This window comes from Teleopsis dalmanni, chromosome 1, assembly GCF_002237135.1.
Source record: "Teleopsis dalmanni isolate 2A chromosome 1, ASM223713v2, whole genome shotgun sequence".
Classification (NCBI taxonomy): Eukaryota; Metazoa; Arthropoda; class Insecta; order Diptera; family Diopsidae; genus Teleopsis; species Teleopsis dalmanni.
Genome location: NC_051846.1, coordinates 113,221,259 through 113,282,206, shown reverse-complemented (window position 1 = coordinate 113,282,206; position 60,948 = coordinate 113,221,259). Strand labels below are relative to the sequence as shown.

At 30.4% G+C, this 60,948-nt stretch overlaps 2 protein-coding genes and 2 non-coding genes across 7 annotated transcripts; 1 reads left to right on the top strand and 3 right to left on the bottom strand.

Moving 5' to 3' along the window:
* Positions 1-433: 433 nt before the first annotated feature.
* Positions 434-1,939, bottom strand: LOC119673229. Of its 2 annotated transcripts, XM_038084473.1 has the most exons (4): positions 1,868-1,939; positions 1,574-1,763; positions 849-979; positions 434-790 (listed from the first exon to the last, which is right to left on the bottom strand). In XM_038084473.1, exons 1-4 carry the CDS (start codon positions 1,878-1,880, stop codon positions 774-776), a joined length of 351 nt encoding a protein of 116 aa, XP_037940401.1. In that variant the 5' UTR covers positions 1,881-1,939; the 3' UTR covers positions 434-773. The 2 variants fall into 2 exon arrangements, with proteins under 2 accessions (XP_037940401.1, XP_037940400.1); XM_038084472.1 differs by having other exon boundaries at positions 434-979.
* Positions 1,940-21,835: 19,896 nt separating this feature from the next.
* On the top strand, positions 21,836-26,798 carry LOC119680377 (gamma-tubulin complex component 2 homolog). 3 transcript variants are annotated; one of them, XM_038093166.1, is made up of 12 exons: positions 21,836-21,982; positions 22,054-22,144; positions 22,258-22,603; positions 22,954-23,469; positions 23,539-23,667; positions 23,729-23,982; positions 24,048-24,538; positions 24,611-24,773; positions 24,844-25,018; positions 25,085-25,231; positions 25,507-25,611; positions 26,491-26,798. In XM_038093166.1, exons 3-12 carry the CDS (start codon positions 22,514-22,516, stop codon positions 26,695-26,697), a joined length of 2,277 nt encoding a protein of 758 aa, XP_037949094.1. In that variant the 5' UTR covers positions 21,836-21,982; positions 22,054-22,144; positions 22,258-22,513; the 3' UTR covers positions 26,698-26,798. The 3 variants fall into 3 exon arrangements, with proteins under 3 accessions (XP_037949094.1, XP_037949109.1, XP_037949101.1); XM_038093181.1 differs by lacking the exon at positions 25,507-25,611; XM_038093173.1 differs by lacking the exon at positions 22,054-22,144 and having other exon boundaries at positions 21,836-22,014.
* A 789-nt stretch (positions 26,799-27,587) lies between these two features.
* Positions 27,588-27,660, bottom strand: Trnar-ucg. Its single transcript has one exon. It is a non-coding gene; the product is annotated as a tRNA-Arg (tRNA).
* A 5,720-nt stretch (positions 27,661-33,380) lies between these two features.
* Trnar-ucg lies at positions 33,381-33,453 on the bottom strand. Its single transcript has one exon. It is a non-coding gene; the product is annotated as a tRNA-Arg (tRNA).
* Positions 33,454-60,948: the final 27,495 nt, after the last annotated feature.

Here is a 60,948-nt window from a genome sequence, read left to right as displayed (position 1 = left end):
GTCGAAGAGTGGTTGAAAATGCTTTTGGGCAATTTAAGGCAAGGTTTCGCAGAATAGGGAAGGGCATTGACAACAAAATCGAAAACGTGAACAGCATTATACGATCCTGCTTCTTCACAACTTTTTAAATGAAAAAAATTATGTGGAAAAAATTTGGGTACGTGCTCTGAAAAAACAACAGCTGTTTTCTGAACGACAACAACCAGAAGAAGTTACCCTATTAAATGACGGCGATCTTAATGCAGAAGTAATAAGACGATGTTTAGCTACATTTTTTAGTAAGTTTAATTAGAAATTCACCTAATCCTAATATTTAACTTTGTAGCACTAAATAACTAAATCTAATTATCCTACATATTTACAACAAAAAAAATGAATGCAATCTTTCTATAATCTATAATCTAAATTATAATAATATAATGATAATAATAATTATAAATTATGTTATATTATTAATAAATAATTATCGCTAGTCATCGCTAGAGTCATCGTAACTAGTGAGCCGAGTATATGGAAAGCCTCTTTCCATTGATGACGCGATGCGCGATAAAGCAACATTGCTTTCTTCCATTAAATTCAAGAACCTTGCATCTGTGCGTTCCTGCAGCTCGATGTGACGGTTCTCTACATATATCAGATTCTAAAATTTTTCCAAAAGGGTGTCATTCAAATTGCCTTTATTTTTTTTTTTTTGCAGGTGTTTCAGAATCTTCCGACGTAGATATTGCATCTATCGGTGGAGAAGAGCATGGCGACAGCAACGATGCATCATTTTATGATGGCCCCTGGTCTGATTAATAAACACATTCATTATTTTGAAAAACTTTAACAAATTTGTGAAAACTCACCTGCAATACTTTCAATCATTAAATTTGTAGTGTTATGTATGGGCAAATTGCCTAGAAATCTTTTCAATATATGGAAGTACTTCCAGTCGGATGGCGCCCCTCCCGAAACTCCAGCACACTGCTGTTCTTTCCTAAATTAAAATAAACAAACAAGCAAATTAATAAAAATAAATAAAAAAATTAGCAAAATTATATTTAAATCTCTTGTTATGAAGTTAAACAAGCTGTTGATGTTTTGTTAGCTTAACTCGAACTGAATTTAAAGAATCAAGCAAAAGCTAACCAAACCAAATCAATTATGCTGAGATTTGCATTGTTAACATAAGTGTGGTGGTGTTTGTCGTATCTAAGTTGATTTCTATAGGAGGAACCATAAGCCCACTATTGTTCATGAAGAAAATGAAGAATACTGTGTGCAGCTTCACTACAGTGATCATGGCTGAATCAGCATACACAGTAAGTAAGCTTTAATGCACTTGAAATAGTGTAAACAGGAAGCGTTACTTTGTGTGTAGGATAAATTCCTAAATAAAACTGTGGTATTGCGCTTTGTCTTTTATTTGTCTTGATACAAAGTAAGACAAAACTTAATTTGACAAATATGTGGAATAAATCCACATAACATTCTTTTTATTATATGAAAGTACATAACATAATAAACAACAAAACAGTTTCAATGCACAAATTATTATTATAATTTTCAATTTCACTTATGAAATACTTACCTTAATCTTTGTGTAAAATTGTGGACCTTCGTTTGCACTTCTAACGAAGTGTCCAGAAAACACCTATTCTGAAGTTCTGTGGCTATCTTATTGAAAATATGTGCGTTCCGTCGGGCACCCCGTAATGGTGGTAGTCCTTCCTTTCGGCATTTTCCGACCAAGCATTTCTCCTTCTCTTCATTGTATGTGTCTGAAAATAATATTTGATTTAATTAATCTAAAATCAATTATTTAAATATGTATTGCATATTTAATTTATGAAAACAAAAAATTTTATTAAATACTAGTACGTACTTCTTTTTGCCATTGACTTGAATCCATCTGAAATAAACAAACTTCACTTACTAATATATCTTACTAAAAAATTAAATATTTAATTTATATATTAAATCTTTTATATACATGTTATATTTTAATTACATATTCAATTAATAAAAACAGATTGTATGTAATACTACTTTCTCAGTGTACTTGTTTACAGCAAAGTTGTTGTTTGTTTACATTTTATATTTAAAAATATATGATACATACTTCAAATTTTGGTCATTTCCCTTGTGGGAAATTTATTTTTTAGTGTTGCATTCGACAATTTTGGTCTAAAATGAGCTGATTTATTGAAAATCAGCTCATTTATATGAAAGCTCTTTGTATGGTAAATCATGCTCGTTAGTGATTATAATGAGCAAAACCGCCTAAATGAGATAGTGTGAATGTACTATTATATCAATATATTGAAAACTGTTGAAGTTATCATATTAAATTATGAGTTTGATTCACAGTTCTCTAGTAAAAAAATGTATTAAAATTACTGCTTAGAAAAATAAGTAATTTACCAATGTAGTAAGAAGCGTAGTTTTTGTTTTCTATACCAACATTATATTTTTATATTTATAGTACATTAAGCGCTTTTAACAAATTTTAAGTGTAACAAAAAACAGCAAGCTGCTTGCTTAAAGTTGCTGAAATGTACGCAAAACAACAACACTACTTTCTCTATCTAAGCACCTAGTTGTTATATAAGCAATTACAGAAAAGAATGTTGCTAAAAAATATGCGGTCTATTGTGAACCTTCATTGGAAATTTCAACGGATTTTCCAGTCATCTGTGAAAAGATTGTAAACAAAAATTCAAACTAAATTGAAAAGTTTCACAATTATGAAAATTTTGGAAATGAAATATTTTAAAATTGCTAAATTGTGGAAAATAAATATTTCAAATGTATACATACAAAACATATACAAAAATTTATAGGAGTACATGAAAAAAGTAAGACTGAAAAGCAGTTTCAAATTTTTACTTATTAGTTGCTAACAAGTTTATAATTATCAAGGCATAAATATTTTAAACTATTATAAATTTTGTTGTAAAAGGAAAATTCAAAATTTCCGGCATCCTGAACATTGCTTTTAGTTTATTATTCATTTTAATTTTTAATTTTAACTTTATTTTAATTTATTTTTATACAATATGTAATTTGCTTGGAGTATGTGCACATTGCTGTTTTTTGCCACACTTAAAAGCTTCTTATATTTATGCAGTTTCATTTCTCTATTTGGTGATAAGCACTACGATAATAAAAGCGCTTGGTTAGCCAACAAAGCCAAGCGAAGAAGTGGACTGCACCAGATCAGATTATGTTTGGTTAATTGGAGTTAGTGTGTGCTGTCTCCTGTTATGTTAACAGGTTCAATCTGTGGTCCTTATTTTAATACCCTTTATGTTGTCCTTTAAGTATTAAACTTTTTAAGCCAGCGTATCTGCCTTCTTTTCGAAGATATCTTCGGTCTTTTAGTACATTTAAAGTTGGATTTCTGTGAATGTCCATCTTTTGAAATATTTTCAATGCCTTATTCTTTATGTATTTTTATTTATGTTTCTATTTTTAAATCCTTATGTTAATCCGTATTTCTGATATATCTAGGGATGTTTAGACGCCGGCTAAAAAAGGCGTGTGGTGAACTATAATGATACTATAATGATGAAACAATCAATATAAATGTTTGTCGTTAGGTAATGAAATCAAATGAGAGTAATATCTCTTATAAATATCATACTCTTCTAACTAACTTAAAGTAGTGTTTTTTACTATGCATAATAGTAATAAGTCTATTTTGAAATTTGATTGCTGGTTGAGTTAGTCTGAATTTGATTGTTTTATATAGGGCTTATATTTGTTCATGCTTAAAGTTCTGCCGTCATTATTTTACTGTAAATAAAATTATAATGTCGTGCCTAAGACATCTAAGAAATCAGGAACTATTGCATATTATTGACAATTGGAGCGAAGATTACTCATTAATGCCAAGTGATACTACGCTACCTATTGAATAATAATATTTGCTACCTGATAATGTTGCTGGTGAATCGGACAATGAAATGATTGACGATGGTGAAATATCAACAAATTTACATGCGACTTTAGAATTTTGTTCTCCTTTTTTGAATTCCGTTTGTCAAACTGTGAGAGAATATTTTGGTACTATGAAGTTGTATACGAATCAAATCCACAAGATTATGGTGGTATTGTAAAAATGCCTGAGTCGCAACTATTCACATTGCAACTTGTAAAACCAATACATTTCGGATATAAGCTGTGAACCCAGTTTCTTCCAGTATATCTTCCAGTTTCTGTCATACTCCAGTGCAACTGATAAATACAACAAACAATTGAGAATCGGTGCATTTGTTCTAAAGGAATTATTTAACCATTGTGAGTATTGCAAAATACTGTATGATTCCGTTGAACCCATAGTAAATGTCCAACACTATAGCAGAGAGAAAAAAAGGTTGCTGTCCCACAGTCCCAAGTTATCAATAGCTACAACCGACACATGGGCGGCGCTGATTTATAAGACAATGGAGTTGTTGACTATAGTATCGGGAATAGAAGCAAAAAGTGGTGGTGGCCATTATGGGTACAGTGTTTAGATAGCGCTGTAGTGAACGCTTGGAAACTAATTTGCTTTGTCGCTGTTTATACCAACACAAAACCGATGCCTCAGTTAGACCTCAAGAATTTCATTGCCAGAAACCTTCTTGCATCAGAGAACTCAATGTTCATTACAGAAGCTACCGCTTACGATGATTTGAAAAAGAATCGTAAGCCGATCCTAAAATATATAAAAATGTTTGTACTATCGAAGAGACAAAAATGTGCTATGTGTCCCAGCGTGTGGTTGACCACACGGTACTTTTCCGGAAAACTACTTTTCAAAAAAAAAATTTGATTTTGCATGAATATTTTTAATTTAAAATAAGACCTTTCTGAAAATTTCACCATAAAATTCCAAGAAAAGAGCAAAACGAACGAGAAGAAACATTAAAGAAATTACCTAAACTAAACAATTTTCTAAAAATAAATGAAAACAAAAGTGAAGGAGTGAACGATTTAAGTGATGTCTTTGCTAATTGTGATACACAGAATAAATTGACACATTGTTCAAATACTGAAACAGACTTCAAATTCATTGATGAAACAATAAGCAATTCAACTGATATTGGGCACTATATTAATGTCAAAATTACTAATATTATTAAACGTTTATTAATTAATAATTCTTCCGACCACGAGAGATTGCAATGGCCATTTCCGAAGGATCCTATTCAAGAAAATAGAAGTTTCAATGCTTCATTCTATTAATTTAAATACAAAATATCGAGCAGTGCCACGACTTTGGTTATACTATTTAAAGTTATTGGATACAATATATTGTAAGCCGTGATGATCAAACAAATAAATGGTGTTCTGGATTTCGGGATTGGAAAAATTTGTCAGGAAAAATAAAAATACATACAAAATGAAAATTTTGTATTATTTTGTCTTTTGTGTCCTTTTTTTTCAACTCGCCTATTCATCTAATAAATTTCTTTTCCTGTAGTGAAAAAATCTTATAATCTATTGAAAATATTTTAGTACAACATAAAATAATATATGTTAATACAATGACAATACTTTAGTACAATATAAATTATGCGTACAATTAAGCTTTTTTCCAAGAAACCTCACAAAAAATTACAAAAAATTTAAAATAATATTAATATTAAGTTAAAAACTTCTAATCCTTTAAAACAACCTAAACCTAAAAAATATTAGCAAAATTCAGACCAAAATTCAGCGGCATGATTTGACATTATGAAGCAATTATCATGAATTCTGTAGATATCTTATCAACAGGAGCAGAACCGGACGAACTTTTAATCTCAACAATTTAGTCACAAGGACCTGCTTTTTTAATAACAACGCATTTACAAAATACTGTCTTCGTAGCAGAATTACTTAAACGACGTTGGAGAGTTTTCGCATATAATTATCGATTCAAGTCAGTCAAACATGAACGGGCTATCAGGAAATCTAGCCAACTTAGTCCTCAAAATATTGAAATGGGTGCAAATTTAATGGTTTTAAACATACAACAAACTTATTTCTCTGCTAAATACAAAACACTAAAGAAAAGAGAAAATGTTCTTAGTTCAAGTAAACTTTACTCCCTCAATCCTCAATCCTTCAATCATTTGAAGTAATTCGTGTAGGTGATCGACTAAAAAACTTAATAATAAGTATCAAAGCTCGCCATTTCATAATACATCCAAAAACTCATGTTATCACAAATGCAATGTTAACCTATTTTCATCAGAAGAATTTTGACATTGGGCCACAGAGTCTTCTCACCATTATTCGTCTGCAATTTTCCTATTGGTGTTCGAAAAACTATAACACGTGTTATCAACAAACGTTTCGTTGTTTCGTCTTAAACAAAAACTGGTTATTACTTTCAGTTAAACGGACCGAGACCTATATTTCTTTTAGACCCATCACCATTTCAGCAACTTTCCAATAACTTGTGATATGATTTAATTTTCCCGCATTAATAATTGTGCATTCTTTTTCAATACTTCACTAGTTATGAGGTCGTATCCTGATGATTTTTTAACTTTCGCTTTTTGCATTTCTCCAGTTATTTGTTTGCTCCTTATCGGCAGAATAGCTTCGTCATTTAGGTTATTTGGCTCTATGTACTGGATCTCTTTTTGACTGAACGTCTTGCTTAAATATACAGCCAGTACGTGTGCCTTTGAATGTTGCATTTTGCCCATTAATTATTATCTTTTCTTAAAGGAGGATTATGGGAAATCGGTCTGCCATATTTTTATAGAGTTTTCCAGAGAGAATAATTAGTTTTACTGTCATATGTCTCTCTCGTGAGATATTTCTTAACATTCACATTTTTATGGTTTGTGATTTCTTTTCTTAATTTTTGAGTGGCATCATTAACGTTTTTTATCTTGTATTAAACGTGATTGCTGTCATTTTTTGCGAAGTTTTCTTTTATTATAGACTAGGTTTAAAATTTCGGCCGGATACATCTTATTAAATTGCTTACTATTCTGCAGAGGTGAACTACGACTTGCCGATTTTTCAATCAAACGCGTAACGCTACGGGCCTTTCGTGCGGATATACTCTTTTCATCTTCAAAATTGATTAGTCTATCTACTCTCTAGCATCTTTTCATCAACCGTGTTTCTTTTCTTCTAGGTGTTTCTTCCATTATGTGCCCAATATTTCACCGCCCTCAGTCCACATATTCCAAATTCTTTTGATTTTTTTTAAATATTAATAATATTTTATTTTATTGAATTACAAACATTATAAATGCATCATGCAAACTTGTAAGCTCTTATCCATTATCTGTCTTGATATCGAACTAAAATGAATATTCTTTGTTAAAAAATATATGACATTGTATAATGATATTAAATATATATTTGATACATAAATTTATTTTTATACAATTATATATTTTATTTATAAAAGTGAAATATTATAAAAAATTCTTACCTCTTGATGGTTTATGTCGAAGAAAATAAAGAAAAAAAACTGAGAGTAATTTTGAATAATGATGCCTCTTTGTGTAATATCGCAAAAAAATCTCTCTTACTTATTTACCATACCAGAATTGTCAAGTATTATAAAAACGGTGTGGCTTATAACCAAAATATTTACTACATTTGTGGTTGCATATTAGCATGTAGCCATTTCTTCTAATTAGAAGAAATAGTATAAATTATTGTTCTTGGAAAATCCATTGTATATATTACTACGGTTATAATGAGTAAATATAGGCATCAGTTTTACTATATATCAGTTTTTATATCAGTTTTACTTCAATTTATATAAAAATTTTAAATGCGCTAAATAACTCCAATATAAATGAAGAATTGGTAAACTAAAATCAATAGTAAGTATAAAATAGTTCTTATTGATATATGTAAATATGTATATATAATTAGTCATGAAAGTGTTTTAATAAAGTTAAAAAAATTGTATCGTATTTATCGTATTTATATTTATATATATGCTGATAGAAAAATACATTAATAGGAAAAGTTGGCATCTAATAGAAAAGTTAGTATGTGTTCATATATTTCGAGTATTAGGTTGCATTGTTTTAATATTTTGTTTTAAAAAGATAGATATTAATATAATATTTTAAAATTCAAAAAAAGTTTGGTATATTGTAATTTTTTTTTTTTAAGTAATAGGCTATTAAAGCACCCCGACCTAAAAGATCTATTGTGCGCTTAAAGGCGCAACTAGGACAATTTTAGAGTATTTATAAATCTTGTAATTGCTGTGGGCTTAATTTTACCTATTTGACTTGGGACTAATATCCCGCTTCCGAGGTAATCGAGTCTACGTCTTGCCACCGCTGGGCAGTTGCATAGAACATGCTCTGATATTTCCTTCTCCTCATGACAGAGTCGACAGGAGTCACTTTCTACCACACCTATAATCTTCATGTGGTAATTAAGTCTACCGTGTCCTGTAAGAAGTTCAGTGTAGATTTTAATATCGTTTCTGCTAAGGCCAAGGCTAGCATCAACTTTAATGTGATCAGGATCAATGATTTTTTTTGACTGTCGCATGCCTGTTTGGACTCTCCAGTGTTCAAGTAGATGTTGTTTCTCCCGTTCACATAATAAGCTATTTGTGAAGCTATTTGTTACCCCGCAGAAGGGCTCTGGACCAATGAAAGGAGTACATGCAAGGAATACATATTGTAATACAATTTTTGCTTGTACATCAAATTTTTTCAATATAGAAAATCGTAAAAATGTATATGCATATTTTTTGTAGTTTTAAGCAATCCTTTCAGTAAGGTGAAATGTTTTTTGTAACATATATGAAATTCAAGAAATTCTTAACCAGTTGATAACAACATTGTAAAGAATAAGGATCAATTTCATTGCATGAAGTCCGAAGTTTTAGAAGAAATATAAAATATGTAAGCATTTTCCGCATTACTTAAGGGGTAAGCTTGCTGGCGCGTTACCGAGCTTTAGGTGTTCGGTCCCCCAATAGGCCTATCCGCCAAAATATTTTATTTAACAAATATATTATTTTATGTAAATACAATTTAGAATAAAACAATATTACTTTTCTAAAAATATTTAATATCATACCAAAAATAATAAGGAACTATTATTAAATTAAATTATTAAATTAAAGATAAATTATAAATAAATTTAATAAATTATAAAATTAAAACTAAAATGTTTTATGTTTAAACAAAAAATCACTTAAAGAGTATGAACACTTTTGTGCTGTTTATAAGTGTAGAAAGCATAATTGTTTATGTTTAAAATTCGACACTTTATTATCTCGATTGAAATATTTTAAAATGAAGTAAATTCTTACTTTAATGAAAAAAGATAGAAGAGTTTTTCAATTCTGCAATTAGAGCAACATATATAGGGATGAACGTTTTTTAATTTATTAAATAAATGTTCCGCTAAACCTAATTTATAGCAATTGCTATCGAACTGATCCGAAAATTGTGATTCTAATTTTTCAATATATGTAGTAAAAGCAGGAGGTAGTTGAATTAAATGGCAATTTTGGAATTGCTTTTCTATGATGAAAATATTGGTTACTGAAAGGTCACTAATATGTGGAAAAGTCGACAGACAATTATGTATAATTTTGTTATTAATTTTTTGAGTTGTTACGTCGAAATTTTTATTAAAATCTGTTTTGTTTTTTAAGAATGTTAACTTTTATTTCGTGCGTTATTTTTTAGTATAATTCTATACGTATTTCGGCAAATTCGCTTTTGCCTTCATCAGGAGGATTCCTAATATTAAAAACATCTATGCAACTTACAAGCTATTTATACTTATTACAGGTCTTATAATTTAAATCTAATTGGTAGGGTTATTGTTGTTTTTGTCCTTGAGGGTGTTTAAGACAATTATGATTCATTTGCATTTTTAAAAAAAGCCATCCACATATATAAGAGAAAGCATTACGATTTAAAAATATTTTAAGGTCTACATCTATATTAAAATGGCAATTATTGAGAAATGCGTTCTGAGCTTTATTTTGGTCTACATCTTGCCAGGAAGTATCTAAAACAAGTTTATCTGTGCATGAAGTTGACAGGAAAGGGTCTTCTAAGTTTGTTGGTGACGAAGTGGATGGCAAGTTAATATTAGGGCAGTCAAAGTCAGGGAAATATTCGCAATTACCGTTAACAATGTTAACATATTGCAATCCCCATTTTTTTTGAAAGAGGCACGAAAACATATAAGGTGTTATTCTTGTGCAATTACCACCTCCTCTTCTAATTTCACCAAAAAAATGTTCTAACCGATTTTGGCAAAATTTTCTGGTCAATAAAACTTGAAAACCTTTTGTGGAAAGAAATTGCCACACTACCAAGAGACTATTTATATTAAGAAGCCAGCCATTAATAAAAGAAAATGTAGGCTTAATATTTTTGTCACCACTATAATGTTGATAGAATTAAATATATCAGAAAGGTTATTGAAAAATTGAATGAAATCTATAGTATTGTTAAATGTTATAGTATTATCTATTAAATGGCCTGAACTATATATAGTTTTCATACCTGAAGCAACAGAGTTGCTGAAAATTTGTGTCGCAAAACTAATGTTCATTTTTTGAAACGAATTGGATCTAATATGTGCGTTTGTCAGTTTAGGCGCACATTTGAAATTATTTTTTGAATCGATACAGTAGAATAATACAATATCTTCCCAAAAGACTTTTAAGCTTTTAAAATCTAAACAATTTTTGCTATTTTCTAAGCAGTTTCGTGTGCTTTTCAGCAAGTGAGGAGAATCATGAAAGAAATAAATTTTACCACCGTTCACCTCAAAAAATGGATTGTCTTCGCTAATTCCTAAACTTTTGGCTAAACTAATAAAATTTTTTGCTTGGTCCCAAACAAAATGGCATGGATTTAATCCTATACTTTGAAGTTGCTTAATTACTTCAATAAGATATCTCTTTATAACTTCCGCTTTACAACTACCACTAGTAAAGAAGTAAGCAAAAGGCTGTGACCATTTATCTCCACCAATTCCTTGAACTAAAAAGGTAAAAACACTACTTGCAATTTTTGAACTACGATTCTCGTCACCGAAATCTTCAAGGCCAACAATTTTATCGTTGTGCCTATCATATTGCAGGTGACTTTTTAGAGACATTTCGTCACAGGAAATTGAAACATACTTCTGACCGTATGTGAAGTTCCGACTACGAAATTCAAGGGACTTAAGGCTACTATTTATGCAGCCTGGAGATTTGGGCCACTTTGAAACAAACTCCAAAAGAGTACGCCCTGTTGGCCAATTAAAAGAAGTTCTTAAATGTCTATAGGCTATTGGAGACAGAAAAAACACCCCTAATGCTAGAGTTTTTAAAATCTTATCATACCTATAACTGTTTACCGGCCTATCGCTATTCTTTAAACAATTTCTAATAGAAATTTGAAGATTATGGGGGAGCCTACCACAAAACTCCTCTAAATTATTCCCCTCTGACACTTCAATGATACTGGTAAATGTCTTACCAACTGAAAGTTGTCGAATCAATTCATTATTTGAGGCCCTAAGCTTTTCAATCTCTAAATTTTGTTTTGAAATAATTTTATCCCTAACACCTAAATCTAAACAAATCTTTTTTAGTTTTAGTTCTTGATTTTCTTCCATTGATTTTCTTTTCCTAGCAGACAAGTCAGAAGGCGAACTATTTCTTTGGGGCTCTATGTTACCTATTGGAATTGCCACTTCTACCTTTCCTACCCTTTCTACTATTATGTTATTGGTGGTGGGTGGAGATAAGATTTTTGAAATTATGTTGTTTGCTAAATTGAAGACAATCTATTTTTTCCAATGAAATATCTATGTTATTCTTATCATCATCCACTACTTTAAGTGATTTTTTGCTAACACTAATTGCCTAATTTTGGTCAGGCATTGCTTCCCGGATTAAATTTTTCGTGCAACGCATTTTTGCAAAAAGTGCCTATCACAGGCATAAAATATCCGGTTTATAGAGTCAGTAACTCCTGACAGGGCCTTCCACTCATTTCTATAATAAGAATCATAAAACGACCATTACTTGAAATTTGTATGAAAACATGCAACACAGTTTGGAAAACTATTAAGGAACATTTAATACAAAGATAATAGTTACGAAAAACACAGATCACATTGACTAAGTCGCAGACTTTGTTCTAGCAACAACAAAATCTGCAGCAATTTAATAAAGTGGAATGCAACTGGACGTCCAAGGTTTTTTGTCTGTATGATTTGAAGAAAAAACAAACAAAAAAGAATCGCAAATTGTAAAATATATTTATAAAACATATAATTTTTGACACTTGTGTTTTGTTAAAATATAATTAACATAAATTTAAGTATCTATATATAATAACAACACTCAACCAAAGTATAATTAAAAATATTAATTTCACTTCAGGATTTTTCCGTTTTTATAATTATTAGTATATCATGGAAAAAATAATTTTCTAATCACTACTAAATTACTGAAGTACTAAATTATAAATAAAAGCACAACTTAAATCGTAGTTTATTAAATACACTAATTACGCACACATCTAAGTTTCCAATGTGTTAATACATTTATATGGTATATTTATAATGAAGAAAAAAACAATTTTTAATTAATATGTATAATATAATATAGGTGGCTATTATGAAATGTCTACCGATAGACAATAGACATTTGTCTACCGAGTCGATTGATAGGCAAATTTGGTATTATGAAACTTGATAGACAAATATTGCACTATTGTGAATGATGTAAGGGTTTTAGAGCGCCCAGCTTTAATTGAACTTATTTTTTAATTTTGTTCGCTTTTGTTCATTTCAATTGAATTGAAATTCTTTATATAATAAATATAAAATTAAAAAAAAATGTCCACAGTAGATATTTGGTATTCGTCTTTATCGAAAGACGATGAAAATACAAATCTTCGTCTATACAGACGCAGAATTCGAGATGCAGCAAATCCACTGGAATATGATACACAAACGTAAATTCAAATGTGATAAATGTATAATTGTGATTAATATATTTATTTTCATTTAAAAGATTTATTGCTAACTATCGCTTGAGCAAGGAAGCGTTTCTGGAAGTGTTGCACGAAATTGATGGCCACTTGCAAAGTGGTACAACAAGACAAGCGATTTCAAAAGTAAATAAGTTGGCTGCTTTATTAAGATTTATTGCGCAAGGTTCTTATCAGTTAGGAATAGGTAACGAGGGCATTATTGGAATGGCGCAGTCAACACTGTCCGTAATAATTAATGAAGTATTGAATGCATTGGAGAGCACAATTTGACCTAAGTATGTTTCATTTATAAATACAGAAGCAGAAACTTGTGCCACAAAGCTTTATTTTTATGAAAAATGTGGTATTCCGGGCATCATTGGCGCTATTGATGGTACACATATAAAAATTGTATCACTAAAAAAAACACACAACATCTATATTTCTGCAGAAAAGGATATCACAGCATAAATGCTATGATTGTAAGTATATATGAGTTAATGTTCGAACACATGCCAAATTAATTTAAACCGTACTGCAAGGTATGTGACCACAAAAGAAAGATAAGATATATAAGTGCAAAATATCCAGGATCTTCTCACGATTCTTTTGTTTTATCCCTTAAAACCATATCTTTTGACACCATACCGGAACCCTGCAGATAGCTCTGCAGAACAACAATTTAATAAGAAGCATGTCCTAGGAAGAGAGATCATAGAACGATGTATTGGCACTTTTAAAAATCGTTTCAGATGCTTAATTGGAGCTAGAGGTCTTCATTATACACCAGAAAAAGCAACAAAAATAATACATGTGTGTGCAGCATTACACAACATTTGCATTTAATACGATTTGTCCGAGCCTACACCACCAGATGTATATCAAAATAACAATGATAATGAGCCGGAAGATGATCCATTGGAAATATCGAATGACGACTCGCCATTGGGTGCAAATCCGCATTTGTTAAGGGACGAAATTGCACGTTCAATTATGCATTAAAAAATTGAAATTTAATTACATCTCCTCTAAAAGTATAAAATCCAATTCAAATATTCTTTAAATATATTTTATTAATATATATATTAATATATTAAACTTAAACTTAAATAATCTAGAAATAATTGTTTATATTTATATATACTTTAATATTTTTATAATATGTGGTAATATTTACATGTGTACATTAAATTAAATTAAATTAAATTAAATTAAATTATTAACATTAATATTTTCTTTAAGCAGTTGAAGCTTAAGAGAGCGATATTTGTCTCTTTTGTCGGCATTTTCTTTAAATAATCTTAATTTTTCTTCTTTTAGAGCAAGTTTTCGATCACAATACTCTTGCTTTTTAATGCTTTCTCTTACTAAAAGATTTTCAATATTTTCTAGTCGCCTAGAGACATCTTTATAAAATAGTTCCTGGGCATTTGTTTGTAGAGGCTACCTTTTTCCGTTTTTTACTAGTTGGTGGCAGATAAACTTCATCTTTACTTTCTGCACTACCATTTCCCGCATTTTGCTCTTCCACAATTTCGAAATTATTAACTTCATTTGGCAGCCCCAACTCAAAGCCCTTGGGATCCGTGGACTGATTTAGATCCACCAAATTATCAATGGCTTCCCCCATTGGACTAATAAGCAAATAAAGCAAATAGGATAAAAAAACAAAAATGTAGCAACCGTTACTCTCAATATATAATACACTACACTTGAAAACAGATATATAAAATGATATATTATATAATATTAAATCTAAATGAATTATTACTAACTATTAAATTAGTAATATTTAAGTTATATTAAATTTATATGTTAAATTGACTGTATAAAGCGTTTTAACAGCATTTATTTTATACGATAGACAAACTTCTACTACTCAAATGCAGTAGAGAAATTTGTCTACCGCTGATAGAAAAACTTCTATCGGTTTGCAATTCTTAATACCAAAATTTGATTTTGTCTATCAGCAGTAGAACTTTTTCTACTGCCTATCAGCGATAGACAATTCATAATAGGCACTATAATAATATATCTTATATATATAATTCTTCTGTACGTGTGTTGACAGTGAACTTCTCCTAAACGGCTGAACCGATTTTGATGAAATTTTTTGTGTGTGTTCAAGTGGATTCAAGGAAGGTTTAGATTCACAATTTGACCCACTGGATAATGTCTTTTTAATTAATTTTTTATTTTTTGGTATCCATATACATTTATATTAGAAATTTAAAATTTATTCACGCTTACTTTGATTTGTTTAAAAAGTTTAAAATCTCTAAAATGAATCGTAAAATTGCCGTTGCATAGCTTAAGTGCATTTAAATTTCGCAGTATAATTATAGGTGAGCCAATTTTTAATCTTAAGTTATGTGTTGGCATTCCTGGCATTCCAGCGAATTCAAAAATTCAACAGGATAGTTGAACGATTCATTTTAGAGTTTAATCTTTTTAAACAAATCAAGGTAAGCATGAATAACTTTTAAATGTCTAATATAAATGTATATGGATACGTTATCCAGTGGACCAAATTGTGAATCTAAACCATCCTTGAATTCACTTGAACACACGCAAAAAGGAAGAAATTTATATATATAAAGATATAAATAACGTACAAAAAACAATGCCACGTCTTCGTGGACGAGGAGGAAATATTGGTCGACGGACTCGGAATTCACAATTACTCCAGAACCGTCGCTTAAATAGATAGGCGGAAAACAATGAAAATGTAAGAAACCAGGATACAATCACACGTGCTAATAAAAGTCAAGAGCAACGCAACGAACGCCTTCGAGCTAATGCATTGAGACAAAGACTGGCCCGTCAACGAGTCACCGACACATTCAGTATACAGCGTTTGCAAGTGTTGACACGTTCATCATTTCATCGCCTTGCGTTTGAATATGAGTCGGATATCGACTATTCGTAACATTCACGAATTGTAATCGGTGCTATGAACAAACAGTGCCAACACTGTCATGCACTCAAATACAAAGGTGAATCGGCCGCTTTCTGCAGCGCATCTGGAAAGGTTATATTGCCACCATTGGATTCGCCGCCAGAACCATTGAAAGCACTATTGGCTGGAGCTACATCTCAATCTAAATTGTTTTTTTCATAAAATTCGCAAATTCAATTCGTGCTTTCAAATGAAATCATTTGGAACAACAAAAATACTTCAGAATGAGAATGGTCTCAATTTTCAATCAACATTTAAGATTCAGGGCCAAGTGAATCACCAAATTGGTTCTTTAATGCCGATGCCCAATAACGATTCCAAATTTCTACAAATCTACTTCACGGGTGATAAGAAGCAGCAAAGAAACGCTCGTTGCCAGTACAATCATATCGAGCAGATGGAAGAGCAAGAAATTGTGGGTATTTTAGAACCGTTTTTAAAAAATTACAACCAGTTAGTCCAGTTGTTCAATATAGTTTCAAACAGACTGCTAAACGACAACTATACAAACCAGGAATGCTACCATATAACTTAAGATTAAAAATTGGCTCACCTATAATCATGCTGCGGTGAAATTGTTTACGAAATTTAACAGACTTACCAACACCGCGTTATCAAATCTCTGAATGGTTACAAGCTCCTCGGGGAGGTATGCAGATCTGAGGTCAATTATTGCTTAGTCTGATGAAGTGATAAACAATAATCTTTTTTCGTTTAATATGTAGTGCTTATAAGGATTTGAAGTAACATGAAAATATTTGTAACATAAGTAATGCATGTGGACTTTTTGTAGTTCAAAAGAAAAAATCAATTCAAAATAATTTTCGCATTAAAGGTTAAGTTGAATAACAACAAATATTATAACTCAGCTGAGCCAAGAAAATTAATTGCAAGGGGAAACAACGTTCGCCGGGTCAGCTAGTATATTATAATATATATATATATATATGTATAATATATATAATATAATATATTTATAACAATTTAAGCTTAATGACAAACTTAAATAATTTAAAATAATAAACTTAACTTAAACTAAACTAAGATGTTTTAAATATAAAGTGACAATTACGGTAAAGTTAAGATTTTCAAATAGAGAATAAAAAATAAACAATTTTAATTAATTTAGATTCTGGGATGCAATTAGGCTTTTTCTATATTTTTTGTCGTCTAACAATTTAACTATTTGTTTTTCTGCAAATATTTTAATTAAACATTCTTTCTCTTCTTTCATCCAATTTTTTTTTTCATTTCCGTTTTCTCCATATTTTTAGTTATTTGGTTAGTATTATTTGTAATAAAATTCAAATTATTTGTACCTATTTACTGTAAACAGCTGACAATTCAAACCTTAAACTGCTTTTAAGGTGATTACGCAAAGCTTAAAAGTGACATTTACTTACTAAAAGTAATGTTAAACTACATTTAGTAAGCTAAAAGTGCTTTTAAGTAAAATTCTATTTAGGGTGTTTATGCGATCTTGAAATCGATTTTAAGAGCCTTAAAACCTCTTTTAAGGCTCGCGTAAACGTAGTGACTAATGTGGTATTTGTGCACTTAATTGCAACTTTGTGCGCATTTTCTCGTAACGGATTTTTAATGTCAAAAAACCAAAACAAACAATGAAATTTCTCAGAAACTTCTCTTACTTTAGCAAATATCGTGGTGAGTAGGGACCGGGCGGGCAAAATAGCAGGGTCCGGGTGGGAAAATAGTCACGCGCCATTATGTAGCATTAGGCCTTTTGTTATTGTACTGCGTAATATTTTCACCTTATTACACAAAATTTTGAATATTTTTTGAATAATCCAGAAAAATTTATATACAATTTTTCGAGTAGTTTTGGTCAAATTTTGTTTATGATATTTTTAAGTAAGTTAAAAAGCACGAAAGCTCTTTGAATGGTTAATGAAATTTACTTAGTAAGTTAAATTTACTAAGAAAGCAGTGGAAACGTACTGTAAACGACAAAAAGCTCAATGTTACTAAGTAACTTACTAAGTATGCAGTGAAAACGTAGTAAACCAGACATATTTATAATCAAAAGAATATTTTAAATATTTATATCAAAGAGTACCTTACACAAACGGCAACTCCAACAACAATTTACCAATTTACAAACTGCTAACAACAACAATTTACCCTGAAGCTCCTGAAGATGTTAGGGAAAAATGTATTAACACAAGCTAAAATCACAAATATTTCATCTTTTTTCGATACTTCAGGTACTATTGAGAACGGAACACTTCGAAAAATTTACCATAATGTTCTTTCATGTTATTTTTAAAATAAGCAGTTGTTCTTTTGTGATATGCTTACAAAATAAAAGGTCTTTTATTAAATACTTGCAAAGCTGTTAACATTTGTAAACTATCTGAAACTAGAAGTCCTCTTCACTTGTAGGTAATAATTTATTTATTCTAAAATGAGTCATTTCATATAAGACGCTACATGATTTAATCACATCATGAATTTAATATATATATATGTCATATTTTGTACATATAATATTATAAGAAAAAATATTTTAATTTTATTAACATTCAGTAAACAGATTAACTAAAAATTCACGGAATATTACACTCATATTTTACTCATATTACTTTCGCATTACGTCGGTATTTAATGATACTATTGCGAAATTCTTTGAGATAATGGTATATATTTTGAAGAAAATATAACTTATTTAATCAGTAATACTTAAAATTCCGATTGTATATGAAAAAATACAATCAATTTTGAGGAAAAATTAAATTTTTTGATTTCCATCCAAATTTTTGTCACATCCAATAGAGCACAAATTTCGCATATCACAAAAAAGTACTACAACCAAACTTCATTTGAACATCAGGATATAGACGATGCCACATGTATGCAGACAAAATATGCAGTTGAAGTATGCGATTTGTTATACACTTAAAAACAAGGTATACATACTTCATTTTGATTTATTTTCTATAGCGGTCATAACAACAGCAGAGCAAGTACAGAGTGCAAAACAATAATTGAAACTGAAGAAATTTAGGTGATGATAATAGCAACATGTTATTTATTTCATTATATAAAGATTTCATATTTCTTAGAATTAAACATAATTTCTTACATTAATTCTTAAAACTAAAATTATTTTTAATTTAATTCTTTAAAATGTTGCATTTTAATATTTTTATTCACAAAATAATTAAAACCTACTTAAAAAATGTTTTTAGCACAAAATAATTATTAAAATATATAAATTTATTTATTAATCGTTTTTAAATTTGCTTCTTTTAAAGAAAATGAATGTCTAAAAAATAAAATTTTTCAATTATTTTACAATTTTTTTCCGCGATCTTTGCTCGTCCAACGCTCACCAACAAATAATATCTGTATAAGAAAAGAAACTCTTTGCTCTCTGAGAATAACGTGAGAAATTTTTGTCGAAAATTCATTTTTTATAACATTTTGGTCACACGTATTCTATGCATGTTATTTCACCAAGCTTACGTCAAACTTCGCTCTTTTAGGGCTGCAGTATTATTTTTTTTTGCATACATTTTACAAAAGGAATATTACTATTTTTTATTTTAGTATAATAAATATGTTTAGTACTATTAATAAAGAAAACTGGTTATGTTTATCTATAAATTAAATCTATTTGTAAAATTATATAAATCTATACTTTACAATAAAATATGTTTGATAGATTCGAGTACATTAAAAGCAGTTTGTAAATTTATAAGTGATAAAAAAAAGCATTTGATCAATAAATATATTTTATAATATATTTTATTATGATGCATCTTTAGTTTTGTGTTATTGTTCTGTTTTAGTTGCTAAATACACAAAGATAAAATTGACTTAAAATATAGTTCGGTGAAGTAATTTTATTATTTTAATTAATATAGAAAAAGTAAATGTTTATAATATGTTTACTGTTTTGTTAAATATTTTTTTAATGTCATTTAAAATAATTTTAGAATAAATAAATGTACTAAAAAAGTGTATACAATTTTAATACTAATTTTATTTAGCACATCGAAATACGAAGTGTGGTGAAAGGGGTTTTATAATTGATCGTAGTGAATTTTTAGTCAGTATTGACAGAGGAGTTGCCGGAGACAGGTGATGGTGGTGGTTATGTGGATTTTTTTTAAAAGAATTTGAACTGAACAAATTAGGAAAATTTTTGTGCTCGAAATAAAACGAATAAATTATAAAAATTATTCGTGATTTAAATCACTTGCGTAAAATAATATTAACTCTTAAATTATATTATAGTTTTATTATTCATCATCATTTATGCAAATTAATTTAAAAGTAAAACATTTGCTTAACTTTTTAACATATGTATTTATTAAAGGCATTTGTTTAAAACAATATATTTTATTTGCGTACATAATGAATAATATTTATATAACATAAATTAAGTCTTTTTTGAATAATAAACTAAAAATATGTTGAATATTAAAATCTGGGACTAGATAATTGTACTGGCTTATTATTAATATTATATAGTACATTAACATATAAAAAATTAAAATTTAAAAACAAAATTAGAATATGAAAAACATTTGAATATGAATATTTTTATATAAATATATAGTTTACATGCTCCACTCTTTTTACCTCCAAAAAATAGTATAAAATTTTTGAATGTTTTTATTTCTTATTAGATTTTTCATATATTTAACAAACACAAATTAACACATAAGAAAACTTTATTAAAATATATACTCACATATATTTTTGCTTTAATAATTTGTATTTATACACATAATAACAAACAAATCACATTAAACATAAAACATATATTTTAAATCCACAATTATTGATTTTGTACATTCTTTCGTCATTTATAGAAAATTCATATATTCCCTTAAATATCTTACATCCCATTACGCAATTCCGCACCATCTTTAAATATTATTAACTGAAATAATAATTGTAATTAATAAAAGTAATTATTTTTTCAAAGGAACTTATTCAGTACCTTTTATAACTTCGTTTGATTTGACTACGATTCTCAGTTTTTCACGCGTATTTCTGCTGTCAAAAAACCAAAACAAAACCCAATTTGCGCTCTTCATATCGTTCTTTCGTAGTAAAAAAATTGAAGACCGTTCGTGGTGGGGAAACTTTTCACTCGTGGTGGGTCGACTTACAACAACAAAACCACATGCTTGATCTGGTGTAGTAAATTATTTTGAGAGTGTATTGGTTGGTATTTTTGTTTACATTTAAGTTGCCGTTCTTGTACAGGTATTCTTTGCTCACCAACATTCTTAAATTATGAGATGTCTACAGATTTGGATATACACAAGCAGGCATGTGTGCAAACTAAGCAATTAATTAAAAAGTTTAAATTTTACGGCATACATCTAAGACATCTCAGACCGAAATTTGGTATGCAAACTTGAATATACACAGTGCGAATTGTTAACAAGCATACTTGGTAAGCACACATGTACCATCATCTATATCATGCTTAACACGCGCTTTAGAATGTTTTTCTTAGTTTATATCGTCAACAATTAAGTTTCGTTTATTTTAAGAATTTCTTTGAAATCAAGTACTTGGTTCAAAATAATACAATTGTGTAGTAGTATTAGCCGTAATTTTTATAGGCTATTACTACAAGTAATTTTTTATGAATATTTAGAATAGACTGATTATTGAATTTGACAGTACTAAAACTTAAGACGTAAATGTTTTTGCGAGTAAAACCTAACTTTAAAGATTTTAAGAGCATTGTCGTTGCTTCACATATTTTCTTTCGTAATTTGCAAGTATTTATTTGCTACTCTCAAAGAAAAAAATACGGTTATTGTAAATAATTCCCAAAAAAAAATGCCTTCCTTCCACTTTGATATATACTGTAACAAATAAAATATAATAAAACAGTATACAAAGCTTATTGAATAATCAAATAAATTGTTTTTTTAATTTGTGTAATAACTTTACTACACAATGAAGTTACCATTCTTGTATGGTATTCTTTGCTACATATATTGCAGGAATAAAATTCTTTCCACTTTTATGCGCTTCTAACACTTTTTTTCCCTGAATTGCCAACCACTTTGAAGCCGTAAGGAACTTGAATGCATATTGAACCAGCTGGTAATATTTTTTAAATAATTATATATTATTTACTGTTAGATCACTGGGTAAGCTTAAAGTTTTGTACGTATTATATGGCAACAGAAGAAGCTGTTTTACCTGTACTTACATCTTTAATACAAAAAGTAAGGTATGTACCTCTTGCTGTGCGCCAGACATCTGTTAAAGTATAAGACGCTTATTGCAAAATCCAGTGGAAGCAGATTTGTTTTGTGTAATAAAAATTTAATTGTTAAATTTTAGAGCTCCATTTATCGTCGAAGAAGTTTATCGAGATTACAGTCGCTTAAAACATAAGAAAAAACTACTTAGTACTTAGAAGTACTTCAGTACCTGGAAGCAATCTCAACAACTTGAACGTTTAAAAGCAACGCATAGTCTACTGGAATAGTAATTTGTATGAGTATGAAAATTTTGATTAAAAAAATTTAACTCTGGCAGAAAGGACTCAATCCTTTGTTGGATTAACATTCTAAATAACTACACATAAGAAAATATTATGGATAAGATACGCAACAAAATGCAAACATCAACGCCTTTAGATGCTAAGAAGCTAATCGATTATCCCAAATCAAATGCCGTAACTCATGTAAAGTATAATTTCTGATTTTTATAAACTAAACTATTTTTATAAGCTATATATATATATATATAAAATCCACAAAACCAATTAAACACAAAGGCACCTTAAAAAATATTGGTGATCTCATTGCAACTATTTATTTAGTATTTGACTTTGATTTCTACATAATCAAAAAATGATGTATATTTATCCCATTAAGGCTTAACTTTTCTGGATTTCGCTTTAGAATAGTATATACAAATACTTTTATGTATAGATTTCGATATTTATAACTAATGTTCATAATAACTCATCTCTTGGTACCAAACACTATCAAGTTAAACTTCACTTAAACGAATTATTTTCATGTATTATAGATTAAAAACCGTATAACTGAAGCCACATCAACACCCGTGAATCGTTTATCACATGACAATTGCGTGAACGCATCAAATATGATAACGCCATTGCCAAATCCTAAAGCTAACAAAACGCAGAAATATAATGATTTCAAAACGGATTTGAAATGGTGCTTAGATACTATTCAAACTATTTCATTCCAAAAGTACAATATCGAAGCAATACCAATTACCAGTCAGGAAAGTATTTTGCTTCGAGATCTAATATATGTGCTTACAGGAATGCAGGGTTCGTATATTACTATGAACTATAATGGAAAAGTGACAAATCAATTCTTAAATAAATTTACTGTCGAATATGAGATATCGCCTCAAGTGCATAGTACATTGCAAGATATAACGCGCGAAATTTTGCCTTTAGCTAAATATTACCTCTGCATTCATCACTATATGGAATTATGGAGTTTCTCTAATTCAGGGCAAGTCATGGAAGCTTTAAGTGAGGCGTTAAGAAAATTGATGCATGATTATTATGTGAGCATGAATTTAAAAGTTTTTCGTTAAGCATAAATTTGAGGTTTTATTTATTATATTTTTATTCAGTTACTTTTAGCGCAGTTGGAGTCTGAACTTGATAGTGGAAAACTTAGCTTGCACAAAATGCTTTTTTATATACGGCCTACTTTAAACACAATGGAAATTTTAGATAGTGTTATCACGGATATAGCAATGGTATGTTAAAATTTTTAAAACGAACAAGCATATAACACTGTACAGAATTCACATTGTATAGAACAATGTTAGAGGTGGTGCTGTGCTTACAGTTCTTTACAACAAAATTGGGGCACTAACTGGTGATGAGGAATCTCAAAAATTTATTATTCAATTGACTGAAATGGCAGCGGTTCCGTATATGGATATTCTGCAGCTGTGGATACAGAAGGGTGTTATAAACGATCCACAAAATGAATTTCTAGTTGAAGATAATGAAATTATTACTCAAAAAGAAACACCTGCTGGTTACTCTGAGGGTTATTGGGAAAAACGGTATTTCATATGATATTACTTATTATATTTAACAAAATTGTTGACTGAAATTGTTTTTCGTACAGATATGTCATTCGTCGCGAAGTCACACCTTGTTTTTTAGAAAAATTAGTAGACAAAATATTGCGGACAGGAAAATATTTAAATGTTATAAGACAGTGCGGAAAAAAAGTAACGTGTCCACATAGTGTTCAATTGCGCTTTTCACCAGATGATCACAGTTACATTTCCGTTATAGAAGATGCATACCATTTTGCTTCACAAAATCTTCTAGAAGTTCTACTTAAAGAAAATGATTTGATGGGTCATATTTTATCAGTGAAACGTTACTTGTTACTGTATCAAGGCGATTTTATAGTACAATTCATGGACGCTTGTGATGATGAATTAGCAAAGCCAGTAGATAAAGTACTGCCAACAAAATTGGAAAGCCTTTTGGGTTTAACATTAAGACTTTCATCTGCTAAACATGACCCTTATAAAGACGATGTGCATTGTAATCTTCTGACATATGATTTACATACCGAAATATCGAAAATATTTAAAAGAGACGGAGGTGTGTAATAATGATATTTTGTTCTAAAATGAGTACCGAGATGTGCCAAGATGAATATTTTTTATATTTTAGAATTAACAGAATCATTCGATTTGATGGGCGTGGAGTGTTTCGCATTCGAATGTGGAGTGGATTGGCCGATTTCATTGGTATTGGACAAAATCGCTATACGCAAATATCAAATTCTTTTTCGGCAATTATTTATTTTGAAGCATGTAGAGCGGCAGCTGTGCAAGTAAAATTATTGCCTCTAATTTTAAAAATATATCAAAAATTAATATGCATATAACTTGGAATTTTTATAGGATCTGGAAAGAGAATTCCGTTTGTAGAAATTTTTTACCACATTCAGCGGAACTTTATCGTTCGGCATTTACGCTGCGCCAACGTATGATGAACGCTATACAAAATTTGGAATATTACATGATGATTGAAGTAATAGAACCAAATTGGCACATATTTTTACAGAAAATGGAAAAGGTTAAATATCACTTAATAAATGAATAATATTAATATATTAGTAATAAATTTATTAAATAAAAATAGGTGCAAAATGTTGATGAAGTGTTATTCCTTCATCGGGACTTTCAGGATACTTGCATAAGAAACTGTTTGTTGTCAGATGAATTTAGACTTTCTCGAATTATTTACCCACTTTGCAAAATATGTTTGAAGTTCTGTGATTTTATACAGGTAAATAAATACACACATTTAAATATTCACTCTCATATCATACCATTATCACTCGTCTATGTTAAATAACTATATAATCAAAAAATTGCGATGATCTCAAATTTTAAAATTACACAACGGTGTTGCACTATATATAAAAGTAAATATTTGGACAGTCCCCCAATTATGTATGACAAAACTGCCTCACCTTGCCTGTAACATTTCTAATTGAAACAAATCCATGATCTAATACTCTTCTAATATATAAAACATTTTTCTTTCTATGGCTATGTTAGCAGTCGCAACGATTGTTCTCTGACGCGGAGCTTAAGTCTATGGTGTGCGACAGCAACGATGATGATAATTCTGATCCCGAATATGATATTTCGAGTCAGAAACAGGTACATGTTTAAGAGTGAAGAAAGTATCTACTCTATCTTTAGTAACATGTAAAGTACGTACTTTACATTAACTTTGTTTCAAGCCTTGGTTTTGCTTTAAAAGTACACCATTTTTTGTATTAATTTTAATTTATGTATGAGTATCTTTAGTTTTTAGATGATTATAGGTTTTTTCTTTTTTTATGTAAATTTTGGTATTTCTACAGGCTTTAATGCTGACGAAGAGATGTAAAGACAAAATTGGTTTAAAACTTATAAGTGTAGTGTGCTATGTTTATTATACGTGGACTGAGCTCCACTTCTTTATAGTACTCTAAAAAGTAAAACTTTGTACACTCGTTTTGGTTTTACTTTTCCGATTTGCTTTCTAGCACTGATGGTTTGATAGGAAACGTCTTATAACCGCTGAGATGGACATTTCAATTTTTATTCCATACATTCTATAATGCATGGAATGGCTGCAGTTATTTTTGGCACAATTAACAATGCTTAACATAGTACTTTTATTTTTCCGTAAGCAATAACAACTCAGTTATGGCACTATTATTTACGTTTGATTCTAAGATTTGCAAATTAAGGAAAGTCACAAGTATTCGGGGAATACGATTAATCGTATTAATAATAGTAAACGAAATCTCCGGAGTTGTAAAACAAATCGGATTTTGTGTAAATTCGGGGTCTTTGAATATCCGTATTTGCAATTATTATTTGCAGTGAAATTATTATTACTTCAGCTTCAGTTATTAGTAAAAAAAATTTTTATTTGTTAATTTTTTTTTGATAAAGTATATTTTTGCATCGTTTATAAATTTATATTGACATTTAAACGCTTTTATTGTGATTACTTACCAACAAAATGATAATTTTTTTGTTTTGCAGGTGGAAACCGCCCTGGCGCCAACAGATACTTTTTCGCAGCGTGTAAAAACTTTCGATTTGGAGTTTTCGGAACTTGTAATTAATCTACTAAGCGAAATAAATAAAGTCGTTGTGAAGTACTCGTCGGAGAGTTTCTTGAACCTAGTTCACCGTATGAATTTCAACGGGTTCTACAATAATCAAATCGACAAGAATATGGGTCGGTGAAGGAAATGAATTCACAAATTCCTAAATGGGAATTTATTTTAATCCACACAATTAATTCATTGCTTATATTTTGCATAAGATTTTTTTACTTTTACTTTTAAGTTTAACTAGTTAAAACGTTTTATGTATTATTATTTTGTGTATTATAATTAGGCCTAATATTAATATTTTAATGTTTAAAACTAAACAAATAATTTTTTTTATATTTAAACTTTGTATTAATGAATGAGGATGTTCGAATCAAATATTCTATCCCAAAAGGATAATTTTATGTTTTTCATCCTCACATTGTCGTCATCGTTATGTCAAACATTTGTTAAGAGCCTTTGGTGCACTTTATTTTTTACTTTTCCGATTTGCACATTTTGTAGATAATCGAAGCATATTATGTCCCGTGCTAGCTGGGAATTTTTCTTCCTTGGCTGTTTGGTGAATTGATATATCAAGTAAATATAATGAATATAATACTATTTCTCAGTAAAACATTAAGGAAATTATCTTTATACAGTTTCATAACTTCAGGCAAATGTTATATCCGATAATATATTAATTAGTCCATATATTTAGAGGACTAATTTACAGCTGATTATTGCAGGTTCTGGTGCATGAACCAATTTGTTAAACGTAATTGGAATTTTGAAAATCAGGAAAAATACGTGTGTGGTGCTCGCGGTTTTTATTCAAAAGAACAAATGAGTTTTTCTTTTAATTGCGCTTATTTACCTCTAATATTATGAAGTGTTATGAAGTTGAAATTTTGCGTTGTCTTTTTCATGTCTACTCATTTCATTAAGTTAGGGCATTTTTATTTAATTATTTTAAGTAATAAGGTAATTTAAAAAAAAAATAGAAAGTATTAACTGACAAAATAGAAAAAAGTACTTGTTGTTCGACCGTGACAGGACTCGAACCTGCAATCTTCGGATCCGAAGTCCGACGCCTTATCCATTAGGCCACACGGTCAGTTATAACACTGTGCGCGCTAATGTGATATTAATGAGTAACCATTAAGTTGTGTCAAATTTACTTAATAATTGTCAACATGATTATTTCAAATATTTTTTGTAAGTAGTCAAAATTTTCTGTTAAATCCCAGCGGCACCATTATGCCAGCGCTGAAAAAGAAAGCGAGGAGGTAATAGCTCTTCGTTTTTATTTTTCTTTACTTTCGACATTTGTGTTCGACATAGGCAATTTCGGTGTTAAAATTATAAAAGAATGAAGAAGAAAAGAATATGAGTATTAAGAATTTCTTGTTTTGCCAACATTGTATACATTTAGTCTGCTTTTAATTTTAATGAAGTGTGTGATATTAGTGCAGTGAACAATTTTTAATTTTTTAAAATAAAATCTAAAAATATAAATAAAATATAATTTGTGAATTTAACATAAACTAACTGTAAGTATATGCAAAATTAAGTATATATATTTAAAATGATAATTGTAATTTTTGTTTTGTATTATGTAGATGCTACTGCGTCAAGAACGATTAATTGACCAATGTACTGCGAATGCAGTCATTCTAAGGCCAGGGTAAAATGCAGTAAACTGCTTTAATTGGAACAGTTTCTAATTCAATCTGAGGAGGATTTAATTCAGTTAAAACGAAGAAGTCACTGCCGTTGAAGTAGTTGTAAGTTAAATTACATATGTTTCTTACTTTCAATTTCAACTTATTAATATTTTCACATGTAACAATTTAACTAACTCATACATTTCTTTTCATCTATTACGTTATTTATAGACTGCATCAATGAGACACGTTATTAAAAAACAACCAATTACGCGAAAGATTTCGTGGAATTTTGGAGAAAGTATACTCATAAATTACAACTTTGATGGTACACAAGGTATATTGTACATAATTTACTTTAGCGTATACAATAACAGACTTTTGTATTTACAGATGCTAAGGACAGATGGTAAGCAGGAACAAGTGATCGGGTCGAGTCTGGAAATCTCTTCAAGTCTGTAGTAACAATTCCACAGAAAAATATTCTTTTATATAAATATGTAAATATGTTATGTTATATTGTTTTATGTAAATATTAATATTTTAATTTTATAAAACATAATATAAAATATAATTCATCCAAAAAAAGGTAAGCGAACATGTCAGCGCTGATATGTTGCATTATAAATTCGAAAAGGTAAGCGAACATGTCAGCGCTTGCCCGCAATGAGATGAACGTGTTAAAGTAATTAGGAGTTTCCCTTGAATAATCAGCGCAAGGCATTACCATTCAGCGCTGAAGCAATCGAATACCTCAGCGCTGAAAGTCCCACTGGGATTTATCTAAAAATAAAATCTGTACATAATATTTAGCGTAAATTTAATTATGTTTTAATGCTGTTTTTTTGGGAACTGATTTTTCATTTTGATTTTTCATTCTGATTTTGTCATTTTAGTATCTCTATATATATTGTTACGTTTACTCTAACGCTTCGTTCGATAACACTGGATCCTGATAAGTGAATAATATTAAACTTGTATTAATTATAACCGTTATTAATCTTCTGAAACATACACAACTTTATTGCTTAAAATAACCAACCACTGTATTCTCCTAAAATTAACCAACTATATTTAAAAACTTATTTACTATCTAACTGACATAATTCAAAATTATCTCAGTTAACTTAAATCGAATTGTATCTTCGCAACATTGCCCTCCACCTAAACTTGTTCGTCCCGAACAAGTGTCACCATATCTTCATGACAACGCGCCAACCATTCCAAATAAACTACTTTCATCTTATTCTCATTATTTGTTATATCCGAAACAAACAAGGCATCCCTGACATCAGCATTAAATTGACTACCCGTAACCAATACGTCATCTGTGGTATCCTCATGAAACAAGACATTTCCATCAATTGTCACGTTATCATCTGTGAGTTCGGCATCAACGTTTAACGGTATATCTTTATAAGACAACTTGTTCGCGACCAACAAGCCCTCTGCGATCTCCGCATATTTGATTTCCTGATTAATCCTGAACGGATGCACCAAAGTTCGTGCAAGTACGATATTATCGACTCCGACATTTTCCATGGCTTCTACAATCCAGCATCTGTTCGTCCTTTTATTCGCGTCTAGTGTTCCCCATACAATCGCTTCTGAATTTGCCGGTATTCTCTGTCGTCGATTCAATCGAACCTGTCTCACCCTATCGCAATGCTCACTGCCAGTATTCAATGGACATTCCATTACAGCGCTCCGTAGGATACGTTGTCCTAAGTCTAACGTAATTCCATGGGCAATCATAAAATCTACTTCAAATGGAATACCCTCAACATATATAACATATGGGGACTCTTGCTCGTCCAAGCAGATGTTAATTTCAACTGATTCCGCTATACCAAAGCCGATTAACACAAAATCATAACTATATAAACCGAAAAAGTCTTTCATCCTTTTCTTTCTTCTCTTTTTTCTGTTTCTTTTTTCCCTATTCATTATTTGAATCAGACTTCTTCTCCCTCTTATCTTCTTTCTTGTCTTCTCTCTAATCCTTCTTTCTTTTCTTCTATTTCGGCTATTTCTTTTTACCTCCTTTCTTGTCTTTTTTTTTGTCTTTCTTCCTGCCTTCCCTTCTGTCTTTCCTTTTACCTTCCTTCTTGTCTTTCTTCCTGCCTTCACTCCAGTTTCCATTTTCTGTACTTTTGCTGTAAAGCAACACATTATACCGGCAGCCTCGTACGTTAACGCACTGCCAACTGCGTAAGTTAGCTTTAGAAACATTACCACCTGCCGTCTGGTTTCTGGATCACGTATGCCATCAATAAAAACACCAATTTTATTTTTTTTAATGAAGTCACTAGAACTGCCAATATACGCTAAATTGCATAAACGTTCGATATCCGCGGAATATTCCTGAAGACTCTCGCCAACCCGTTGTACTCTTACCTTCAGTTCTACTCTGCATAGCGGTGACATAAAATCGCTGCCATACCTACGCTTTAATAAGCCAATTAACTCATAGTAATTCCTACGTGCCTTATCAGGAATCCGTTTTAGCACCTCTACCGCGCTGCCCTTTAATGCCACAATCAGCGCTGCCGTTTTCTCATCTTCACCCCAACGATTTGCAACAGCAGTAGTCTTGAACTGTAACTGGAAAACTTCAAACATCGCGGTTCCACCAAACACCGGTGGTTTTAATTTTACTTCCCCAGTCTGGCGAACACTCGCTAACGAATGACGATTCGACGACAAATCATCCAATCGATTTTCTAACTGGTACACCTCATTAAACACTTGAATATTCTGGTTTGTTTCATCAACCCTTTTCGACAACTTTTCTTGCGCCTCTGCTGTTATCCCGGCAAGTTGCCACAACTCTTGTTTTAAATCTTTGAATTCACAGAAAATCTGCTCTGCGTTTTTCTTAAGCTCAGTGGAAGTCTGCTCTGCATGTTCCTTCATCTGCTGCATCATCTTCATCATAAGCTCCATCATTTCACTATTACCCACCTGTTTAACTTCTCCCGCTACAATTATCTCTTCAGGGAATACTTCCACTTCCGCATTTATACCGCTCGCCTCTAAAGCCTCACGCAGCCTTACTTGCAACTCCGTCTTAACACCACCTGTGCTAAGCCCCAGCTTCTCCAGTTGCCACTTTAATTGCAATACGGTTAACTGTCCAAGCTTAACCATTTTATTTATCAGGATCCCACTTCTGACACCAATGTTACGTTTATTCTAACGCTTCGTTCGATAACACTGGATCCTGATAAGTGAATAATATTAAACTTGTATTAATTATAACCGTTATTAATCTTCTGAAACATACACAACTTTATTGCTTAAAATAACCAACCACTGTATTCTCCTAAAATTAACCAACTATATTTAAAAACTTATTTACTATCTAACTGACATAATTCAAAATTATCTCAGTTAACTTAAATCGAATTGTATCTTCGCAACAATATCTATCTGAATTATCCACGGTAATGAGTAGCGTTAGTATTGCGAAAGAAGACGTTTATTACATTAACACTTATATATGTATGTATGTATGTATGTATGTATATGTCAATTAGGAGAAACCCAGTAGAAAACGGATCGATCCGTCATCGAAGACGTCTTCAAGACATGGATACATACATGAAGACCGATCGATCCAAATGTATGACGGTCTTCGAAGACACTTTCATACAAATTAGCCAAATGTCTTCAATGAATTTTTGTGTACATGTCTCGAAGACCGTCTCGAAGACCATGTCTTGCATAACGGACGCATTCGACAGAAAGTTGTGCGCTCTTAGTGCAGTGCTCATATAATTTTTTCACCCTTTTTTTTATTTCTACTCTTTTATTGCACTCTTTAAATTTTAAATGAATTTAAATTTTCTCTTTAAATAAGTAGAAAGAAATTGTTGTATTTTGTACTTTTATTTATTTTATATAATAATTTCTTAAATTACATTCAAAATTAAAAGTTTTAAAAATAAATTATAAATTTTATTATAAATTATTATAAATTTTATTAAGATATTAATAATAAACTAGTAAAAACTAGTAAACATAATGAAAATTAATTTAAATAATTAACTTAATATAACTTAGCATATCTAAAATTAACTAAAACTAATATAAAATAATTTATAGCATTTCGCTATCATCAATTGTTGAAGTTTTATATGTTTTCAAAAGCGTTGAAGAGGATTTTGGTACAATTAAACCTTCTGATCTTAAGAGTTCTAAAATATCATTACCACAACGCCTGTTAATCCTGTGTCTTTTAAATATAACAGCTAATTTTTCACAAGTGTTTTTAGTTTTTTTATTTTCAACATCCTTTGTTTCGTTTCTTAAACAACTTTCACTGGAATTATTGTCTTCAATATTAATATCAATATATTTTCCAGGAACTAAGTCAATATTTCATTTGTTTTGATTTAATTTCTTTTTTTTAATATTTCATAGTTTAATGATTTTGTTTCTTTATTCATTTTGATTTTTTTAATATTTATTTCACAAATGTTTATTTACTACACTTCAAAATTATTGCGTCACTTCATTTATAAAACATAGCGTCATCTGAGGCAAAATTCAAATACGTTGCTATGAACACTAAAAATGAGAGAGAAAGCAAAGAAAGAGTATTTATATTCATGTTTTGAGCAATTGTTTTTCAAATTTGCTTGAACATGCGGACGCGGTATCAAAGACCGTCTTGAAGACAATGTCTTCGAAGACCACTTTTTCTACTGGGAAACGTTAAAATACTCTTATCTTTTCTCGTTTCTTGTTTGCTTTAGAATAATTTATAGGTTTTATTTGTGCTTTTAATATTAATAAAGTTATAATAAGCAATATTATATGAAGTTCTCTTTCGTCTATATAAATAAATTAAATAACTACTTTATTTAGATAGATATATTATATGAAAAAATGATGTTAAAATGATGACATCATAAACCAGCAAAAATAAACCAGCAAGTGATTGCGTCAATATAAAAAACAAGCTGCAAACATACATATGTGAGTAGTCTCACGTACAAAATGAATTCAGACCGTAAACATTGTCATGTTACAAGAATACTGGATTTACGCGCTATTTCAAAGCAACTTGTTGATAAAAATTACAATTTAATTAAATTATGAGCAGTTTCATTTAAAACAAAAAATGTAAAAATGTATATAAATGCATTTAAAAAAAAGTAGCGTTCGACCGTGACAGGACTCGAACCTGCAATCTTCGGATCCGAAGTCCGACGCCTTATCCATTAGGCCACACGGTCATTTGCTGCTCTTTGCCAAACATTTAATATTAAATATTTCTGATATAAATATCAACAAAAGTTTTGTTTAATTTAGTTTTTTAATGCTTGGTAATGTTTTGATCATTTTGAGTTCCATTTCTATTAAGATGAGTTCTTTAATTAAAGGCATTCTATGAACTTTTCGAAATAAAAATAGTTGTGTTTATTTATTTATATTATTCACTCTTATAAAATAATTACTATTGTTTGAAGATTTTAAGATAGTTTTAAGTTTGTATTTTTATGGTAATTTGGAAAACAAATATTTTGTTTGAGATGCAATAATAAAGTGTATTACTCTCAATGCTTATCTGATGCACTGCGTTATCGACCAGTGAAATCGAGATACCTCTAAACTTTAATGAAAAAACAAAAATCAAAAATTTCAACACCTTCCACCTTTGATCACTTCAATTTGTTTAAGGATGAATCATCAATTCTTTCTTCTAAAATTCTGTCAAGGGTAAAATAGATTGAAAGCCACTTTGTTTCACTATTCTCAACTATTCTCCCCAGTCATTCACTTGTTAAAACCTGATAATTATTGTTTCTTATGGAAGATTTTCAATCAATTATTGGTTTCAGGTATTAAAAACTTTAAATTCCTTGGAAGTTTTTCTGTGCTTTTTGACTTTCAGCATTGAGTAAAAATATTATAGGCACGGGAGGGCGGAGTGAAGATTTTACTTCTTTCTGCGCTGCTGCTAGATCGGTCGCGCTTATGCTTGTTCTTTCTAAAAATTTTACTATTGATGAATGAAGGACAAAAATGAAAACAAAAAACAGATTTGATTGTTTACGAAGGCAGGCAGTACAAGAAAAGAGTCAAACTAGTTTTTGGTGTAATTATTTGTTTTTACAATTAATGCTTGGCACCAGCAAGCAGCACGTAAAATTGCATGCATTTAATATCACTTCATAATGCAAATAAGAGAAACATCCCTACTTGTTTGGAAGTTTACTGAGCTACATATATATATGTATGTGTATAAATGTATATTTATAAACATATGTACTTTTATTTGGAAGAATATTAATACTTTCTGATCTTATTTTAGGAACATTTGAAGCAAATGCAACCAATTTCAATTTTTTGTTTTAATCAGGTATAATAATAGTTATATGTATGTTATATTAGTATTAGCTAAAATAAGATAATTGTATGTAATTGACCATGTGCGAGTTCAAGTAATTGATGGTAAATTGAGGAAAATGATAAATTATGTCCGTATGGCAGCGAATGTTGGTATTTACCAGAATTTCGAGTATGGTAAATTAGGTAAATTTGATATTACCATTGGCAACATTTTATAAGATGTATAATAAAAAAATAAATAAATTTGAAAACTTTTAACATAAGTGCATTGCAAAAAACCCTAAGAAATTTCAGTTTACTTTACCATAATTTACCGAGTTGGTTTATTGGGGCCTGCAGACTTCATCGAATTGAATTGCTGGGCTTTATTCTGCTTATATTACTTCGTAAGCAATTCCTTTGTATGGTAGAGAAAATGAAATCGACTAAGGCATAAATTGTTATATGACCTTATATTACAAATTTGCCCTAATACAGGCTTAATAACATTTATTTATAATTTATTTATTACCATAACTACTTACTTTATTTATTTATTTTGTTCAAAATACATAGTTTAAGTGAATTAATTTTAAGATAGTTATTAATAAACATGTGTTAATAAATATGTATAAAAATGTAAATATTAATATTTATTACGTAGAAACTTTCGCTATTTTTTATGGTTATTCACGGGATATTGATCAATTTATAATTTTTTGTGTTAATATACATTAATATTTTAAACAAAGCAATTTATACATATAAACAATAAAAAATAATATATCATATACATATATATCTAATAACGGCAAGAACTAACAATGTGTTCTTTTATTGGTGGTGGTATTCCTCTATTCCTGAGCGTTGTTTGTTGTCGTTTTGTCATTGGGCGTTGTTGTGGTAGGATTTTAGGCAGGTTTAGGAGTATTTTAGGAAAATCTTCTGCAGGTTGTTTTCTTTCTTCTTTTCCATTCTATTTTCCAATTATTTATGTGTGATAATATATATCTTTATCATTTATATGCAAAAAATCTTTTTGTCGAAAATATTAATGTATATTAATATAAAAAATTAAAGTTCTTCAAATTCTTGAGGACGATTATAAATTATAGTCGAAATAGAGAACAAATAATAAAAAAAAACTTTGAAATAGTAAAAAAAATCTCTTTTCTATATTATTTTTTTTAAACAAAATTTCTTCGTTAACATGGACTAGGCCTCCTGGTGACACCATGTAAAAAAAACGCGCGATGCATTATACCTCAAAGGTGGTCTGGAAATTAGTACGCAACTAGTAACATGAAAATTGTCACTTCTATTTAATTAACGATAACCTTTCACGTATGTCGATCTAGTAACTATAAATGATTATGAAGTTATTTAAATAAATCTCCATTTCTCGGCAATTATCCGCTTGCAAGAGCTAATAGTCGATACACTTGTACCCCTTGTACTGATATTCCGTTTATACTTATTCAGTATCTTTTAAGTGCATATATATGTAAAATAGCGTTAACTATTCAAACTGCCATATAAACTGAAGGTTTAATCTTAAATCGATTTCTATATAATTTTATTGTAATACATTTGGCAAAGCTAAATCATACTATTTTTAAAAAATGTTTTACGAATTATTGGTAATTATTTTATATACATATGTGTTCTTATGATTGTATTACTTCTTAAGATTTAATATAAATATTATGTAAATGCGATAAAATTGGAAATCCATACTTAATAACGATTAATTACGAAAACAATTATAATTCTTTCTTCAAATGCCATCATAATGAAAAATTGTTTCAATGCTGCAAATAAAATTTTGATATCTCTTGCCGCCGAAATTACATACAAAAATATCAATGTCCATATGTTCATATTTAAACACAAAGCAAGTAGGCATGAATGAATATAAAATAGCGAATAATTCTTTTTACTACTTACATTATAATTCAAGGAAGCAATAACAACACCTCAAAGAGCTAAAGGAGAAAAAAACACAAAAAAAAGAAATATAAAAATTTCTCGAACCTATGAAGCAGAGCAAACTGAAATGACGTTTTCCAATAAGTTGGCGTAGGATACAAAGAAAATATAATTTCCAATTTTTTTATGGCATTGCATTTTGTACTTTTAGCCATATATCATTATTTGTATTGAAATAGCAAGAAAACTTAATCTGCTTACCAAGTATTTAATAAATATTTGCCATAATTACAAAAAAGTTTATGAACACCACATCGACTATTTCAATTTTTGTGGAGTAATTTGTTAAAGGTTAAGAGTATTATTTAGGATCTTAACATAACTGTTATTAATTGTTTAAACATTTATACATATTTTTTAAATAATCTGAACACTTTCTTTAATTTTTTTATTTTTTGTAATTACTTCTCCATTTTTGAATTACGGGACTACAATTCTGTTTACGGTTTTAATGCGCAAAGCTAGGTTAATCCACTAAAGAGATCAGTGACGATTGCTCTAAGGTGCGGAGGTGTGCGGTGAACACCCTAACATAATTTGCAAAATGTCAAATAACATAGGTATATAAATTTATTAGGTATCTTCACATCAAGAATTATTAATAATTATTACATTTCCATATACATATATATTTTTAAAGTTTTAGCAAAAACAATTAAATATAATTGTCTATGAAAACTTAGTCAATTTGCTTCTGTTAGCTGCTATACTTGTTAGTTGTGCTCATATATTTACAGCTCAAATCACAGAACATTTCTATTTTATTTCGTCTTTCCCCTTTGTGTGCAAAGAAGTTGGCCGCACATTCATATTTTGCATATGAACAAAATAATGTGCGTGTACTCCCGTTCATAATATCAGAAATAGAGATTTATATAGTGGGAATTGTACGAGAGTAATTTTCTGTTCTACTCGAATATCAACTGCATGCATACGAATCCAACATGATGATTTGCCAAAGTGGTTGCATGAGCGGCTGAAGTTTGCAGCACATCTCACCATACATTTCTATCACATTACGTCTCTCCCCTTTTAACAGCAGCACCCACGAATTTCTGTTCTTATTGTGCGGGGTACTTGTCCGCACATTTATACGTTGCAAGCGGGTTCGATTTTGTTTGATCACTGCACAAACATGTATGTTTCTAAATACAAACTCTTTTGTTTGAAAAAATTTGGTTTGATGTTACGAGAATTATGTGAAAAGTTTTGTTTCTTCCATATCCAGTGGCGTAACTACAGGGAAGCAACTGGAAGCAACGCTTTCGGGCCCCCGAATTTAGGGGGCCCCACTATAAATTTTTTTATTCATTGTATTTATTTTTAATAAATTCTCAAAAGTGGGACGAAACGTTTTTTGTTGGGACGAATAACTTCATATTGCATTTTATAAAAGATACGTAAATTTTAAATTTAAAGTACATAATATGTATGTACTTCAAATAAAATATTAAACCTATTTATAAAATAAAAAAGTTTTTCTAAGAAAAATATGTGTCTTAATCGAGAGACTTATATGGAAGCTATATTTAGATTTAAACCCATTTGAAAATAATTTTGTACGTTGTCTTTTGCAAATATCAGTACTGTATACACCAAATTCCATTTGAATACCTTTATTAAAAACGGAGAAACCTCATATCCGATTGTTAAGTTTATATCACAGCTACAAGAAATAGACGTCCAATTTCAATCAAATCAAATGGTGAAAAGGGTCGGCTCCCGAAAAGTATGTGTGTAAAGTTTCATTCGAAGAGTTCAAAAGCTGAGAGAGTAGTTTGAACTGAAAAAGTATATATATATTGTACTGATATATACTTAATGGTATTTCCGAAGTTTCCTTTAATGCGTTACGAAAATCTTGACAAACCTTATATATCCTTTTCACATTTTTTCGTGTAAAGAGTATAAAAAGAGGGGCCCCTTAGTATGTTGGTAGGGGCCCCTTAGTTAGAATTTGCTTACAGGCCTAAAAAATGTAGTTACGCCACTGTTCCATATTGATATAATATTAAACTTGTATATAAATTATTAATTTAATTTGTTTAATATGTTATTTTGTTAATGAATGGTTAATATAATATTGCGAATATATTGTTGCCTAATATAATATAGTTATTATTAATAAAACATCTCATATATTTTATTTTAAGTGGTACATGTAAAAAAAACATTAAAGAAGAGCCGCACACCCTTCCAGATAGGGCACGCGTCGTCACTGAAAGAGATCAGTATTTCTATTCCGATTTTATTGTTTAGAAAATTTTTAGCAATACAATTTGCATATTCCCTAATAAATTATGCGCTTCTACACTTTTTTGGGACTTATATTGATTGGTTGTCACAATTTTTTTACATGTAATATAATTATTATTATTATTTTTTTTTTTTATTGTTATTTTATTTGCTTCAGTCTTTCTAGGAATATAGTGCCATAATTTTGGTAAAAAAATGTGGAGTGGCAACTCTAAAATATTTCTTCAGCTCAAAGTACTGTGATACTTTGAGCTGTTTTTTTGCAGAATTGCAACGAAACTTCGCAAAAACATTGTGCATTGAATGTTATAAAAAAACAATAAAATATGTTTCCAATAAATTTATTTTTTTGGAAAATATTTTCAAAGTTTTTTGTAGTGCCTGCTTGTAGACTTATGACTTTGACTGTATGTTCGACCAATAGTAACACATGTATGTATAGGCGACGTCACACGTGAATGCGCTAATCACAAGAGCTTTAAAGTGTTCTCTTTAAATTAACACTCCAAACACTTCTTAACACTCCAAATGTTCGTAAAAGCTCAAGCTACTTGAAGCCATTGGAGAAACTTGAGTAGCAAGTCTATGTCGAATTTCATTTTGTTTTAGGCAAATATGTCCAACGAAAACACTAACCACAAGTCCAAGAATGGTTGTGTTGGCACACTACGCATAATAAATAATTTTTTTAAAAATTCTTACAAACTATCGAGACTATTGCCTTCCGATTTTTATTTACTTCTGAAGAGCTACTTCAAAGATAGATACTTCTTTGTACAATACCAAAACGACACATCCCACATGATAAAAATAGAAGCCGGTGTCCCACAAGGGACTGTATTAGGTCCGATTCTGTATTTACTATAGATTGCAGACATTTCTAAGCCAAAAAGTGGAGAAATACTAATTGTAACGTTTGCTGACGATACTAGATTTTTATCAAAACACCATGATATCACAAAAGCAACTGCAAATCTTCAAAATCATCTTAACGAAGAGACGCATTGGCGTCCTGGGGGACTAAGATAAACGCCGAAAAAACTGTCCAAGTTATTTTCAACAACAAGGAATGAAAATTGTAAATATTGATATACCACTCTGCAAGAAAGCCATGCTAATACCTGGGCCTGCTATTAGACCGAAAGTTGACTTGGAAGGAGCACATAATACTGAAGAAAAAGGAAGCACATCGAAGATTTGCAGATTTATATTGGCCTCTTGGTAAAAATTCCAGTCTGTCAATTGATAACAAACTACTAATTTATAAAACTGTTATTGTATCGATTTGGAAATGTGGAATTGAAATATGGGGAACCACCTGTAAGACAAATTTAAATACGATCCAGAGGCTGCAATCAAAAATCCTGCGAACAATAGTAGATGCTAGATGGTACATCACAAACGACGATATTTACAAAGACCTGAAAATCCCTGTTATACATGAAACAATTTAAAAAAGCAGTGCTAAGTATAGGTATATCTAAATTGCTGCAGTACACAAATTTAGAAATGAGATTTCCTGCCTTGGAACCAGGGTAAAAAAAATGTTTAATACGTACACTTCCAACCTCATCTACATTTTTATCAAATTAAATTAATTTTCATGAGATTAGCAGCTACTGCATTGTAAGTGAGCAAGACCTATAAGTTATTTATTAAATCGATCTTAAGAACCATTGAGTGAATTTTTATGATTCAATCATTTTAAATTGTTGTGGCCTCCATAGCGCTCATTTCAACTGCGTTGCGTTAAATGCCATTTAATTATTATTGAAAACTTTTATTCTGACGTCACGAGTTAGTATTAGTTGAATAGTAATAATATACATAATGCATAAAGCCAATCAAATGGAATATATAAAATAAGATTGGGTTTATTTGGGCCAAGGCAATTGCTCATATTGTGTTCTAAACGGTTGACTTTCGGTAGCATTTTAAAGGACACGGGCACGTGTTGACATTTTATGTAGCAAAACAAACAAACTATGGCCTATAATTGGAGGAGTTGAAATGATGGCACGTGCTGACGTTCAGAAACAAAAGCTTGAGCAAAGCACGCACCAGCCTGAGTTGAGCTGCGAAATAGCCCTCCTTCAGATGAGTATCGCGAAGCTTCCTAATTTTGCACTGCAGGATACTGGCGAAAAAGGAGTTGCTCTTAATTTCCCCTGTATTGTTAGCAGGTGGGTGCACTTCGGAGCAGTGAGCAGAACACAATGCGATCTAATAAAATAAATGTTTTTTACTGTTGTTTTGGATTTAGTATTTTTTATTAATTTAGTTTTTATTGTTCAATTAAGTGCTGCTTCTGGTAGGTGGCCGCCCACTGAATTTAGCAATTTATTATGTGGCATATATCGTTCGAGCTGTAGTTACAACAAAGGCAACAATTTCAAATAATTCGGATTGGGATATGGAGTATAGAAAAAATCAAAGACAACCAATTTAGTCGTTGTTATGTTACTTAATTGAATTTATTACACAATACAATAGTTTACATAATATTATATTTGCAGTTTTCGAAACACTTCCTTTGTGAATTAAAACTCAATTATTTTTTCAAAGGAAGGATTACGTTACCTGAAATAAAAAATTTTTACTCATCAGGCGTAACCACGCAGGTATCAGTAATGGTACTTGTAAATATTTATATAGAATTTTTTATAGTTCCTTGATTGTAAAAGTAGAGACAATTGTAACACTGCCTTTATTAAGTTGTTCCAATATTTTAGAATAGATATGCAATGCATTCAATAGATAGTACGTCAAAAAACTAGTGTATTTTATTATATCGATAGCATATTTATCTGTAGGACCATATTTTGGAAAAGAAGATTGCGTACAATTTGAAATATATCATATTAAGGCCTTTATGGGATAGGAACTGAGCATTAAAAACAAAATATTAGTTATTGTTTGCGATAAGATCAAGTCTGCTCTATGGTTGCGCCACGTTTAGTAAAGCGATGGGTTCAATTATGAAAATATTGTTTTGACAGGATTTCTAAAATATTCATGGTATGTAAGAAACTGTGGGGGCCATAAAGACTTAAGGATCGAAAGCTCAAAACAGTGTATAAAGGGAAGACTCTTGGAAATATTTTCAACAATTGAAATTTATTCGAATCTGGTACTAAGTAGACTGAAAACAAGTAACTTCGGTATCTCTGGTACACATGCGGGTAGATAAGTCTTCTATTACATTTGGCAAATATCGAACTTGATCCGTGAAGTTAAATATAAATGCCGATATAGTAAGTGCAGTGATTCAAAAATGTAATTACCTACATAAAGAAGTGTAATACCTGCAACCTTCTGAAGCTGTTTCTGTTGAACAGTAGTTTCTTGTTTCTTGTTTTTAAACTCATTTACAACCTTCTTGGACAGGAAGGCAGGAGAAGACCTTTTTCTTTTTACTCAAAAAGATTTGCTTTATCTTTTTTAGGCTTTTTTGATAAAATATAAATAGTGTAAAATGTCTTTTTGGGTTAATATTTATTAATTTGTTCTCAATTCGCTTTTTTTTTAGTACACACCGATGGAAATTATTCTGTAATATGTTAATAAGCAAGGAATAAGAATAATTTGAATGAATGGTAACCAAATAGATATAATATGAGAATAGTTTATTTTATTTTATGTAACTCTTTTCAGATAATCGATATTGGACTTAAAACTTAAATAGAATTTATGTGCGCCAGCATAAATTATGCAGTGCACACAAATGACATTTGAATGTTTTATATAATTTTAGCAATTTTAATTTTATTCAGTAAAAAAGGTTTCCGAAATGGTTTTTAATAGTAACAACGATATTTTTTTACTAGTAATAATTTTGATCTAAGAATATCATTACATTTTCAATAATTAGTAAAAAAACGATGGCAATCAGTGCTAGTCAGTATCTATTAAGAGTGAGGAAAATATTAGCATTCTTAATTCATAAATACCTTGTCAGGTATTCTTATAAATATAAAAAGTGTATGGAATGGATGAGGATACTGACCTGACAACCCAACAATAGAAAAAATGTTTTTAGAAATTGCAACAAAATTAAAAAAAATAGACCTGTCACATAGAAACTTACATATAAAATAGGTTTCTTTAGTTTCTGCAGTGAAAAGAAGTGGTCATCAGAATGGGAGTAAGCTTGAATATCTGATTTTATTTGTGATTTAATCTTACCAGGACAAAGCGTTAATGTTATCTACAAGTTTTTAAACTCTGTTCTCCAGCTACTACACTCAGCCTCAGTTACTAGGGAGGCTGTGAAAAGCAATCAAGTAGTCTTTGAACCCGATTTGACAGCTTACTATGAGTTTGAAATTCCGTTTTAATGACCTTCGAACGTTGATGGGATTTTTACCAATAATCGAGGAATTCCAAAATTTTTTTATTACTTCGCTTGTGACAAAGTATGACAAACGAATAGTTAGTTGATTTTCGATCTGTATTCTACCATATAATAATTTCAAGGCAAATAACTATTTTCACTGAAATAAATTGACGCCATCCTTTATGTACCATCTTTACTTATGTGGGTAGAGTCAAACTTATTGTTTAATTTCTAGGCTCACTATTTCTAGCCAACTTTCCAAGCTTTTTCTCAAAAACAGCTGTGTTGCACTACACATTCCGCCAGTCCATATGTGGAGGTGTAGTATAGACCAGCAAATCGAAGATTTTTTATTTTAACTATTTTGTGGAAATTTCTGAATTTTATGTTATTGAAGCAAAAATTTCATCAATTATGTACGTATATTGATTGTGGCACTGTGAGTATTAATATTACGCTATTAATCAGTAGACCTGTATCTGTACCCGCATAAAAATACCATGAATCTAGTGGTATCGCCAATACCACTAAAATGCTTAAAACAATTGCCGACTATAGGCAAAATTATAATAGGCCAATGCAAACAATAGCAGACAAAGGAGCGAAAGTGAAAGGGAGATTGTGATAAGAAAGAAAATAAAGAGTGCTTACATTCTATTACTATTCCAAAATTTAAAATTGAGCAATTATATGAATTGTGTAAAAAATCACCTACAAATTAATTATATTAAAATAATTTTTGTGGGGGTTTATTTTTTTCGATGCTTTCCTTGCTTCTTTTAGCTATTCTTCAATTACTGATAAGGGTCTTTTTGTTTGTCCGATGTACAAAAGTTGCAGGAGCCGCTGTTGATCTTGTGTACTCCGCATTTTTCTAAGGCGATTCTTCTTTGTAATGTTAGCATTCTGTGTATCATGTGGTGGAAGGCTACCATTTTGTGTTGGAACGAATGGTTTGAATTGTTGGGTATGAAAGGTTTAGTATTTGTTGGCTTCCTGTAGATACTGAATTCGAAAGTGCTATTTTTGTGTTGCATGGGTAGGTCTAAGAATGGTAGACAGCCGTTGTTTTCTCGTTCGTGTGTGAATTCAATGTTTCTGTGTACATTATTGAGATTTTCTAAAGTTTTTTGCAGTCTATGTGTCTTTACGATTATGAATACATCATCTACATATCTGAATCATACCCTTGGAAGAATATCGCTTTCTTTTACACTGGACTCTAGTCTACTCATGAACTAATCAGTATCCTTTGCAGCCTACACAATTTTTAGGTCAAGAAATCGAAAGAGTCGTAGTTTTTCTTAACTACGTTAAAGATAATTTTCATGTACAAAAACCTGATGTGGTAAACGGGTGTGGTGCTGCTCAATGCTAAATCTGCCTTTGATATTTTGATATGATGTCATTGCCTATAGAATGAGGAATTCAGGCCTTCCTATTTCATTTAAATACATGTTTAAGGTTGCATGTTAAGTTAAGCAACTTAATATAGGGGGAGGGAGTGACCATACACGGTAAAGTGTCTGATTACATTTAACTTGGTAAATGCAGCGTGATCCTTGTCACTGTTTTCTCCAAGTTGACATACAGCCTCCACGTGGTCCCCTCTGGTTAGCTACAATTATCCGTGTGTAGTGAACTAATGTGTGTAGCGAAATCCTCCTCATGGATATATATGGTTATATGTCGGGCTTGGAAAGCACCGAATAGGGTTGTGGGTTTTCCATAGACATTCCTCTATGGAATTCCTAGCGCAACTTAAAATCACATGTTTTTGCCAATTGTTCCATGACTTCGACAATATTCTGCTAAAACACGAGGTAGCAAACGATTTCTTTTTGCGTTATCATGCCCAGATGACCTATATGTAGGCTGCCGAGTGTAATCCGTCTCAACTTTTAGAGAATCCACTCACACAAGTTTTCTGTCTCTTTCAACTCTTTACGTTTGAGGCTTTTTTCATATTCTAAGATTTTCAGATTGTGATAAGGGGCTTGTCTGACTTTGCTTTTTGTTGCGATATCTTTTGCTTTTATCGATGTTTGATTTATTTGTTTTTTCATAAATTCATTGAAGTTATAGTGTTCAATAAATTCAACATTTCTATGTGTAATTTTGAAGACCGAAAAAGTTACCCTAATTTTTTAATGCAACCGGACAATTTATAAACTTATTTTTTTAAATAAGAGATATTTCAGCTTTAAAGGCTAACTAGTAAGGGCTATTGTTCCTAATTGAATATAATTATTGTTATATTATAAAACAACCATTTTGTTAAAAAAAAAAAATTATAAATACGAAATATGAATATTCGAAATAAAAATTAGAGCGGTAATGAAAGCTGTCTTTGAATGATTTATCGATTTATATTAAGCTTTTGTAATTGATCAATTATTGAGTTACTAATAACTTTGACAAAAATTCTAAAAATATTTTAATATTATCACAAAAAAAGTATATATTTTAATTTCTTTAAAATTAATAAAATTTGCGTGATATTGAATCAGTTCATTTATATAAAATAAAAATATACTTATATACAAAAGATATAACCGTTAAAGAGTGTTTAGTGTGGTTGTGTGTTAGAAGTGTTAAAATATTAATTAACGGAGGGGTTTTTGATATAATTTACCAAATCTGCTCTCTTCAAGTGCAGATGTTTTTGTCAAATTAGTAGAAAATTAAGTTCACACTAAACAAAGTTTTCTATTTCTGCAAATAAAGAAGAAATATTATGGAACTTTTCCTAAATAAATTAATTATTATTTTTAATTAAAGTAGAGAATATAAAAAAAGTTCATTTTTTTCCATTGATAAAAGGAAGAAAATATCAATAGATTTATTTAATTCATTATTATGCTTTAAATCGTTTATATCATGGCTGTTCAGACCAGATGCGATCGCGGGCCAATACAAATTAGTGGTGCCAAACTTCATTACTTTTACGTGTTTGTAACTACCCGTTACAATTCGAGTATGTATTCGTTACTCAGTATTCGTTAATCCGCTTTCGTTACCGCGTCTTCGTTACTGTGCTTTCGTTACTGAAGTTTAAATGCTTTTTTTCGGTAATAAAAGGAATTTTTAAAAGCATATATATTAATTGTAATAAACTATAGATTTAATAAATTAAAATAATTATATAAATGAATTGTTTGATCCGCATAGTTTGCGTTTAGCTTATCATCTCCTACTAGTTTCAAATGAATCCAAATTTCATTTTTTTATATTAATATTTTTGAACATTTTTAATGGATTTGATAGCGAACAAAAATTTTGTTCAAAATAAAGTAGTTATTATTATATCGCAAAAACATTACTTAAAAGTTACCAACTACTCGAAAGAGTAGTTATAACAAATACTACTCATTGGTAAAACGCTTAAAAGTAACGAATACAAAAGTTTGTATTCGTTACTCCGGTATTTTTTGAGTAACGAATACAAAGTAACGGATAATTACATTTTTGGCACTACTAATACAAATCACTGTATAGATTGGAGGGCCGCAGTTGTTGTTTTCGTAGTAATTGTTTTCGCCAAAAATAAAAATAGGGTTATAATGTTAAATTTAGTTTTATGAATTTATCAATTTAAATTCATTTATTTAAAAACATGTCAAGGGCCACACAAACATTAACCGCGGGCCGCATGTGGTCCGCGACCAGTGCTTTGGACAGCCCTGGTTTAGATGATTATATTAAAACAAAACATTCCTGATGGATTTATAAAAATTGAAAAGACAAACAACACTTTTATAAATAACGAACGAATTCATTGGTTAAATTATTGTGTGATTATTTTAATGTAAGAAACACAGTTTTTTATTCTCTTAGGAATTATATATTAACTATGGGGTTCCTCCCACTATGAACTTCGCTTACCAAACCCGTTATATTCATATTAATGAATGCTTTTAACATTCTCTGGAAGAGGCATCAAGTTTTTTGTTAGTTTTAAGGTTCTTAGAAAAATTTGACGTTAAGACCACATACATAATTTTGAATATGAAAGAGTTTGTGTGAACATAATGTTTATTTTTCTTCATGCAATTCAAATATTAAACATTGGCGTTTATTTTTATTTTTTCAGTTTTCTATTGTATTCAATAGCAGTTAAATAGAGACGTAAACGACCCATTATTCCTTTTTTTTTTGTTCTTTTAATAATAAAAATAACACTGCACTGAATAACACTACAAGCATGATAACTTCATAAAATAAAAATACACCGGCACATATTACTTTTTTCTATAATAAAAATATATTATAGATAAGTAATAATTTAAACTTAAAAATTATATTGTGTTATTTAAAATAATTCATAACACCATAATTATTGTTTTTTGTGTCTTAATATTTTGAATTTATAAAAAAAAATGCTTTAAAAATATTGTCTATTTTTTGAACACAAACTGTTTCTGACTTTCTTTAATATAATCTGCTTATTCATTTTGCAAAATTGACTATATAACATACAAGCAAGTACTCAAGCCAATCTGGATGTATGGCGCACAGCTATGAAGTATGCAAACAAAACTAATATAGAAGTTATACAGCGCATCTAGAACAAAGAGTTCCGATCTATAGTAAACGCCCCATGGTACATCAGAAACAGCGGCATAAATGTACCAACCGACACTGTAGAAACAAATAAATTGGTAGTGTCCCATCAGGAAAGAGTTCGCCAGCATACAAATGAAGAAGCCAACAAATTGCTTGACACTAGAAGCTTAAGAACCCGATTAAAATGCAAAAAGCATATTGAACTGGTAACGCACGCTTAATAATATTCAATAGAATATATTGATATCTATTTGTGTGTCAATCAATGTAAACGGCTCGTTGATCACTAGTTGTTCACTAGTTGCTATGATAAGAAACTTATTCTTTGTACGTATTGTATTAATTGTTTCAAAAAAAGGAAAAAAAAATTTATTTTGCATTATGCCGATAATTTATATATATATATTGGACTTTACTGATCACTATTTAAGTATTAAAAACACATAGTCCATTATACTCAAGCGTTTAGAAAGCGTAGAAGTTTAGAAATTTCTACTCTAGTAATACACATTATTATCATTATCGAAAGAAGTCTTTTAATAAATCTCTAATGATTAACATTGAAGATTTACTTTATATATTTCATTTAATTTTAATTCTAATAATTTGTAATTGTTGTTAAGTTTTAATGTTTGCTGAGTGTTGCTTGTTGGTTGTTGACAGTTAACAGTTAACAGTTGATTGGAAATTGTGGACCGGACTTATTAATTTCTTAAGCCCATGAAACAAGAAGCGAAATCTTTTTAACTTTTTCATTTTTGTCTGGCACATCAGTGTTGGAGTAAGTATATTTGTTTGAAATTTAACGATACTTACGATTAGTGTATCCTGTGTGCAACTCAAATTACAATTATTTCCATTTCCAACTATGCTTGGCGAACTATACAGTTTGCGTCGATTGATCTATTTACGAAGTGCAGCACAACTGCGCGATTCGGTATGACACCCCGAGGTGTTTGCAGTCACTCGGAATGAATACGCGATTAAGTGTGCGCACAATGCAGGACTGCACAGCGGTCCTTTTCGGAAAAACTCATAGTTCTTGTTTGAATTGAATATTTTGTAGCTACACTTGTGCTATGATGAAAAATAAAACGAAAGCCAAATTACGCGCTAACTGTGTCACCCCCGTGCTCATATACCCACTCCTTCATGCTTTGCTCTATTTTTGCAATGGACCACTTGTAATTATTTAGGTAATAATTACTATTATGTCTTATGCTTGCATTTGAAAAGGACGCGTGAAACAAGTAACATAAGGCGTTTTAACCATACCTCTCTGTAGATGGGTTTTTAATTCTGTTTTATACATTTTTATTGACGATTGTGTGCTTATATTTCTATATTTCCTTCCGACCCTTGCTTTGAGTGCTACAACAATTAGAGGTTGACTGGTGATCGGTTTTAAATGTAAGTCATTATGCGTAAGCAGCGAAGTGTGAATAGCCAAATACCTGCTTATCTAGTAAATACGATTTTCAAAAACCTTTGACTAATTAAAGGCATTAACATTTCAACAATGAACTGTTTGGCTAAAGGAATTATCTGTTAAATTTCGAAATTTCTGTTGAATAATGGTAGAGAAATATTTATTGTTTTAATAAAGTTCTACTAAATACCTTGTTAAACAATAAATATAAACTTGTAGAAAACCTTTTAATAAAATATTTAATATTGTTTTATAGTTATTATTGTAAGCCGTCGTAACTACCATACAATACAGCCCGCCCACAAAGTGTTTCTACGTCGAGAATAGATTTCTATTAGTCTTACAAAGCCGAGGTTTTGCGTTCAGTTTGTTAATTAAAGCAATTGTTTTGCAGTGTTTTTATTAATAAACGTATCGAGCTGTTGCATTTTCTTATTCTATTCACTTGGGTTTTATATGGTTTAGTCTTATAGAAGCAAATCAGAGGTATCTAAGTTAATATTTGTCTTTACAGGGCACTGGACCGTAGGATGGTATGGTGTTAGGCTTGGCCTACCCTGTGGTATCCCCTGTAATGCGTGTCTACCAGCTTTCGAAGAAAAAAAACCAGACCACTTGATGTGTCTATGTCGAGGTTTGGCCTGAACCTGGTCCTATTAGCATTGACCAAATTCTTGCCTTTATAAATGCCTCTGGCTGGTTCTAGCTTGACCTTCAATCTACTACCCACTATTACGAGGTTTTGTGGATTCAAAATGGCTTTTTTAGCTAATTGAAGAGGACTGGTTCCTCCCTCCGCCACAACTAACTAACTAGATCACATTTGACAAAACATTTTTTTAATATTACGAAGCTTGTAACATTTTACATTACGAGTGTTTAAATTTTAATTTGGTATTAGAAAACTTATATTGTTTGATAGAACATATATTGTAAAAGGAGAGGTTCCATAGAAGTTGTGTTCCCCTTCTCAAGTAATGTTGAAGTAATGGGAATGTCTTAAATACTTTGATAATAGACTTTGTGATCAGAATGCACTTTTTTCAATTTCTTATTTATTCAGAAGTTTTAGTTTCATCGTTTGATAAATTTAAAATTACAAACGGAAACTTTAATTTTGTTTTAAAAACTACACTTTGGCCAGCAAAGCTACGGCCTCTGCCGAGTGTCTCTTGTTTAGGGCAAAAGCAACTCATGATAAAATATTTAGTAGCCTTGCTGCTGTTCGTACGTACAACCATTGGAAGCGTATTTTCATTTCGTACCTCCCCTTGCGATTGCAAATTACATTCAAATTATGCGATTTGATAAGAGGACATTCAAAAGTTTCCAATTTCAAGTATTCCGATGCTCTTGAAGTTTGTCGAAATGCCCTGTAAAAAAAAATACAATAAAAGTTGACATATGTGCGCCCGGAGCAGTTTAGGGCAGGGAACAGCAGGGCATAGTGGGAGATGAGTGCGAACACGGCTCTTGATTTTGTAGCAAGTGTTCTTCAATGATGCTTCAATGAATTGCTTAGGAAAATGCATGATTGAAAATTAATAGGGCGGAGAGTGGGAGGCATAAAACGTAAATAATTCATATTTTGCATTATTCATTACAAAAGTAAGTAAGCAAAAGTAAAAGCATCACAATTTTATAAATATGATCAAAATATTTATAATTTAATAAATTAGAACGAAGCTTATTAAATAAGGATATACTAATATCCTTTCCATTAAAACACACATGCAGGATTTGATTAAAACAAAACACATAGTTTAAATCGTGCTTAGGATGGTTACTTACACAAATTTTTTTGTATTTATTTAAATTTTGAAATTACCCAAATTTGAAGAATGAACTGCACGTTTCAGAATATATTGTCCTTATTTTGTTCTTTGAGTTAATACAACTGACTTGCGATAACGTCAACACTACTCTTCGCAAAAAGGTAGTAAAGCACTTAAAAACGTACCAAATACAAGGCGAAAGTGAAAAGGCAGTCGTTCCGTCAGACGATTGACCACCAAATGATGATCTCGCCCTGTTAGTTTTGCGAATTTAGTCAATTTCCTTAAAAAATTTGTTTCATTAATACTCGTATTCCATCAAATCCCAGCACAATTTCCTAAGATTACAACCATTTTTACTGTAACTGTGCGCCTCGTTCAGGATATTTGTACAATTTTTTTACTGGACATAATTACACGAATATTTATTAAACTCTATAAATGAAACTATAAACTCTATAAACTCTATAGAAACTACTGTGAATACTCTTTACTCAGAATCTTGAATCTACATTAAGGTTTCATTTAGTTAATAATATATATGCATGGGCGTACCCAGGGTCGAAATTAGGGGGGTCATATCATTTATGGCAGTTTATATGATATGACAGCTATATCTAAATCTGAAACGGTGTAGGCAAATACAATAAATGATGAAAGTCCGCTACCGAAAGGTATGTTACCGACTAAAGGACATACAGACAAGTTAAAATAAACTTACCTCTTTGAGCTGATCAAAAGTATTTATACTTTATATATTCTGCGACTTTGTTGTAAAAATCATGACTAATCTTGACTATACCCTTTTCCTTTTACCCTTTTTTATATAATTGACAGAAATGACTAAATTTCCTTTTACGTTTCGTTTAAATGATTATCGGCATTAGAGATTTATGTTTCACTGATTGATAGAATTATCTTAAAATAATATTTTAGATGTGCGCATATCTTCCCGTAATAACTTGATTTTGTGAGTCGACATATTTACATATGATCGATTTGATCGAAAAATTTAATTGCCATACCTTTAGATCCTTTTCAATACCCTTAGTTTTAATGTATCAATAAGATTTGAATATAGATTTGAATATTGATCAAACAAAGAACAAATAAATGTGGTTTTGAATATTCCTAATGTTATTGGTAAGAGATATTAAGGGATATTAAGATATATTCAGAGATAATCCAGTGATACATATTAAGTTTTGTAATATTATCTTTTTCTAGAGAATCTTATAGTCAACCGAAACAGTGAAAAAAAATTTAATATGTACAACTTAAACTTGTATGTTAATATGGAATTGAAGTAAAGTAGTCAACTTTGGTTAAGGTAGGGTTTTTTGTTAGTCGTTAAAAAACTGGAATAAATCCAATTTTATCTGCTTGATATGACCTGCATTTTTTGATTGATATTATTATTTGATGTCTTATTTTTTTTATATATGAGATCACACTTTTGGCAAGTATGCTGTTCTTCCATTACTTATAAGGATTCTTAATTAAAGATTCAAATTTTTTTTTCTTTCAAAAGAAAAACTTATAAATGTGATTAGGAATAGATTGTTTTACTAATTCAGAAATTGTTCTGAATATATTTAGCTGTGCATTTAATTTTCTGGATTGTCAGATTTTCGAGTTTGGTTTAACAGACATTTATGCGGTAATCTGTTTTACTTGAAAATTGTGAGAGCACATTTTTATTAGAATTGTCAATTTTTTTTTGAGGGGTAAAGCCCTTTCCGAAATGAATAGAAGAACAGAATTTATACATATTTTAATTTATTATTAATGCATTATTACTGTTTATGATAAAAATTATTCTTTATATTCCAAAAATTATCTCAAAGTCATTTCTGAAGTAAATATCTGGCTATGGGCCTATTATCACTGGTATACGCGCATTGCTTATAGGTGACCACAACTAAAAAATTTGATTAAAACAGAGATAGAGAATATACATCTTTGTTTTTCTAATGGTGTTTGCTCTACAAGTTGCCACTCTAAGTGCTTTTGTTTTACTTGGGGTGACAAGTAGTGGGCATCTATTGAAGCCACAACAACCCAGTCGCGTTTAAATTGAATTGTCAACAAATATCTTGACACTTTTTCTCAATTATCATAAATAAATTTCTAAAACATAACAATGAATCATATTGTTAATATAACATACATATATATATATATTCTTTACGAAAACGGGCTTTTACTACTCTTTAAATCAGATTTGCTCAAATGCCGCAAGCGTGCGATGCTGAAGTTTCGTGTTTTGCAAAGACAGTGTAGCGTTTGCATTAATAATTTGTTTATAGATGGCAACTCTGGCCGATTTAGACAGAAGAAAAACAAAGTAAGCGAACGGTTGGCATTGGAATAGTAAAAAAAAATTAATTAGAAGTTTTTTGATATTAAGATTGACAAATTGATACGCAATTGTTTAATAAGTACTGGTAAATAATTGTGATAAATGATTGTAAATATTAATGAATCAATAAAGTACACTTGTATAAGTTTTAAGTAACACGCTACATACTAATCTATTCGAGTAACTTTAGTACAGTTGCGAACGAAACGATTGCGGTATTGTTTACAACATTGTCAGCGTCGGTGGTTCATACAATCACAAAGAACTCTTCTTTCGAAGACCCGGATCAATTCCATCTGTTTGCAGTTAACTTTTGAATAACATAACTAACGAGGGGAATGATGTTGTGTTTAAGAATAAAGACAATTTCAAGAAATTTCAGCTTATCAACAAGCTAAATTGTGTAGCCATCAATGCTATTCCTTGAGTAGGCCTGGACTTAATAGATAATGGGCGTACATGTGATTCACAAAAATAAAATGCTATAAATTCTGTATTCTAAAAAATATACTTTCTTAAAGTACTTTGATTCAATAAATGGACGAATAGAGTATAAATGATGAAGCCTAGTGAAATCGTTCATCTGTTCAAGCAGTTAATCTGAATTCGTGTTATATTTTTTCTGTTATCCGGTCCTGTATGCATTGGTAAAGTTACTTGTGACGTCGAATGCAACTGCATTTGGTCGAAAATATCAATTGTCAAAGTAACAAACAAGTTAGTCAAAGTCAAAGTAACATGTTTAAATATTTTGATGAGATAAGAGTAAGTAATAATCGAGCAAGACAATTAAAAAGAGTTAACATCCTTTCAACTCAACCAATGACTGCATTATATACTGCTTCGTTTTAGTTAAGCCGTCGTTGCCCAGATAGTTAATCCAGGTGAAGTTTTGGTATATGTACCCAATTATATGTTTCACGCCATCATATACAATACTAAGTCATTGCATTCCTCTTCGCCAATGATTTATATTTTATCCCGTCTTCGTATTACTGGATTGTAAGTAAGTACTGAATAAAACTTAATTAATTAAATTAATTAAATTTTTCGTGTTAAAAAATTTGATTATTTTCTAAGACCACTGATGATGAGTACTTGGCAATACTCGAAACAGTGTTGTATGGTCAGCCAAATTTTCAATAAATTAAATAAATTTTTGTCTTTGTTTTTTCTTTGCTATTCGAATCCGTCTAACTTTTAAATAGTTTCTTTTTTTCATTATAAAAACACGCTACTATCGGCAAGAAAAAATTAACATTAAAAACTTAATTCATTTTAGTCTATAAAAATCTTTATATAATTATTATATAATCTATAAAGATATCCTTTTGTCCACTTAATGATAATTTTAATAAGTAACATAGTGTCTTTGGTCAAGGTGACTTTGTTGCGTTACCTTGCGATAAAAAGTCCCGAAATGCGAACTTAATATGTGGTGTAGATGCGACACAGGGCCAGGTATCTATTTCAATGTGATTTATATTTTGGAAAAGAAGCATAGAAGATCAATATGGAAATACGCGTTAATACAGCGCAATATAAGAGCATGAAAAAATTTTAAAACCAAAAAAATGTTCAACAAACTGCTCCTAACTAGAAATCTTTCATAAAATGAATGGACAACAGAGCAGTGACTGTTTCCATAAATTTTATTTAACTCTTGGGAACATACTTTCTAAAACGTCTTATGACGGGTAGTTTTGAGAACATAAATGTCAAGTGCCCTAAGGCTACTGCGATTTAAAATAAAAACATGAGCGGTGTAGGACTTATGGATCAACAACAGTCCTGCTTTTAACTATACAACTGAATAAGAATCAAATATTATCTCCGGTTGTTCTTTGTTTACTTAAACTAATATGTTTACTATTGTCTTATATAAATTACTGTTTCTGTTACAGAAACTGGTGGGAGCAAAATCGGTTGGAGAGGTGATAATTATGTCCCCATGATTACGGACATTTTAGAATATAAAGATCAGAATCAACAAAGAATCAATCAAATTATTGGCTTTAATTTCAATTTTAAAAATTTTGTTTCGTAAGTAGTGATGAAATAGTAGCCAAGTAGAAGAGTTTCGATTCTGGCATATAAAAAATATTAATTAATGTTAAAAAAATTTTTTATTTATAACCTTCGAAGAATTGTTTTTATTTTTGGTTTATTTTAAATATAAAACGGATATAGCTAAAAAGACAAAGATAAAGTTATAAAATATCAACATCAAACTTGAATTCATAAACGGGTCCAACATAAATATTACTGTTAATGTTAATAAATAAAATACTGCCAAATAAATAAAATTTAAAAAATTAAAACTTCAGTTGAAAAAAATCTGGCGTTTTGATGTGAAGACATATGAAGACAATTAGTTAATTTTAGTTAATTTTGAATAGTAACATAACATATTAGATAGTTAGTTTATACTTTTTCATTAATAATTAATAATTTTTGTAGGATAAGAAAATCCAATTTATTCGAAATCGTGTTAGCTATTGGTGTGGTACGAAATGCTTTAAGTGCAGTTCAAAATAATAATTTTAAGTCCAAAATAATAGTTTTGTTTTTGAAGTTTATATTTTTTTTTTTGCCAAAAGTCAGGAATTGTAATTTTATTTATACGATAAACATGTAAGTTAAAGGTGGCGCTCAATATTAGCTTTCAATAACTTTTTTTGCTTTTTTAAGGAAAATATATTGCTTTTATATCCGTAGTTTTCCTGGAAACGATTAACTGAAAGCATAATTAAATGAATTAATAGATACTGCAGTTAAATTAAATTAAAATTAAATGAATAATCATCGTGACTATAATAAGCATAAGCATAAGAAGCATAAGAAGGATGTAGGAGTATCTGTATCTGATATAAATGTGCAAAACCTTAGTTTAAGAATGGTCGTATGATTATTTTTTTATTAAGTAGAATATGGTCCTATACCAACGAGTTCATATCACCAATTGAAACACGTGTACACACCAACACATGGAAAGGCGTAATAGCATAATGTGATGCGATGGATTCAAGCGAGTAGCAAACAATTTTGGGATCTAAAATGGCAAAAATGGCTGCCGCCATCAAAGCGAACCATTTTTATTTTGCCTTTAACAGTGCGTTTCGCTTCCCTTGTAAGATGAGGAACTTATTTTAAAATTTTTGAAAGAAGCTTTTAGCGGTAAATAATGAAAAGTTAAAAAGCCACATCAATGTGATCCCTTTACATTTCTTTGTTTTTATTTTATTTTCATTTGCCTGTTTTTGTTTCTGTTGCTGTTGCTGTTGCTGTTGCTGTTTCTGTTGCTGGTTGTGTTGTCTTTTTTGCTTCGCTTTAATGCTTAATGTGCGTATTACTTTTTGTTTATGGCATGTGCGCTTTACTCAGGGGCAAGAGGGAAATAAGAAGCATTAGATATATGGTCCAAATAACTGATGAGCTTTAGTGAAAAACAGAAATAATGAACCCGACCCTCTAGTTTCAGCTATTGTGTGTGTGCATGTGTATGTCTGGGGAAGGAGTGCTGGATAAGCTCATTTGCAGCATGGCATAACTTGTGGGTATGTGTGTGTTCTCTGTTCTCTGTTGGATGTTGTGTGTTTGTATGCAGAATAAATTGAAATGATACACAAATTAGTGTGCTGAATGGACGCTTAATAGCTTTATGCTTATGGTTTCACATATTTACGGGCATGTGTATGTGTTTTATTATGTATTTTCCATGTCGACATTTAAAAATGTTCAAATTTATTGAGGCAACTTAATAATTTGCAGTCAATATTTATGCCGCACGGTCAAGGGTTAAAGACTGATAATCTGAAATTGCCAAAATGCAACGTCAAATTAATTAAAAACAAATTTGGATGTGCAAAGTCGCAAAAAGAATTCGAAATGAAAATTGCTCTTTGGACTGCTAAAAGCAATTACTTTAATACTGTGCAATTCAAAAATACTACCGTAGTGTGTTATAATGCGGCTTAATAAGAGATTTATTTATTAGCATTTCGTCAATAATCGTTCCCAGTACTCCTAACAGTCGAGGCTAAGAATAATCACTGATATATCTTACCTGACCTAATGCTTATGAAGTTGAAATTTGGATAGTACATAGAGAACAAACGGAGAAGAATTTTTAACGAAGTAGTATTAAATGATTTCTAACTAAATTGAACATAGTTCATTATAAAAATATATTGAAATAAACAATGTTCTGCGCTCAAAGCAGAACGGAACACAATTGACCGGAAGTAATTTTATGTGGCATGGACTTATTCCAGAATAAAACTATGAGGTGGATTCTTAAGAAAGTGATTACTCCTATTTTATAGACATTAAATGCTGGGTATAGGATACTGGTATAGGAATTGAAATTTTCTTGTCGAAAATGGTTGCCTTCAGAATTACTATATTATGTTCTTAAATTTTAACTTTGTACTAGTGTACCAGTTTTTATCAGGGGCGTAGCGAGAGGAGATTATTGGAATAAATCTCTACTGACAATAAAATCTACAGGTAATACACTAGAAAAATACTGTCGTAAAATATTTTCGAATGTAATCTGTCTTGTCATAATCCCGACCTCCGTCGTTTCTGTTTGTTTTGAATAAGAGGGATATCCCTGTCGTATGGTCTACATTACGGAAAATGTCTGCTTTTATTAGAATATGTGAACGAAAATTTGAAACGTTTATCAATTCAATGTATGATTTTGAGAGCATCTCTAAATGGTTTCTGTTCTGGTCGTTATTTTTTTGTAAGAATCTTCCTTATAATAAGTATTCGAATTTTTTTCTTTACCCTGATTCGCACATATAGAATCGCTGTAGTTCATTCTATTGCTCCGTTAAAATACTAACGCTTCGATTTGTCTATTTTCTACGCCTCATTTCTTGTTTTTCTGCTTATTTGTTGTTTCTTGTAATTAATGTTTACGTTCCAAAAATTTGATTATAACTATAAAATATCAATGAGTGAAGACCATTTAAAATGTGTTTAAATATAAAAGTATATTTCAGATGTGTTTCTGAAACTCAGTTCTATGTGAGACATGGCTTAGAAGAGCAACCCTTTATCGGAAGATGAATGTTTTCCGCAGAGTTAAAAATGAATCTGCTGTATAATAATTTAGGCGTTAGGGGGTAGGGAGTTATTTTCTTGACTCCCCTCATGAGTATACCACTGCTTATTGGACTCGTGAAAACTAATTTTAAACTGGTTTACTTCTTTTTCCTCTTAGAAAGACAAAAGTTGAATTGATTAAACTCACCTCTAGGTTTCTTACAATCCGAAACAATTTCAAACAATAGTTTGGAAGTCCAAAATCGATAGTATGATTAGAGGCGAAAGCGGATCTATCGTGTCACAATTACACTCAAAGAATGGGTCCAAGTTTTCCCAATGCAAGTTAAATTTTCCAGAAAAAAACCGCTTTTATTTCAATCATTTATGGGAAATATATTTAAATATAAAAAGGTATATGATAATATATTATAATATATGTTTTTCAGGGATGATGTTAAAAACAGGTTGCTATCTCGGGCTTAATTATGTTTACTACATAACGATTCATGGAAGTATAAAAAGTAGTTAAAAAGATTTATTTGAAAATATGAAAATACACATTACTTCTGTTTCTTCTTTTTGTTTACATCCCGAAGAATGAAAAATGTGTTGTATGATTTTCAAATTCATCATATGTGTAAACTAAAACATCGCTATAACATGAAGAAGAAAAAAGTTTCGATTTTTTAACAACTCTCTTAGTTTGTAGTTCATTACTTTCTTAACTCACCACTACGATCTCAGATATATTGACGCACATCCTTTCATATAAATATTTTATTGGCGAAAAAAAAAGTTACACAATTCCTTCTTACCGTTCTCTCTGGATGTCTCTTCAGAGGGACATAGAAATTATTATAATTACAAAGGTATTTTTGTTCACCCATACGGCTTATGGCGACAGTTATTTTATGTGGTTAATTTTTTTTACTTAATATGGATATTTTTTAGGTGATTGATATATGGAATATGGGATTCAATGGGATCCCACTTGATATGGCTCAAGTGCGAAGATTGGAAATGTAGAGAATAATAGTAACTCCGTTATGACAAGAAATGAATTAAGTTAATGATAATGGTGACAATATTTTCTTATATTTCAATTTGCATAAATTGTTTGCAAAGCTTATGCAACATATCTGCTCCTACAAAAATTAATAATTCCTTTGAAACTTTCTTTTGCTGGGGAAGGATTAATTGCAACCATTTAAAAACTATGAATTTATCCTATAAAAATCATTTTAACCTAAATTTCTTTGACGAAAGCATAGCTGCGCCTTTGAGTTTCTATATTGGCTTTCTATGAAAAACAAAGTGTGGATCCAATATAACAGGAAACACCGAATTGTTATAACAGGTTCAATGATCGTATAAGTTTATTATTCTATTGCACTTAAATGAGATCCATAAATTGCCTTTCATATGGAAAGGCAGTTGATGTTACGGAAAGGTAGGAAGTAAGAATAGTACGATTGTTTCCAAAATTAATGTGGAGAAAAAACTGCTTGGATGAATATAAACAAGACCTTTACCGATGTATAAAAGCATTTGGTGAAAGCAATTTTACGGTAAACAAGATTAACAAGTTTTGTACGAGTATACGACTATGGTCTGTGTTGCATTGTAAAGCTAAACAAAAATAATCCGTCGAACTATGCAAATATTTTATAGAGCAAAGAAATCAGCTCTGGGGGTAGTCTTTGCATAATGCAATGTAAGGGTCTTAGCAAAATGAACAGTAAATTTTGTTACAGACATATTACATGGTAGAAGCAGGGTGAACTACTACGGCAACAATATCTTTAACTCTTTCACAGAGGTGGTCGATGGTAAGATTAAAAACATCCTGCACTTTATAAGAGCTTCAAGGTGTTTCTGCAACTTATAAAGATGAGGTTTCGTGTTGAACAGTGGTCCTCCAGCAGATCCGCATTGGCTGTTTGAGGTTCTTAATTTGTCCGACTGCTCTAGTGAGAAACTTTGGACCTATCATTTTAGTAATTGGTTAAAGAATAATGTAAATAATTATTTATTCCTTTATTTTTCACTCAAAGATGGCGCTAATTTAAAATTACTCATAGAAAAAATATACTAAGTTTTTGAAAATTCTGAACGCGCTCGGTGAGAGACTTATACCCATAAAAGTATGAATACGTTTTTAAAACTTTCTTAAATTTTCAACAATATTTTTAATGCTACGATCAGTGGCGTTTCCAGTGCTGGCCAAGAAGGTGGGTGTTATTGTACAGTTAATACAAACTATAACTTAATTTATTGAATCGCAAAAGCACTACAAAAAAAAGAGTTTCTAATATATCCCCTCCTTGGCATATTCCTGTCTGCGCAATGCCATTTGGGGTTTTCACTAATGATACTATATTTGTTCTTATGAGAGCGACAAAGGAAAACATCGAACTGAACAAACATTTAAATAAGCTTTCGACAGGATACGCAGAAATTCATTGTTCTGTAAACTCTATAACTTAGGACTAACTCCAAAAATAATAAAGTCAATATAACTTCTATAATGCGATACTAGGTCAGAAGTATGAAAGGGATAACATTTCTTTGCCGATAACATATATCGGGTCTGCATGTATCGTGTCTGCATATATGGGGTGAGCCGTA

Coding starts and splice junctions, on each gene's coding strand:
- LOC119673229 (XM_038084472.1), bottom strand. Junction 980..1,573: donor AATTTTACACAAAGATTAAG/GTAAGTATTTCA, acceptor ATTTTAATTTAG/GAAAGAACAGCAGTGTGCTG.
- LOC119680377 (XM_038093166.1), top strand. CDS start 22,514: ATGGATAAGATACGCAACAAAATGCAAACATCAACGCCTTTAGATGCT. Junction 25,019..25,084: donor TTTTACAGAAAATGGAAAAG/GTTAAATATCAC, acceptor AAATAAAAATAG/GTGCAAAATGTTGATGAAGT. Junction 25,232..25,506: donor AGTTCTGTGATTTTATACAG/GTAAATAAATAC, acceptor TGGCTATGTTAG/CAGTCGCAACGATTGTTCTC.